This window comes from Leucoraja erinacea, chromosome 24 (assembly GCF_028641065.1).
Source record: "Leucoraja erinacea ecotype New England chromosome 24, Leri_hhj_1, whole genome shotgun sequence".
Lineage (NCBI taxonomy): Eukaryota > Metazoa > Chordata > Chondrichthyes > Rajiformes > Rajidae > Leucoraja > Leucoraja erinaceus.
This window is the reverse complement of record NC_073400.1, coordinates 22,008,865-22,075,346: the sequence shown is the minus strand read 5'-3', so window position 1 is coordinate 22,075,346 and position 66,482 is coordinate 22,008,865. Positions and strand designations below refer to the sequence as shown.

The window sequence follows — 66,482 nt, the reverse complement described above, 5'->3', positions numbered from 1 at the left end:
CGTAAATCAGCCAATTTTCTGAATATTTCATTACAGCATCTTCTATTCCATGGGCTTCAATCTTGACAACAATATTTGATGTGTGCATTATATCACATGCCTTTTGTTATATCACATGCCCATCAAACAGCATTTTCCTCACTGTGATTTCATCAAAAATAGTTAGTTTGACATGATCTAAGAAATTTGTGCCAGCTTTGGATAGGAGTAGACTATTTAGCCCCTCATTCACTTACTTTTCTTCCCAGTATCTTATCTACAAATATTAAAAGATCAATCTCAGATCTAAAATGATCCAAAGACGAATTTTGTTTGTTGGAGACGGAAGTTCAAAAACTTACAAATTCCTCTCCCAAACATACACTTCTAACTTTTTAGACTGATCCCCAATCTTGGACTAAAGATATCAATGGATATTTTTAAGGCAGAGTTAGATATATTCTTAATTAATATATGTCAAGGGTTATGGGGAGAAGGCAGAAGAATGGGGTTAGGGGGGATAGATTACCCATGATTGAATGGTGAGGTAGACTTGATGGGCTGCATTTCGCCCATATCCCTCTAAACCTGTCCTATCTATGTACCTGTCTAAATGTTTCTTAAACATTGTGATAGTGAAAAAGCTACTTATTTTAACTACTATTTTCATAATAGTCACCACACAAACTACTCGTGTGGAAGGGAGGCCCTTTGTCCAGTCAACTTGCCCACACCAACCAACACTGTCCCATCCACATTCTTTGTCCAACAGTACCTGCAAATTTTTTTTGCCCCTTATCACCTCCAAAGACATTAGTCATGGTCAGAGGTACTATGTACCTGTCTAAAAACCTTTTTTTTTACATGGTGTGATATACTAAAAACTGGCCTTTGCCTACCTCCTCCAGCCATCCTCGCTCCATACACCCTCAATATTTTGTCCCTGAAAAAGTTTTTGTTTACAAAGATTGACGATCTAAAACTTTCCCTCTTCACCTCCCCCATAAACTGATTTGTCTTATGGTTCTCTATTTCAAAGATTACTCTCTAGCACTTGGAGACTGTCTATCTACCCCGCATCTAATTCACTAAATCTAGCCCATTTAATATCTTCTTATGTTGTTTAACTAAAATTCGGCTTCATCAATAGTACCTGCCTCAACTACCTCCTCCAGCATCTCGCTCCATACACCCACAATATTTTGTGTGAAAATGTTTTCCCTTAGATTCCAATTAAAACTTTCCCTCTTCACCTTAAACTGATGTCTTATGGTTCTCTATTTCATTACTCTGGGCAGGAGACTGTCTATCTACCCGATCTATTCCTCTCATGATGTTGTACACCTCTATAAGATCACCCCTCACCCCTCCTGCCATAGCTGGCCCTCGAATCCTGGCAACATACTCTTAAATCTTCTCTGTACCCTTTACAGCTTCACATAATCTTTCCTATTACATGGTGAACACAATACTCGATAAACATTTTATATTTAACTGCAACATGACCTCCCAACTTCCATATTCAATACTCCGATGAAGGCCAATTTGCCAAAAGCCTCTTTGACCGCCCTATCTACTCTGGTGCCACTTTCAATGAACTATGTACCTGCTAGATCGCTCTGTTCTACAACACTCTCCAGAGCCCTACCATTCACTGTGTAGGTAATGCCCATGTTAGTCTTCCCAAAATGCAACCGCACATTTCTCTATTAAATTCCATCAACCATTCCTCAGCCCACCTGGCCAGCCGATCAAGATCCTGCTGCAATTTTGGACAACTATCTTCACTTGCTAATCATGCCATGTACATTCTCATCCAAATAATTGGTATAGATGACAAAAACCAATGGGCCCCAGAAGCAAAACCTGAGGCACACCACTAGTCGCAGGCCTCCAGTTCGAAAAGCAACCTTCCACCATTACCCTCAGCTTATTTCAATAAATCCAATGTTCTATCCATTGAGCTATCTTTCCTTGGATCCCATGGGATCTAACCTTCCAGAGCAGCCTACCCTGCAGAACCTTATCAGATGCATAAATCCATATATGCAATGTCTACAGCTCTGCCTTCAACCTTTTTGATCATATCAATAAAAAACTAATTCATGAGGCACGACTCCTACATACAAAACAATGCTGATTATCCCAAATTAGCTCTTTTCCATTGAAATACATGTATGTCCTATCCCTCAGAATACTCATGAAACTTTCTGACCACAGATGTTAATCTCACTGGCCTGTAGTTTCAAGCCTTTTCCCTGCAGCCCTTCTTGAATAGAGGCACAACATTTGCCGCCTTCCTAGTCATCTGGCACCTTGCCTGCATTTAGTGGTGACTCGCAAATCTCAGCCAGGAATCCTGCAGTGGAAAATATTCATTTTCTATTCATCCTGTGATTTTTTTTTTAATTAGGTACGAGTGGGAACTTAATCATATTACCCCTTTACACTAAGAATGCACCCCCTGATTTGTGTCTTACCCTTTACATCAGATTTTTGTTAGCCTGCACTGCATTCCATGTGAAATCAACTTATCCTTTGCAGTGTAGTTTCTATAAGGGCATATGCCTGCAGCCTTGCACTCCAGTCCAGATGTAAAGACTGCTGTATGAAGCACAGTCATGTCATTTCATTTCATGACGAGAGAACTTTGTTTCTTTGGATGGGCACGGTTTCTAACCTTTCACAATGCACTGTTCAAAACGTTCTTCATTCAAATGATCTTAAACTTGTCTACCTGGGAATCCATTTGCCATAGTTTTTCTATGTTAATATATTGCATATACATTGCTAACAATGCCAGCTGTCTTTGTATTATTAGTGATCTTGGATGTGCCACTTTCTATTCCCTCGTCTGAAATTTTTAAATACAGTGAATAATTGCAAACCACTGCTGATCCACATAGGATACCACAGATCATGTTCTAAAAAACTGGACATTTACCTCCTGAAGCTCAAGTACTTTACAGGCCTTGTCCATATTCATTTCCATCAGTCAATTTCAAATGTTGTAAATTTATAAGCAAATTCTGGAAACCCAAACATATTTAATGTGTAACATTTCCCCAATCCACTGCTTTAGTCACCTTTATAAATAATTTAAAAAATCAGTAAGGTTCATCAAGTGCATGGTAGCTTTCTATCTTCTGAAAATATGTGAATGTTCAGCTACTTTATCCTCAACTGATAATTTCTTGACAAAATTAGGATTACTGTTTTAGAATTCCCTGGCTTCCTTTACTTGCCTTAAATTGCAGAGTGACATGGAATTTTTCTATCTGAAGTGTTAGTTCCTGAAGAAGGACTTTGGAAGATTATAGTTGGGGTGTCTGCAGTATTGTCACCAATTTCAAACTCTGGAATCGTCTGGTCCTAAGGGTTTGTCATGTTAAAGTGATATTTTCTTCTTCAAACACAATGCAAGTATAAAAGCAAAAGAAGAAAATATCACTTTAACGGTTTTATTTATTTTTCTCATTGGCGGGGGAGGTTAATTATTTCTTCTTGGAAATACAGCTGAAATGTTATTCAACATTCTTGCTATTTACTGGTTTTCATTTCGGTTATCACTAATCAGTTATAAATGGAGACCATTTGTTCGCATTCATAATTATTAAATGTCCCATGCCAGTTTATTTTCCTGCTCCTTTTTAAAGTGCTTATCTGTTTATCTGTCTTTTGTTCATTGTATCTTACTCAGTTGCTGATGTTTTCATTTTTCTTTACTCTTTGAATGGAAGAATTATATTCCCTGTAGATATAACATTGTACTGCATCATAATCAATTCTGTATTGAACATTTTTCATTGATCTTTGGCTGTTTTACTCCTGAATTAAAACATACCAGTAACCGACTGGACCAGTAACCTGAGATCTTGATTATTGATGCAGAGGTGCATGCTTAAGGTTTGCCATGGCAATAGAAAAACGATTTATTTGATTCCAAAATCTGGAATTTCAAATAGTGGCTTGTTCCTAAAATAGTGTCCAGGGGACAACTGAATCATCTGAAGAAAAACCTGGTTCATTCTGGCTCGGCCTTTGCGTCTGATTCTTAGCAGTGGTCTTAAAGTATTTTGCAAGGCATCCACTTGTATCATAACTGTCAGATTAACTCAAAATAAAAACTTGCAGTTCTCCAGGTATGAGGGGAGACATCAAATTCTGACACCAGATTTCCTCCCACATACGTTGCTCGACCTGCTTAGTTCTCCAGCAGTTTGTTGTTTTGTGCAGTATCTTGCGTCTCTAGATTCCAACACAGGCATCCCTTGGTGTATCACAGATATCTTATTGTGGGATGAGGTAATACCACTGATATTCCAAAGTGAAACTGGGTAGTTGCACAGCAAATAAAATCATAAATACAAAAAGATATCATAAGATTAAACGTTTTCACCTGAATGCATGCAGTATTCCTACCAGCATAGATGATTTGGCAGTACAAATGAAAAATAATGGGTATAATCTGGTAGCCATTACGGAGATGGGATTGCAAAGTGGTATAGAACTGGGAACCATATATTATGATGTATTTGGTATTCTGAAAGGATAGGTAGTAATGAAAAGGTAGTGGAGATGATCTGTTTATAAAGAATGATTTTACAACAGCGGTGAGGACTTCTATTGATTCAGAAGCTCAAGAAATAGGATGCGTTTGAATGGGAATGAACAATGATAAGAGTAATCTGTCACTATTGGGGATAGTTTTTGGCACCAGTAGAGTATACAATGGGAAATGCCTAAAGGGGGCTCATAAGAAAGGAGCTGCAATAATCACAGATGATGATAGTTATCATGGGTTGCACAGAATCACATTCTCAGCCATCCTAATGCATTTGAATCTCAAGTAACCAACTGGGGACCAGGCTATTTTAGATCTTGCATAATGTAATGAAACACGATTAATTAATGATCTCATGGTGAAGAATCCCCTAGGAAAGAGTTATTATAGCACATTAGAATTTCAGATTCACTTTGAGTGAGAAAAAAACTTGAATCTGATAGTTAAAAGCAATTGCAGTAGTATGCCAGAGTTGGCTCAAGTGGGCAGGGAAGGTATATTAAACGATAATATGGTAGATCAGCAGTGATACACATTTAAGGGCGTGTTTTATACACCTTAGTAAACATATTAAGGCAGACGATAGGAGCTTTTAAATAAATATAAAAAGTAAAAACTCACTAAACAATCTGGTTCCTTACAGAATGAGACAGGTCAATTAGTAATGGTATATTGAGAAATTGCATAAATTACACAAAGTTACAATATATTGGATAACATGATCGGTATATGGAACGGGTTTCCAGATGTAGTTGAGGCAGGTACTATCACAACATTTAAGAAATATTTGGACAGGTACATGGATAGAAAAGGTTTTGAGGGATATGGCTAAATGCAGGCAGGTGGGATTAGTATAGGTGGGGAAAGTTGTTAGGCGCGGGCAAGTTGGGCTGAACGGCCTGTCTACACAATGATGTAATGACTAGAATAAGGAACTGTGTGCTGTGGGTACTTTGGATTTGCAAATTCTCCAGAGGACACAAACGGTCTGGTTGATAGTTTAAGGTTACAAACCACTTTACTGCACTAACCCTTCATGAAATTCACAGCCTTTGTTTTGAATATGCTGAGTGATGGAGACTCGGCAGCTTTCTTGGGGGTAGATTTCCAAATTGGTTGAAGAAATGTCATTGCAGTCCTGAACTGCTGCCCCCTTATTTTTAGGCTGTGCCCCCTGGTTCTGGATACCCAGCCAGGGGAAACATCATCTCTGCATCTATCCTGTAAGAATGTTATATATTTCAATTAGATCACATATTATAAATTTGAGAGAATGTTAGCCCATTCATTGAGCCTTTCTATACCCCCCACCCCCTGCAAAGCCTCACTACCTGCTCCTCATAAACTATACAGGTACTCAGACATGTATCATCAGCAAATTTAGATACATTTAATGTGATTGTCTCTAAATTATTGATCTAGATTAGTACAGCACAGGAACAAGCCCTTTGGCCCACAATATCCATGCCAAATGATGCCAAGTCATACTGATCTCTGCTTGCATGTCAAGAGTGTTTTATTTTCATATGTCCCAGATAGAACAATGAAATTCTTACATGCTGCAGCACAACAGAATATGTAAACAATCCTCAATGTTCATCATACTCAATGCCCCGATCTATGAACGCAAGCATACCATATGCCTTCTTTACAACTCGATCTACCTGTGTTGCCACTTTCAGAGAGCTGTGGACAACGACCACAATATCTTTCTGTACATCTTGCCAATAACTATATATTTCCCCCTTAGATTCAACCTTCCAAAGTGCAATAACTCACTCTTGCTCAGGTTAAACTCCATTTGTCATTTCTCAGCCCATTGCTGTGGCTGAGCGAAATCCCGCGGTGTACTTTGACAGTCTCCCTCACTGTCCCCAACTACACCAGTGTTGGTGTTGGCTGCAAATGCCCCAACCAGCCTATCTACATTTACACCCAAGTCGTTTATATACAACACAAACAACAGGGGTCCCAGCCCAGATCTCTGTGTAATTCCACTGGTCACAACCATCCAGTCTGAATATTGTCCCACACACCCTACAGTCTACTATCAGAAAGCCAGCTCAGAATCCAGATAAACAAGTCACCGGAGATGCTATGAATCCTGTTCTCCTGGATCAGATGACCAGGGAGTTATTTATCAAATGCCTCACTAAAATCCATGTAAATAATATTCACTGTCCTACCCTCGTCGTTCACATTCGTCACCTCCTCAACAACCTCAATCAAGTTCATAAGATACGACCTGCCACGGACAAAGCCAGAAACAAATCTTAAATTCCCCATTACCTTGTGCTCCAATTCCTTTTAATAATCTCTTTAGGGGCACCTTATCAAAGGTCTTGTTGAAAATCCAAATAAACCACAACCACGGGGTTGCTCTCATTCATTCTGCGAATCACGTCCTCAAAAAGGGAACTTTGCTTACACGATTTCCCTCCCCCAGTTCTATGTTGAGTTTGCCCGGTCCCATTGCAATGTACCCTGTGTCATGTTGATATTTCCTTAATACAGTGATCGTTTTCAGCAACATGACACATCTGGTTCCACTCGAACTGGTTTGTGCTTAAAAATACCAGAAATTACTAAAAACACTCAACAAAGCCGACAGCACCTGTGGAAAAAGACCCTATCAGTCTGCAACTCAATATTTTTTATCTCTCCCACTCAAAGATATTATATTTGCTACTTAAGTGGACATGGTATTAACCTAGAATCACTTATGGTTCCACATGGCTGGAATCTTGAGCTAAACTCATAGTGTTGAAGAAATTCAACGGGCCACGCAGCACCTGGGGAGTGAATGTGACGTTTGGATTCCGACCGTGTGAAACATGATAGCGATGGGCGGTTCTGACTTGGTTTTGAACGCGAGGAATTCGTTCTATCAAAAAAAGAGCATTTTAGACAAAGCAACATTAGACATTGCTTGGACATGCCTGTCCCGCTGAGTTACTCCCGCAGCCTGTGAGTTTTTTTAAATTTTATAAACCAACATCTGGGCTGCTGGAAACTTGAGGGAGGTAAACCGTGAGAAAATATGCTTCAGCCACTGGGCCCATTGTATCAGAATGAGACAAATCAATTAGTTTAACATCTAGAAAAGTGAATGTAGAAACTGCGATTAAGTATAATATTATCAAGTGTGTAAGGTGACAACAGATGTAAGAATTTAATGTGGATTTCAGACGGGACCATCCTGTTTGGTAAAAACCGTGGAGGCAACAGATTGCGTTAGATTAGTTTAGAAGTCAGATTTGTGTCTATCTTTGGTTTAAACCAACATCTGCAGTTCCTGCATCCTCCCCTGCTCTCTATCCTCCTCCCTTCACATCCCCCCTGCACCTTCTCTTCCCCAGTACTTTTACCTCCTCCTCGCTCCCTGCCCTTTTCCTTTCCCATCCCCATGCACCTTCTTACTCCCCCTGCACATTCTACCTCCTCCTGTCCTCCCCCTGGACAACCTCTACCCCCTCCTGCCCGGGCTTTGCTCCTCTGACACGCCTTGGTTGGATGGGCAGCTGCAGAACCCCGTCTTCCTTCAGCTGCCCAATGGCGGCGCCCGGTACATGGTGAGGCTCCGCCCGCCCTGGCCCGCCCCGCCCCGCCGTGGCTGAGTTGGCGCCGAGCTGGGAGTTTGCTTGAGATTCCAAAGTCCCCGGACGGATCATCATGGTGAGTGGTGGGCAGCGCTCCGGCCGAACGCGCGGAGAGGCGGGCGGAGACCTCGGTCCGCGGGTGTGCCCCCCTACCCAGCGCTACACCCAGGCACAGGAGCCTCGGTCCGCCCGCCCGGGCGAGCGTGTGTGAAAGCGGGCTATGGTCCCCGACACCAAGCCCCAACTACGGTGGTGGGAAGGGGAGTCTGCCTCGGGCCGGGTAAATGGGAAAGACCTGGATTCCTGCAGTCCTAGCCCTGCCATGAACCCTTTGTCACTCAGCCCATTGTTTCTGGACTGGAGATGTACCCTCCTTTCTAAAACATCAGGTGCGTTCAGTGATTCCAAAGGTGGACCAGCTTGTAAAGTGAAGGGTGACTTTTCCGGTGGGTTTTCAGCTGGGCTACCGCGTGCCCTCTTGCGAATTGAGCTTTTGAAGAGCGAACGGGTTAACATTTTCCCCTCAGGGTATTTGTGGATAAAAACGGAAAGCATAACTGGTTGAGCTGCTTTCTCATCCCAGATTGTGTTGGGGCTTGTTCACAGCAACTGTACACCTATTGGAATACATTACACAAATTTGACAAATATTTGCAAAATAACAACTTCAGATTCAAAAGCATTCGTATATTGAATTATTTTCAAAATTGAGACGCTGGTACCCAAACAAAAAAAAAGTGCTGGAAACATTTCAGGTTGCAGACCCTTCAGCAGAACATTTCTAGGAGTCTTTTTCAGTGCAATACTAATGAAGGGTCTTTTCACCTGAAGCATTAACTCTTTCTCTTCACAGATGCTGCCTGGCCTTCAAAGTGTTTGCAGCATTGATTTTATTTAGGATTTCAGGAAACTGCAATTTTTGTTTTGCCGTTCAATTACTGTGAACCTGTTCGATCTCAAGGATTTTTAAAATATTTGTCACATTTCCCTAAAGTTTTCCCTTATATTAGCATAATTACCTTGCCTATCCACCTCCCCACCCAACTCACATTTGTCTCGCATGACTCAGGAAAGAGATGCGTAGTCAAGCTTCATTGCACCTTTGTTGCAAGATCTTGTACACTGTTGTCAACTTTATCTATTTTTAAGCCCTAGGTCCATTGTAGGAATTTGCATCTGGCCTGTTCATACAAACGGGCTGAGCATTTAGAGGAGCTGCGGGAACTATTTGACCTCTACTACACATTGCTTCAGTTTTAGTGACACATAGAATGGCAGCTGCATTTGAAATGAGGGAGCAGGTACTCTGGTGGCATTTTGACCCTGACTTTGCTCCATCAAGTGGGTGGGTGAGTGTGAAACGTTCCTGTGAGTTATCGACACAACTTGTCATGGCTCATCTGGCTGCACTCTGCCATTCAATGGCACACAAGGCAGAGCCAGATTTACACAATGCTGTGCCAGTTTTACACTATGCTGTGCCAGTGAAGGTTGAGAAGAAGCACAGGCCTTTCTCCCTCCACCAGTTTGACCACTTTAAGCAGCAGTTATCCTTTGCACCTGGCAACCACAGGCAGACGATGCCAATTAAAGGGATGGATGTGGGTTGGAGTGTTCAAGGTGCCAAAGACAGGTGTGTAGGGTGGGTTAAACGATTGCAGAACATGCTGATTGAAGGGATTGTGCCACACTGCTCTGATTGTTTTGTGTTTATTATTTCACCACTGCCAACAACAGAGAGAGTGCATCTCCATCCACGTCGGACAGGCTGGAGTCCAGATCGGCAATGCATGCTGGGAGCTGTATTGCCTGGAGCACGGGATCCAACCGGATGGAAATGTGCAGAGTACCAAGTCCACCCAAGTGGACGACTCCTACAGCACCTTTTTTAGTGAGACTGGAGCAGGAAGACGTGTTCCTCGTGCAATCTTTGTGGACTTGGAACCCTCGGTGATAGGTAAAGTGCAAGTCCTACAACATGGCCTCCTTGTTCTTGTCCTTCAATTGCCTAACAATAAAGGCTAACGTGTTGCTTGCTGACCGCAATGCTTGCTGCTGCTTGTATGTTAACATTCAGGATGTATTTATAAAGACATCCCAATTCTTCACAACCCTAACTTTTACTAAGCTCACCCTTCTTTTAAAATTAAACCTATTCTTATATTTTTGAGAATTAACGTTAACCTCAAACATCCTGGCAACTCTTGCAGCTTTGTGTCCATCGGGCAGCTCTCTTTCCCACCACCTGTATCCACAGTTCAGACAACTACTGTACCCACTGTTTGAACATTTGATTACTCCATTAGCTAAACTGTGCCATTCTAAAAATACTCTTGTTTATCGCTACTTTTTTTTATGGCTGTCATATAATCCTTGATGAAATTGCTTCTGAGTCTGAATCTTTTATGAATAGTCTCACAATGGTTAAATTGTTGGATCAGTAACCCGGAGGCCTGGATTAACAATCCAGACACTGAGATTCAAATCCCATCATGGCTCTGAGGAATTAAAATTCAGTTAATTGAATTCCAATAAAACTAATAACCTGACACTCTTTGAACTTTTGTGCCAGACCGACAGGATTTCTGGATTATTAGAAGTTTTTCCAACGACGCTTTAAATTCACTTTTGGTTTGGTTTAGTTTAGAGATGCATCTTGGAAACAAGCCCAACCCACTGAGCCCACTCCAACCAACAATCAACCCATACATGAGTTCCATCCTACGCACTAGGGACAATTTACAGAAGTAAATTAAGCTACAAAACTAAACGCCTTTTGAATGTGGTAGGAAACTGGAGCACCCAGAGATAACCCACGCAGTCACAGGGAGAATGTATAAAGTCCGTACAGACAGCACCCATAGTTAGGATTGAACCCAGGTCTCTGGCTCTAAGGCAGCAACTCTATTGTTGCGTCACTGTACTGCCCTCTTTTCTTAGATGCTACAGAACAGTGTCATAAATTGCTGGTCCAATGATTACCCACTAACAATCCAGAATCAAGAGATTAAAACCTCTCACACCAACTTAGACTTTAATTTGGATATTTCAATTAACTTTTTATAAGGAAAACTAGTGTTAGATAATGATGCCGTGAAAGTAATTAGTGAATCACATTGTTTGTTTCAACAATTCATTCAGTCATGGAAATCTGCCCCTCGGTGATCTAGTCCAGATGATCCAAGACCCATATCAGTGTTGGCTGTTCGAGCAAACAATTCATCATACCAAAAACTACTGGACCAAAACAAAAGCATAGAATTGGGCAAACCATCTGTATCAGCATTGGCATCAACCTTGTGGGGTGTGGTTTAACCATCTGAAGACTGATCATTTAAGATTACAGAGGGCAAGGTCAGAAGAGGGCATAAACACACAGTAAAGAATCAGACTGCAGAAGGAAGCAAGGTAAGAGGAAAGTGAAGAGCGAACACAGACCAGCAGAAATATAAGAATTTGACTTGAAGTTTGTAATCTGCCTGAGAAAATATAAGAAAATCTTTTGTGGTACCAAATGCAGTGAAGAAATGTGAACTAGGACAGCTCTGAGAGCATCTATAGGAGTTTCTGGAGGGGGAAGTCAAGAGTGTGAGTGCACCAAGGATGACATTGAGCCTGAATCTCAGAAGGAGACCAGAACAGTGGGTTGTTTTGGAAAATAATTAATTTCTTAACTGTACCTGAAATCTTGATTGGATCCAAAATGTGAAGAGCGGAACTTAAGTTGGAATCCACAAGAAGTGAGTCAGAGCTGGAGGCGTCTGTGAAGGAAAGTGTGGCTGTGGAAGTGAGCCATCAAAAACAAGGGTAAGAACTATTAAAGTTGCACAAGTATTGCCTAATCAACCTGCTCCCAGGCATAATAGGAGACCACTCAGGTCCATGCTAGCCCACTGATGAGCAGCCTTTTCAATGAAAACCTCTTGTTCTTTCTGAACCCTCAAAATTATGTTTGCATGTGCCTACCCAGTATCCTCCGCTGACTTCTCAAACTCAAATATCCAGTGTGTACCAGAGTATCGCTGCAGAAAACAAATAAAAATTCTACCTCCCTGCATCTTTTGCCTCTTAACTTTCAGCCCTGTCCCTTAGACTTTTGCACCATCTGCTTACTTTCCATCTGCTTACTCACCAAACTTTCCTCTGTTTGCCCTGTCTAAGACAAATATGTTAATAAATGATAGGTACAGAATTAGGCCATTTGGCCCATCAAGTCTACTTCGCCATTCAATCATGGCTGTTGTGTCTCCCTCCTAACCCCATTCTCCTGCCTTCTCCCCAATAACCCCTGACACCTGTACTGCCCTAATTTGACAAAAGGAAACAACGGACAATGTTGTCAAAATTGAGTTATTGCTTGTTTTAGGCTATTTGAGATCTACACAATGGTGAACAAAATAAGTCTTCTCAGTACAATTTGAAAATATTTATACCAGAGAAGTAAGAAATTCCATCACAGAGAGCTGAAAGAAAAACACGTTTTCCCCATTTACAAGAAAACGCCTTTCTGTCAGTTGCTTCCTTTAGTAGGGCAGTGTACTAATCAAGTATCTATCAATTGCTGCCTTAAAAATACCTGTACCCATTGACTTGGCCTCCACCGCCCTCTGTGGCAATGAGGCATAGGCAGAGAGATATGGGCCAAACTTGGACTAATGGGTTTAGCATAGATAGGGCATTTTAGATGGCATAGAAGAGTAGGGCCGAAGGGCCTGTCTCCATGTTCTATGACTCTATGAGACAGGGTAGAAAGTCAGAAATGTTTCTCCCTTGTTAGGAGAATCAAAAGCAAGAAAGCTTATTTTTAAGATAAGTTTTAAAAGGGATTTGAGGGGGTAATTGTTTTTTAACACAGAAAGTGGTTAATATCTGCCAGATGAGATGGTGGAGTCGGGTATAATTACTACATTTAAGAGACATTTAAGTTTAGTTTACTGTCATGTGTACCGAGGTACAGTGAAAAGCTTTTGTTGTGTGCCAACCAGTCAGCAGAAAGACAGTACATGATTAAGCAGAGTGTCAAAGAGCAAGTCCAGTATGATATACAATGAGCCCAGGCAAATGAGAATAACGATCTTGCACATCTGTCAATTTTCCCAACTTACTTTGTTCTAGAGAGAATGACCCAAGCTTCTAGTTGCTGAAATCCCTTCACCCATGGAGCTACCAGGCCAAATCTTTATTGCATCCTCCTCAGAGGCTCAGCTTGCTTCCAGAATGGGATGCCGGTCTCCAGTTGAGGTTTAGACACTGCCTATTATGGTTTAACAAAGCTTCCCTGCTTTTGTACGCCTACTTGTGTTTATGTCACAAAGATCCCATGTGGTTTACCAGCTGCTCTCTCAACATGTCCTGCCACTTCCAACGATACACCCTCTATACACCCTTTAGAACAGAGCTCATTTTTTTTTTTTGGTTACTGCATCATATTTATTGTCATTGTCTACCTTTGCCATTAGTTTATGTCCTTTGGCAGGCTATACCTTCAAGCTTTGTCTTGTATCCAAATGTGGACACATCCACAACTGAAACGCACATATGGTGGTAATCTCTGGACAATGTCACTGCCTGTCATTCACAAATCTAGAAAAGCAATAATTTAGCATTTAGTCATTTTTTGATGAAAAGAAAATGACTAAATGGTAAATTATTGATGAAAGTCATAACTTCATAAAGCATAGAAGCAGGTGCTTTGGCTCACTGAATATATGCCAACCATCTATAATTATCCCATCTTATTTGGTCATAAACAAATTCACTATCCATGCTGCTTCAATATTGGACCTCAATTGTTTAAATCAATTTTTTATGTAGACTTTGTCAAACACTTCCTGAAAATCAAATGTAGACAAGATCTACTGTGTTTCCTTTGTCAACCCTCTATTGCATCAGAAAATTCAACCAGGATAGTCAAACGATTTGCCTTTAACAAACCATGCATTGATTAACTCTGATCTCCCCTTGTGTCTTTTAACGTTTCTCCTGGTTTTTGTTTCTGAAACCTTCTCCACCGTGACTTAGCTGATTGTGTCTGACATGTCATAGTGTCTGAATGAAGGTCTTACACATGCCATTTTCAGAACCTCCATCAGCTCTCTGTATATTTGAGAGGATTAAAAGTTATGATGCTGTCTCTGACTCGATATCTCTCAGCAAATTAGAATACATCTCATCTATGCCATTTGAATAATTCAAATTAAGCATAACTGGTTTTTCCAGTAACTCCTAATTTTTGCCTATCTTGTCTACTGCCTTCAATTCTACTTAGATATTGGCAACATGTTTTCTTTATAAAAGTCAATATAAAGTACCCATAAAACATTCCAGCTCTGCCTCTGTTTGGATTATGCTCTTGGTCCCTAATCAGTCCCAGCCTTTGTTTTAGGATCCCACATACTATAAACACTATTCACACACTGACTCTTGCGCTCCTTTTTCATGTCACAGCTGCTGTTTTTTGTTCCAGTTTTCCTTTCCGCATATCCGTTTGGCTGTTTATATTTAGCCCAGGATCATAGAACTACACTACGCAAGTCCTTTTGGTTGCATCAACTTATTCTCTACCTCATTTGTGATCGAAGGAGCTGAATATGGTGCTGTGGCATTCGGATGAACCAAACAAGTAGTTAAAACTTCTCTTGAAAGACTTCTCATTGTGTCATTGCAGTTTTACCGGCCAGACCTTGGCTCCACTGCATCCAGGCCAGTTCACTCTCTTCCCCTTGAGATTTTCCTGCTTTCAGTCAGGAAGTTCTACATTGGGTTCCTCATTACCATTCCTAGCCCTATCAAAACATTGTTCTCCTTCTCTCACTTTGTCCTCATTCCCAAGATCCAGTTTCAGCAAATATTTCAACATAAATTTAGCAGTTCAGGAAATTCTCCTAAAAATGTCAGAAATTCCACCTCTTTGCTCCAATAACATTACCCAATTGATTTTAGGGTCCTGACCTAAAATGTCATCCATCCAGCAGGTGAGACACCAAAGATGGTGCCTCACCTGCTGAATTTCTCTGGTGCAGGAATACGTCCTTCGGCCCATGATGTCTGTGCAAAATTTGATACCAAGATAAACTAATCTCAACTGTCTGCACGTGATCCATATCGCTCCATTCCCTGCACATCCATGTGCCTATCTAAAAGCCTCAAATCCCACCATCGTATCTACCTCCACCACCCTCCCTGGCAGTGCGTTCCAGACACCCACCACCCTTTGTGAAAAAATTAACTCCTTAAACTTTGCCCCCTTCATCTTAAATCTACATCCTCTAGTTTTTGCCATTAACAGGGTGTTCAGACTGCATATGCCTTAATTTTATATGCTACTCTAGGGTCACCCCACAACCTTCGGCATTCAAGGAAAAACATTCCAAGTTTGTCCATCTTCCCTTACAGCCAATTCCACCTAATCCAGGCAGCATTCAGATAAACCTCGTATGCACACTCTCCTAGCCTCCACATTCTTCTTTGGGTAACCAGTACTGCACGCAATGCTCCAAATGTGGGCTGTGCAACATCCTATAAAGCTACATCACGACATCCTCTTCTACTCAATACTCCGATCCATCAAAGCGAGCATACCATACATCATCTTTACTACACCATCCACTGGTGGTGTAACTTTCACGGAGCTATGGACCTGAATCCTCAGATTTTCTGTAAACACAAAGCTATTAAGTGCCTTGTAATCAACGATATACCTTCCCCTTACATTTGACCTCCCAAAATGCAAAACCTCATACTTGCTTGGATTCAAATCTACCTATTTACACTCAACCTCCTTTATTCTCCGAAACTTCCAACCAACCTTACCCAAGATGTTACCACAAATCTGGCATGTGTCTAAGTGGGGCACAGGTGATGGGGGTGGGAAGAAAATGGTTTGTGAGGGAGAGGGTAGTGTTAGAACAGGGGTTCCCAACCTTTTTCGTCCCATTTACCCCCGGGCAACTTTAATAGCACATAACAATGTTATTTCATTTATTTATGAACAACAAATGATGAACACATACCGGTATACCAGAACCAAACACTTAGTCAATGAGAAAAAATATGTACAAATCCAGAATCAACAAATTTACCCCCTGGGTAAGTGAAATTTACCCTCTGGGAGAAATTTACCCCAGGTTGGGAACCCTTGTGTTAGAGGTTGCCTAAAATTGGAGAATTCAATGTTCATACTATTGGTTGGTAAGTTGCCCAAGCGGAATATGAGATATTGTTCTTCCAGTTTGCACATGGCGGCACTCTGTCGATGGATGAGGACCAGGGCAGGAAGTCAATATGGGAATGGGAAGAGGAGTTAAAATGACAACCGTGAGATCTGGTAGGCCTTGGAGGAATATGCACAACTGTTTGGCGAACGGTTGCCGAGTCTATGCTTGGCCTCACTGATGTACAGGAAGCACATAGGGAACTCTGGATGCAGTCAATTAGGTTAGAGGAGGTGCACACGAACTTCGTTCACGCCTGGAAGGTTTGCTGGAGTTCCTGGATGTCCATATGCCTCCTTGCTCGCCTCCAAAAAGACCCAGCATGCTAACCTCATTGACTGCATCCGGTGTTCCCATTGTTGCCTTCTGTACATCGGCGACCCAAGCGTAGATTCGGCAACTGTTTCACCAAACACATTGTTTTGGTCCGCCAAGCCTTACCAGATCTTCTGGTTGCTAATCATTTTAACTGCCATTTCCATACTGACCTTTCTTTTCAGGGCCTCCTCCACTACCAGCGTGAGCCTTAACACAAACAGGAGGAGCACTTTGTATTTCATGTGGGTAGCTTACAACCCAATGGGATAAACATTGAGTTCTCCAATTTTAGGTGACCTCTGACCATCACCCCTCCCCTTTCTCCCCCACACACCCACTTTCTTCCCCCCCCCCCCTCTGCCCCAGCTAGACTTGCACCAATTTTGCCCACTCCACCTAGTTTCCTTCCTCTGTCTTCACAATTTGCAACTCTGCAACCCTTTTGTCTAACACCTATTTATCATCTATGGCGTTTGACTTTAAAAAACCTTTTGTAGAGACCACTCCCCCTGCAGCTCCTATGCTTTTAAATCCTTCACAATTACTTCCCCTGAGATATGATACCTGTCCCTACACCACTTCTTTCAGGGGCCCCAGTACCTTTTCCAAGTGAGACAGACGTTCACGTGCACTTCTTCCAACCACATCTATTATTTTAGTGCTCCTGATGTGGCCTCCGTTACATCAAAGAGACTAAGCATGGATTGGGTGACTATTTCACCAAGCGTCTGCGCTCTGACCACCACGACCTGCTGGAGCTCCCAGTTGCTGACCATTTTAACTCCCCATTCCCATACCGAGCTTTCTGTCCTTGGCTTTCTCCATTGCAAGATTGAGGCTTCATGTAGACTGGAGGAACAGCACCACTTATTGGACTTGGGTAGCTTACAACCCAACAGTATGAACATTCAATTATTGAATTTCAAGTAATATCACCTTAGTAACCCTGAAACCCTTCCCCTTTTCTGTATGCTCACCTCCCATCCCTGAGTTCCATATTTCTCTTTTATTATCCCCCCCCCCCATCTTCTCTTCCCCCTTCTAATCATATCCCTCCCTCTGACTTTACATTGCATATCTCCTCTTATTTCCTTATCTAACACACTTTTTACTTTTCACTTCTAGCCTTTGTCACTTATTTCACCAATCTGCCAATCACCGCCCTCCACTGTATCCACCAAATACTTCCCTGGCTTTACCAAACTCTCATCTCTCTTTCCCAGCATTCTCCCCCATACTCCCATGAGTTGACAGGTTCCTGCTGCAAAATGTTGTCCGTCTATTCCTTCCACAGATGCTGCCTGACCTGCTGAGTTGTTCATGCTTTTATTTGCTCCCAACAAATTTTGTTTAATTTACTTAAGATAAAAACATACATTTATTGTTTTGAATAAGTCCCCTTGACACGCTCTTGGTGTTTGACAGTAGTTATTTAATATACTGTTTGTACAATGCTTATATTTGGGATACCCTCACACAGCATCTTCAACACGAGTCTCCAGTTTTCTGTCGTATCTCTCGCTCTCCCCCTGGGAGATTTCTGCTGTGCTCTGCTCTGCCTTGGGTGCATGGAGGCTGTGAATCCAGGCTGCTTACTGTCCATTTCAAGCTTGTACACACCAAAAAAAACCGTGTCCATGGAATTCAAATCAACGCCACCTTTCCTGGTGTGTTGATCATTCACTTATTTTGTGCACCATGGTTCAACCATTGATTCTCCTTCGTTCCCTTCAGACGAGGTCAGGACTGGGATTTACAAGCAGCTTTATCACCCGGAGCAGCTAATCACTGGCAAGGAAGATGCTGCCAACAACTACGCTCGGGGTCATTACACAGTTGGGAAGGAGGTCATTGATACAGTCCTTGAGCGTGTCCGGAAGTTGGTGAGTGTGGAGAGTGAAGAATGTAGAAAGTTGCATGAAATGCAGACAGACATGTTTCCTGTCCAACTCCATTTAAAACCCTGTCATTGAGGGGCATTTCCATCCTGTCCTTCCAAACATCTGTCTGAAATCCATTGAACGACACAGTGGTGCAGCTGGTAGAGCTGCTGTCTCACAGTGCCAGAGGCCGAGTGGGTCTCATTCGGGTGCTCCAGTTTCATCCCAAAGATGTGCAGGTTTGTAGGTTAATTGGCCACTGTAAATTGCCCTGAGCGAGAAAGGAGTGTATGTGAAAGTGGGATAACAGAGTGACTGTGGCTGTAGGGTCTATTTCCAAGTTGTATCTTTCAGTGAATCTTGTTGTGCTGTACTTCAGTCCCCTGGCTTTACCAAACTCTCATCTCTCTTTCCCAGCATTCTCCCCCATACTCCCATGAGTTGACAGGTTCCTGCTGCAAAATGTTGTCCGTCTATTCCTTCCACAGATGCTGCCTGACCTGCTGAGTTGTTCATGCTTTTATTTGCTCCCAACAAATTTTGTTTAATTTACTTAAGATAAAAACATACATTTATTGTTTTGAATAAGTCCCCTTGACACGCTCTTGGTGTTTGACAGTAGTTATTTAATATACTGTTTGTACAATGCTTATATTTGGGATACCCTCACACAGCATCTTCAACACGAGTCTCCAGTTTTCTGTCGTATTTCTCGCTCTCCCCTGGGAGATTTCTGCTGTGCTCTGCTCTGCCTTGGGTGCATGGAGGCTGTGTATCCAGGCTGCTTACTGTTCATTTCAAGCTTGTACACACCAAAAAAAATCGTGTCCATGGAATTCAAATCAACGCCACCTTTCCTGGTGTGTTGATCATTCACTTATTTTGTGCACCATGGTTCAACCATTGATTCTCCTTCGTTCCCTTCAGACGAGGTCAGGACTGGGATTTACAAGCAGCTTTATCACCCGGAGCAGCTAATCACTGGCAAGGAAGATGCTGCCAACAACTACGCTCGGGGTCATTACACAGTTGGGAAGGAGGTCATTGATACAGTCCTTGAGCGTGTCCGGAAGTTGGTGAGTGTGGAGAGTGAAGAATGTAGAAAGTTGCATGAAATGCAGACAGACATGTTTCCTGTCCAACTCCATTTAAAACCCTGTCATTGAGGGGCATTTCCATCCTGTCCTTCCAAACATCTGTCTGAAATCCATTGAACGACACAGTGGTGCAGCTGGTAGAGCTGCTGTCTCACAGTGCCAGAGGCCGAGTGGGTCTCATTCGGGTGCTCCAGTTTCATCCCAAAGATGTGCAGGTTTGTAGGTTAATTGGCCACTGTAAATTGCCCTGAGCGAGAAAGGAGTGTATGTGAAAGTGGGATAACAGAGTGACTGTGGCTGTAGGGTCTATTTCCAAGTTGTATCTTTCAGTGAATCTTGTTGTGCTGTACTTCAGTCCTTTTTGGAATTTCTCATATTCATTCTGCAAGCGAAAGCAGTTCCACCACAGACTGAAAGGGGAATAAATACACTCATCTCACCCAGGTTTCGCAGACATGGATCTTAAAAAAGAAGGAATTAGGCACAACACTTTAATGAAGGAATGTTAGTCTGAATCAATTGCTTTGTTTAAAACTTCATCCTCATCCGAATAGACTTCTGAATAATTCCAATATCACTGGTTCATTAACATTTAACTATCACCATTCAATAACATGACATAGTGATGTTATAATTTCTGATATCCAGGCTTAAAATCAATTGAGCAATTGAAGTTTGGGGACAAGAATTGTTTTGCTTATACAAGACCTTTCCATTATCGGAGCAATCGACATCTGCCAGAGGTTGCTAATGTCCTTAGTTTTTTTTCTGGTGAACAGGTACAAGCTGCAAAGCCAATTCTTCAGACTGTCTAACCTGCCTCCCTTTTCTTTTGCAGTCAGACCAATGCACGGGCCTTCAGGGCTTTCTGATATTCCACAGTTTTGGGGGAGGCACGGGATCTGGCTTCACTTCCCTGTTGATGGAGCGTTTATCCGTCAATTATGGGAAGAAATCCAAGCTGGAATTTGCTATCTATCCAGCTCCTCAGATCTCTACGGCTGTGGTTGAGCCGTACAACTCCATTCTCACCACTCACACTACCTTGGAGCACTCGGACTGTGCGTTCATGGTGGACAATGAGGCGATCTATGACCTCTGTTGCCGAAACCTTGACGTAGAACGTCCCACATACATCAACCTCAATCGTTTGATTGGCCAAATTGTGTCCTCAATCACTGCCTCGCTGCGTTTTGATGGAGCTTTGAATATAGATCTGACAGAGTTCCAGACCAATCTGGTCCCCTACCCTCGTATCCATTTCCCATTGGTAACCTATGCGCCCATCATCTCTACTGAGAAAGCCTACCATGAGAGGATGTCTGTGACAGAGATTACCAATGCCTGCTTCGAGCCTGCCAACCAGATGGTGAAGTGCGATCCTCGCCATGGCAAGTATATGGCCTGCTGCATGTTGTACCGGGGCGATGTGGTCCCCAAGGATGTCAACGCTGCCATTGCCAGCATCAAGAGCAAGCGATCAATTCAGTTTGTGGACTGGTGTCCCACTGGATTCAAGGTGAGTGTTGTCACTTGAGGGAACCAGGTGTCACCCCTGGCCCTTGTATCTCCTCACTGAAGCAGAACCCAAATCCGCAGGCTCATCAGTGGATTCTATTTTAGGGTTGCTTTGCTTGGCAGGCTTTTGCTGGACCAGTCATACCAGTCGCTGCTTCAGGCAAGGGTGGTACTAATTAGCAATAACAACACTGAGATTAATGCGTTTTTGAATATTAGGAAACGTGTCAAGATTGCAAAACAATATTAAAGGAATCAAAGGTTAGTGCAAGAAAATAGTGTACAAGATCAGCCATGCTCCTGCCATGAGCTTCTGTTTCTTGTTCTAATGTATGTCAGATTGCCATCGAAAACATAACGTCTGCTAATACCTTTTGAGGAAGGATTCTCGTTTTTCTCACCTCAATCCTCAGGTTGTCAAAGGTTATGGGGAAAAGGCAGCCAAATTGGGTTGCGATTAGCAAGGATCGAATGGCGGAGCAAATTCTGCTCCTATGTCTTATGATCGTAAGATGTGGCAGGTCACTAGGACAACTGGGGAAGGATCGTGTCTGCTGGTCTTACATGCGGTACACACATCTTCCATGGTAGATTTGACCATTTGGTTGCATTGCACACTCGGGAGTCTCTGATTTGGGCAGCAGAGGTGGTGGAGGTCAATGTTCTGATGTCTTTGTCTCAGCTGCTCAAAGTGAAAGAACAAAGTTACCTCTTGGATAAATCTATCTGGTTTCCAAGATCAGAAGGATCATAGAAACATAGAAAATAGGTGCAGGAGGAGGCAATTCGGCCCTTCGAGCCAGCACGGCCATTCATTGTGATCATGGCTGATCGTCCCCTATCAATAACCCGTGTCTGCCTTCTCCCCATATACCTTGACTCCACTAGCCCCTATCTAACTTTCTATCTAGAGAGCTCTATCTAACTCTTAAATCCATCCAGTGATTTGGCCTCCACTACCCTCTGTGGCAGGGAATTCCATAAATTCACAACTCTCTGGGTAAAACATTTTTTTCTCACCTCAGTCTTAAATGACCTCCCCTTTATTCTAAGACTGTGGCTCCTGGTTCTGGACTTGCCCAACATTGGGAACATTTTTCCTGCATCTAGCTTGTCCAGTCCTTTTATAATTTTATATGTTTCTATAAGATCCCCCCTCATCTTTTGGAACTCCAGTCAATACAAAACTGGAGTCTTTTAAATCTTTCCTCATATGACAGTTGCCATCCCAGGGATCATTCCCAGGAAAATCTGCTTTTACTAACTGATTACTGGTCACCCACTCATACCAACTATAAACAAAAGCAAAAGTCAGTATAGGTTCAATGATGAGAACATTCTGATATTTTTCTTTATAACAGTACCTTTGAGGCCCCAATATTCTGAGCCACTGCTATATGACTACTTCACAATGATATTGGGTGAGTGAGAATTTCAGGAACTGCGGACAAGTGAAATTGAAGCGGGTTTATTTAGTACAAAGGTAGTTCCGTGAAACTCAACAATATCTTAACACTGGTTATTTCCAGCAACTTTATATTTTTATCAACAACTAAGCTGACTTTCCCCCTCTGCTTGTCAGGTTGGGATCAATTATCAGCCTCCCACTGTGGTGCCCGGCGGTGACCAGGCCAAGGTTCAGCGTGCTGTCTGCATGCTAAGTAACACGACTTCCATTGCTGAGGCCTGGGCCCGTCTGGATCACAAGTTTGACCTAATGTATGCCAAGCGGGCATTTGTCCACTGGTTTGTGGGCGAAGGAATGGAAGAGGGAGAGTTTGCTGAAGCAAGGGAAGATTTGGCTGCATTAGAGAGAGATTACGAGGAAGTGGGGGCAGACACTGTGGACCAGGACGATGACGATGAAGAATACTGAAAACCACATTCCAGCCATTATAATCAATGCAAGTGCTGTGTTACTTTCACTGTGCAATGCATAAACTGCAATGAATAAACCTTAAGTTTGTTGGTGTTTTAATGGGATAAATCAAAGTTGCGGAGGCAGAAAAAAATAATAACATTTACAAGATATTTCGACAGGTATATAATTACAATAGATTTAGAGGAATGTGGGTCAAACGCAGGGAAATGGGAAAGCTTAGGTGGGCACGATCAGCATGAACTAGTTAGGTCAAAGGGTCTTTTCCATACTCTATGACTCAAACTTAGTTGTGGATAATTGTACATAATCACTAACGGCTTCAATAATGGAGTAATACATGTCCACAAGCAACAAGGTCAAGTCGAACTGAGTTTCTGAGACAAGCCTAAAACATTTGTTCTCAGCCAATACTGTGGAATACATCCTTCTGACGTCCTCACCTTCCTCAGGCTCTTGGCATAAATTCTCTCTTTTAACCTCTGCCTAGCTACTCCCTTGTCTTAATGCACGAATAGAATGCTTTTGGATTTTCCTTAATACTGCTTGTCATGACATTTCATAGTCCATCTTGGTTCCTGTTAGAGTTCTTTTGGGTCTGGTTTCATCTTCCTAAACAAATGCTTCATTTTTTTTCTTTTTGCCTATACTGTATCTACATCTCATCATCCAAGATTCCTAAACCTTGCCATCCTTGTTTTTCCTCCTCACAGCTCACAGGAACCTGCATATTCCTAAATTCTGATCAGCTGGTCTTTAAATGACTCCCACATGTGGACCTACCCAACAACACATGCTCCCAATTTACTCTACCTAGCACCTGCCTAATTATATTGTAAATTGCTTTGTCCCAATTTAACATTTTCCCCAGATATCTAGACTTATTGTTATGCGTAATTATCCCAATCACGTAAGTAGTTATGATTACTGTACCCAAAATGCCCTCTCGTTGAAACCTCAATCACTTAGCCAGGCTCATTTCCTAATGCAAGGTTTAGTATGGCCCCTCCTCTGGTTGGACTATCCACATACTGTTTCTAGAATCCCTCATGGATGCACTAATTCTGTCTAATCTAGGCCTCTTGCACTTAGGATATCTCAATCAATATTGGGGAACTTAAAGTCAACTACAAAATCTACAAGTGTTTTTGGTTGCAAAGGTCTTCGGGTCACCTGAGGTTGGACAGCTGAAAGTACAAGTATGCTGCACAGTTTGATCTTTTCCCGAAAATAACTTCGGGTAACTTTACCTTAAAGATTTTGAAATTTACCTTTTAAACTTTACTCGTTTGACATTTACCCTTGACCCAAGCAGTCAGGAGTCTCTTTCCACTTAATCTATTCAGGTTTAGAGATTAAACTTCTGTACCTCCTCTCTGCAGGACCTATCCACAATCGCGTTCGGTTACGGACAAAATGTCAGCATTTGTAAAAACTCACACGCCTCCCTTTTTATTTAATTGTGGAGATTGTAATCTTTCATCTAAACACTGATTTAGTCACCGTCGCAGTTTTCACAGGAATTTGAACAATTCTTTTCATTTACTGATTGGTTTTCATGGATCTTCTGAGGGTTGGCAATTATCTCACAATGTGGTTAATTTCTGCTAAATTAATTTCCAGCTGCTCTCTTCATTTTTGTGTTTTTATATTTTGGGACATTTCTACTCTCTGCAAATGTTTTGGCTCCTGCACTTATACCTGCACTCAGAGATGGGCACCAATTCTTTGCCCTCCAAAATATTTCCTTTTGCTTTGACATCTTGGTGAGTTTTCTGCAGGACACCATGGGTGATTAATTTCTCTACAAATTATTTTAGTGTGATGAGCCTGTGTTGTTGTACAGCACAGGAACAGGCCCTTTGGCCCACAGACTCAATGCTGACCATATACCAGTTGATCTACAGTTAATGTTCAATCACCAGAGAGAGAGAACAAATAATCAATCTTAGTTGGAACCAATTAGTTTAACATCAGATGTGCATAAACAATATATTAGATTTCCTGTGCATGTTAGACCCTTGCTGTTTCATGACAAGTGCTCAGCAACAGTGTACTTTATATCTTACTGAATCTGAGCAGCTCAGATCTTCATACTTTTAATAAATGATTTTGCTAATCTACTTGTGGAAAGAGTATACTTTCTCCTTATTAGTATTGTACGTATTAACTAAAAAAGTTATGAATTATACTCCTGTATGCTAAGGTATTCAGTTATAAATACCTCATGACCACTGTTTTGTACACAATGTTGCAGTAGAACAGTAGATACAGTTGGAAGGCTGCAGGTTTAAACCCACCCTTTGGCTTGAACCAAGAATCCGACTGATTTTATTTTATTACTTTATTGTCATTTGTTCTCTCGTGCATCAGACAACGTTCTGCCATCGCTTTGCCACAGACAGTGCCACATCTGTGCCTCTGTGGAGATCCTCCGCAGTGCATGCCTCTCCGCTGCAAGGCCATTGTCTGTACCTCTCCACAGTTGCACTTGTCAGAGTTCGAGAGGCCCCACTTCTTCACGTTGAGTCCGCAGCGTTCCACTCCAGTGTGGAGGCAATTTAGGGCTTTCCAGGTAGTATAAGGCAGGTGGTGTCCTGGTGCCATCTGTTGTTTGGTTTTGGTGCCTGGTACGGTTGCCTCTAGTTCCATGAGGCTGTTCCGACTCTTCAGGCGTTCCTTGGCATGTTGGTGATTGTGAAAGGGGTGACGGGGGTCTGCGTCCACATTGAAGCATTCTACTGCAGCTGCCCGATCACGTCTTCGAGATGGTTTGTCGATGCCTGCCAGCTCGGTACAGATGTTCAACCTTTGTCAGCTTCAGGCATCCTGTGGTTTTCCTGCAGGCAGTGTTCAATGCAGAGTCCACCCTGCGTGCATGTTTAAAGCGGCTCCAGACGGGGCTTGCATATTCTGCCACTGGGAAACAGAGCGCCAGGCTGCAGTGTGGATTGTTGTTGGGTCACTTCCAAATGAGCTGTTTGCCAATTTTTCAATGACATTGTTCCGGGTGTTGACCTTTGCCTTCGTTTTCTCAACATGTTGGTGCTATTGATAAAGTGCGATCGAGGACCTCACCTAGGTACTTTGGGGATTTGCAATGTTCCAACAGGATATCATTCCATCGCACCTGGAGTTGACATTTCGCATCACGGTTCTGAAGGTGGAAAGCTGCACTTTGCATTTTTCTTGGGTTTGGGCGCAAGGAGATCTGTTGGTAGTATGTGGTCATATTCTGCAGAGAGCCTCTAGTACGGTCTCAATCTGGCTGAAGTCTGAGGATTGCATTGCGATGCACAAGTCATCAGCATACATACAGAAATGACCTAATTTTCGGGGTGATGGGTTGGTCATTGGTGTATATATTAAACAACGTTGGGGAAAGGACACTCCCTGTGGTAGACCATTATTTTGCCGTCTCCAACGACTTCTGACCATTCAGGCATACGAAGAAGCGGCGGTTCTCCATCATTGTCATGATGAACTGGACAAGATGAGAGTCCTGTAGTGTTTGTTGCAGTTTGACTTTCATGGTACGGTGGTTTACAGTATCATATGCTGCGCACAAGTCTACAAATACTGCGCCTGTGATCAGCTTACCCTCGAAGTCATCTTCAATGTGCTGAGGGAGGTTCAGCAGTTGTCCTGTTGTTGCCTTTATTGTCATTATAGTGGTGCATACAACAAAATTCAGCTGCACTGCCCGAGCGAAGCTCAAATGTACAAAATAAAAAATAAATATAAAATAACAGCAAAAAAATGAGAAAAATAAAAATTGTTCATACAATCACATACACATACTGTGACACATACACAGATTCACCAAAGCATACACATTATGCCTACGTATGCACCCTTACCAGAATATAAGATATTGCACTCAGAAGGTCATTGCCAGAATATAAGATATTGCACAGAATAGTATTTAAAAAATAAATATTATAAATTAATATATCAGTATTGCACAAAGGTAGTATTGTACAGTATAAATATTGACAATGGGGGATGTTCTTTTAGTGCAGAGTTCAGTGTGGTGATGGCCTTAGGGTAGAAACTGTTAGTCTTGTGTGTGCTTTGATGGACCTGCAGCGCAGAAGGGCAAAGGTTTGAGAAGGGTCCTTCAGGATGCAGGGTGCCTTCTGCAGGCAATGGGAGCTAGAGATGTCTTCCGGGGCAGGCAGATGTGTGTTGGTGATATTCTGGGCGGTGTTGATGACTCTGCAGAGCCTTCTTGTCAGCCGCAGAACTGTTGCCACACCACGTCAGGATACCATGTGTCAGGACACTTTCAATGGAGTAGCGGTAGAAGGACAATAGCAGCTGTTGTGGCAAGTTGACTTTCCTGAGTGTTCTTAGGAAGTGAAGCCATTGTAGTGCCTTCTTAACCATAGAGTTTTTGTTGGTTGACCATGTTAGATCTTCTGAGTTGTGGGTGCCCAGGAACCTGAAACTGGAGATTCTATCCACTCTTTCTCTATTTATGTGCAGTGGGGGATGGTCACCCTGCTTCTTCCTGAAGTCGATGATAAGCTCTTTTGTTTTTATGCTGATGAGTGCCAAGTTGTTTTCTGAACACCAGCCTATTAGCCTCTGTACCTCCTCCCTGTAAGCTGACTCATCGCCCTCAGTGATCAACCGCCGCCACTGTCGTGTAGTCTGCAAATTTAATGATTGTGTTCGTGTTGTGGGTTGGTATACAGTCATCGGTATAGAGGAAGTAGAGGACGGGGCTCAGCACACAGCCTTGTGGAGCCCCTGTGCTGAGTGACAGAGTTGTAGAGTGGTGGGGGCCCATCCTGACTGACTGCGGCCAGTCTGTTAGGAAGTCCTTTATCCAAAAGCAGATGTGTTCAAAGCCTAGGTCAGACAGTTTGAGGGCCAGTCTGCTGGGTATGATTGTATTAAATACAGAGCTGTAATCTACAAACAGCAACTGTGCGTATGTTCCCCGTTGTTCTAGATGGAGCAATACAGTATGGAGGGCAGTGGCAATGGCGTCATCTGTTGGCTCTGTATGCGTATTGATGTGGATCTAGGGTTGATGGGAGAGCAGCCTTGATGTGCTTAAGGACCAGTCTCTCCAGGCACTTCATAATTATTGGTGTTAGTGAAAAATCAAAGGTAGACAAAAAATGCTGGAGAAACTCAGCGAGTGAGGCTCGGTGGAGAGAAGGAATAGGCGACGTTTCGGGTCGAGACCCATCTTCAGACTGATGTGGGGGGAGGGGGGGTGGGAAAAAGAAAGGAAGAGGCGGCAACAGTAGGACTAGAAGGAGAGCGGGGAAGGCGGAGGGGGTGGAGGGAGAAGACAAGGACTATCTAAAATTAGAGAAGTCAATGTTGATTCTGCTGGGGTGTAGACTACCAAAGGAAATACCCAAGCTTGTCTCCTCACTACATTTACAGCTGGCTCCAGTTGCAAATCTGAATTTTAGAGTGATTTTTTCAAAGCATTCATTGATGCTGGAATTCCACTGTGGAAATTGGAAAACAAATCTCTTGGAGATTTTTTAGAGAAATACACAGAGGAACATATACCAAGCGAGTCATCATTACGGAAAAATTATGTTGACAGCAAGTTCAACATTGTTGTGTAGAAAATTAGAGATGAAGTTGCATGCAACAAAATATGGATCTCAATAGACGAGACAACCGATGTTGTGGGGAGATATGTTGCCAATGTGGTTATCGGTACACTGGAGGCAGGTCAACTAGCTCAACTATTGCTAAGTTGCTTACATCTTCACTTGCTGTACTTTGGCCAGAAGGTATAAAACACGAGAATGCACTTCTGTTGGTGACTTAAAGTTTTATTCCCCAAATTGTTGCATTTGATATGCTTAGCTCAAGGACTTTATAGAATTGCCAAGCACAGACGTAGTTTGTTTCCAAATGTCGATCGCCTAGTTTCCAATGTCAAGAAAATCTTCTTCAAAGTACCGTCACGTGGCAGTTGTACAAGGAAATGGCACCCGAGATTCTGCTACCTCCTCATCCCGTTATGACGGTGGGGTACATGGCTCTCTGCTGTACTCTACTATGCTGCAAATTTTGAAAAGAGAAAATAAATCGTCAATCTGTTTTGAAGAAGAAGAATCTGCTGCAGTCAGGATTGTCAGTGAAATCATGCAGAAAAATTCCCTCCACTGCGATCTTGTGTTTATTGCTTCCAATTTTGCAAAATTCCCTCAAGCCATCGCTTCCCTTGAGAAACGTGACGAAACATTAGTGAATAACTTGCATGTTTTCAACAAAGTAACTGACGATATTTGTAAAGTTCTTGGCGATGTAGGTAAAGACATACAAGAAAAATGTGAGAGAGTGATTTTAGCTAACAAAGATCTTGAAGAAATACAAACATAGCTAAAGTTCTCAAAGGTAGATGTAATGCACAAGATGTCGACATGAATTTAGAGTCTGTAAACTGTTTTGGGTATGCACCAGTGACCTCAGCTGGGGTAGAAAGAAGTTTTTCACAACTGAAGCATATTCTGTCTGACAGACGGCATAGTATAACCAGATAATTTGAAAAAAAACGCTAATAATCATGTGCAACCAGGCTGACATCCAGTGACATTGCCATCATTGAGGACCCTGCCATCAACATTCTGGTGGCCATAACTAACTAGAGAACTCGACTAGACCTGCCACATGAATATTGTGCTTAGAAAAGCAGGTCAGATACTGGATACCCTGTGGCGAGCCACTTGCCTCCTGACACTCAAGGTCTGTTTATTATCTACAAACCACAAAATTAAAAGTGTGATGGAATTCTTTCCACTTGCCTGAATGAGCCAAGCTCCAGTAACAGGAAGGAAGCTCGATACCAGTTTAGAACAAAGCAGTCTGTTTAAATGTCAGCTCACCCAGCACCATAAACATTAATTCCTCCACCATGACTGCAGTATGTGCCAACTACAATATGCACTGCAGCTACTTGCCTTGGCTGATCGAATAGCAACTCGTAAATCCACGACATCTAAAAGCAAAAAAAAGGGCAGCCGGGTGCACTCCAACAACATGGTCCATCCAAGTCACCCATTATCCTGACTCGGAAATCTACCACCATTCCCCCTTTGTCACTGTATTCTACCCAACAGTATTGTGGAAGTATGTTCATGAGAAGGATTGTTATGGTTCCAGAAGATAGCTCATACTACCTTCTCAAGGGCAATTAGGGTTAGGTTATTCAGGCTATCTTGTCAGTAATACAAAGAACCCCAAGAAATAAATAACTGACAGCCAGTCTAATATGTCTGTGCTAGTAAAATATATTAGTGTCGGGCTCTTGGTCAAAAGCTTGGGCAAGAAGAGGAGGAGCTTCAGGTGTGGAACAGATCAGACTTCTCAACATGCACACTTGGTAAGAAAGTTGCTCTGTTTGGGGAATTCAGCTGTTGGTGAAGGAACATCAAAATTCAGAATGGTAAAACTGGATTATAAAATTTGGGTTTCAGTGGGGGGGAGAGAACAATGTTCCAAGCCTGAGGCTGAGCACTCACAGCATTGGATATGGAAATGCATTGGAGCTAGGAGTTCTGCCAAATTCATTGGAAAGTACTTGTCACAGATTTCATACACCAGGAGAAATGCAGCGGTACAAATATTTCCAGAGGACAAACAGGTTATTGTATTCAATGCATGAGTGAAGATGTGCAGGTCCTGCCTGGTAGGTTAGTCTGGAAGATTAGATCACGTGGGATTCAGGGTGAGCTAGCCAATTGGATACAAAACAGGCTTGTTGGAAGGAGTCAGAGGATGGTAGTGGAGGGTTCTGTTTCACATTGGAGTCCTGTGACTAGTGGTGCTGGAGCCACTGTTTGTCATCTATATTAACGATTTGGACGACAATGCTGTAAACATAGTTTGTAAGTTGGCAAATTATATACAAATAGGTGGCAAAGTAGAGAGTGAGTGGGTTATCGAAGATTACAACGGATCGTCATCAACTGGGGATCAATATCCTGTTTTAAAGGGAGGTGGAGTAAAGAATCACAGATGGAATTCCATTGGACAAATGTGAGGCATTGCAGTTTGTTATGTTAAACCAGGGGGAAATGACTCATAGTAAATGGTAGGACCCTGGAGAGTGATGTTGAGCTACAAAGTTGCCTGGAAGTGGAGACACGGGTAGACAGGGTGGTGAAGAATGTGTTTGGCCTGTTTGCCTTCATTGGTCAGGGCATTTATTACAGGAATTGAATGTCATGTTACAATTGTACAAGTTGTTGCTTCGACTACACTTCAAGTATTGATTGCAGTTCTGGCTGCAGCTCTGGACCAGCTGTGGAAATAATGTCTTTAAACTGGAAAGGGTACAGACAAGATTCACGAGGATGTTACTGGGATTGAACAACTTGAGTAATAAGAATAGGCTGGGGACATCGACTTTATCCCCATTGCTGCTTGACCCTCTGAGTTCTTCCAGCATTCTACTTTTTGTTGCAGATTTCAGCATCTACAGTCTCTCCGTCCATGCATAGACAATAGGTACAGGAGTATGCCATTCGTCCCTTCGAGCCAGCACCGCCATTCAATGTGATCGTGGCTGATCATTCATAATCAGTACCCCGTTCCTGCCTTTTCCCCATATCCCTTGACTCCGCTATCTTTAAGAGCTTTATCTAACTCTCTCCTGAAAGCATCCACATCACCACTTAGGCATGAGTGGTCACACGTTTTGTTCCAACATAATGAATTTCAAGTAACCATTCTCCCTACTATACCTGATTTCAAGCACTGTAACAGATTATTTCTTTTCCCAACTCCCATGCACAATCATTCACAAGTATACCATACATAGACACATACAGATATTCATTATTGAAAACATGGTCATGTACAAAAATGAAGACAAATATATAATATACTAGACCAAGTGCAGACCCGTTGGGTCTGTTCCCCCACCGTGCGGGGGGGGAGGCGGCATGCAGCGTCACACACACTAACTATCCCCCCCGCACTCACGCTAATTACCCCCCTTGATATTATATTAATATTATTAATTTGCTCCTTTTACCCCATAACCACCCTACTGACGCATAGCCCCCAACTTGCAGTCACATGAGGTGAGGGCAGATAGAGAAGCAGCAGAGACACAGAGAGAGGAGCGAGAGGGGGCGAGGAGGAGAAGAGGGAGGGTGGGTGAGAGGGGAAAGGTGGGGGTGGAGGGGAGGAGAGAGAGAGGGTGAGAGTGGGGAGAAGGGGGAGAGGTGAGGGGGGCAGAAGGGAGGAGGAGAGGTGAGGGGAGGGGGAGAGAGGTGGGGAGCAGGGAGGGGGGGGGGGGGAAGGGGGGTTGTGGGAGGGGAGGATGGTGGGGGAGGGGAGGAGGGGGAGAAAAAGAGGAGAGAAAGGGGGGGGAGGAGAGAGAGGGTTGAGGACAGGGGGGGAAGGAGAGGGGGTGTGCTGAGAGGGGGGTGTGCTGAGAGGGGGAGAGGGAGAGGGGAGGGGAGCAGGGAAAGGGGGTGGGAGGGGAGGGATGGTGGGGGGGGGGGGAGGAGGGGGAGAAAAAGAGGGGAGATAGAGGGGGGGAGTGGAGAGGAGGGGGGGGAGGGGGGGAGGGGGGGGGTAGAGGAGAGGGGGGGGAGGAGGAGGGGGAGGGGGGGGGGTAAAAGGAGGGGGGGGGGGGAGAGAGAGTGCCTTTTTATTTCAACCCAAACCCCCAAACAACCATTTGCAGGCAGTGCTTTTTTACTTTAACCATATTTTCATTTTCAAACCACATTAAGGGTACTTACTCACAGTTGTGTGGACGTGTGTTCAGTGTTATTCACAGCTCAGAGAAACGTGACCCTCTACCATCTTCCAGCTTGCAGACTAATTGAGGCACACCACTTCCTGGTTTTATAGTCCATCCCCCCTGCCGCCAGCGGGGGCAGCCGAGAGAATGGGGAATTTTGTAAAATCATTAATATCTCTGTCATTTTTCATCGACTGGAAAAATCCTCGGCACACATGCTGCGGAGGGGGGCTCTGAGCGAGGTGGCCAAAAATGACGGCTGTAGGTGGCGGCGTTCTCTCGGAAATCTCAGCACAGATCGCCAAAACCGGTCAAGAACAGACTTTTAGTAATATAGATGAACTACAGTGATTGAACTCTTTGTTGTAAGGGCAAGGCTGCTCTGTGCATAAAGCCCAGCAGATAGGAGAGATGTATTTTCTGGCCAGTGGCAGAGGAAGGGCATTAGGATAAACCTGGGACACCAGCGACAACTTGTAATCTCCCAGGTATAGATTCAACATATGCTTAATTAACAGGAAAAATACAGAGAGGGATGTGCAGGAAAGGTTGCAGAAATACTGAATTAGGACACAAATACAATAGTTTTGACTGAGAAATCAATCATATAGGCTGTACAGAGGAGAGAAGAATGACACTTTGCATGGATAGGTTTGATCTGTATGGCCTAGGTAATCTCAGGAAGAGAGAAGGATATTAATGTGAATTGTGCAGAAGTACACAGTCAAGTTGCTATCTTTTTTCCTCTTACACGGGACATCCATTTAATTGTGACAGCAGTACAACAAATTTAACTAAGGACATAACAAATGGAAATGTGTTTGAGGGAACCTTGTTCTTCAGTACACAGAGAGCACAAGAGAGCGGCTTAGGCAGCAGCTTCAGTGATTAGAAATGGCCGCACACAAAGAGTGCCTGTGGAATTGCATACTAAGAGATTCAGTACCAGCAGGCCAAAGGCCACACAGATCAAATCCAGGAGTAAAAGGAACACATATTTTTATAAACATTTGCAGAAAAAATAGGTGCAGGAGTAGGCCAGCACCACCATTCAATATGAACACGGTTGATCATCCAAAATCAGTACCCCATTTTCACATATCCCTTGATTCCTTTAGCCCTGAGAGCTAAATCTATCTCTCAAAATAGTGGGGAAATTCTGTGCAGAGAGCTGGGAACCAAACAGTTTGATGTGAAAATATTATATTAAATGTTTTCAGCAGAGGGAGATAGGGGACAGCTCACTGTTCTATGCGCATACACATAATACCCTGGTCCGAAGGCAAAATTGTAGAATGGCTCAAGCATAAAAGAACACTGGGATATTCTGTAAAGGGGAGGTAGTAGGTGCATGAAATGATATTGACATTTTCAATAGCACCATTTAATTTTACATCTGTGTGTTAAAGATATCAGGAAAACAAAAAGAGATAGTTTGTTCCACTGCAGTTCACAAGGTCAAGCTGAGGGAAAGGGCATTTAATTAGATAAGTATAAAGGGATATATTGTATATAACTTCACTGAAGAGAAGTATGAATCAGATAGTGGGATTGAACAGTGAGAACATTAACTTTGGACAAGGACGAATGTATATACATTTGATGATATTTAGCAGAAAGGCAATACATGATTGCAATCAATCCATTTACAGTGTATAGATGATACATGATAAGAGAATAATGTTTAGTGCAAGGTAAAGCCAGCAAAGTCCAATCAAGGATAGTCTGAGGGCCATCAAAAAAGTAGCTAGTAGTTCAGCACTGTTATCTGGTTGTGGTAGGATATTTCAGTTGCCTGATAACGGCTGGGGAGAAACTGTGAAGAAGGGAGCACCACCAGCCATTACGAAAAAATGATGAGGATTTGCCTCTTAAAGATGCAAGTGCAGTATTACATATATGTTCTAAACAACAAAAACATAGGTACAGGCAGAGGTAAATAATCTCAGGGCAACAGTGTTTTGCATCTTACCACATCCAGTCATGAATGGTGGTGGAGAATTAAACAGCCAAATGGAGAAGGAGGCTCTGAAAACATTCCTATTACCAGGGCCCAGCAAGCAAAAGCAGAAGCTGAAGTATTTACAACCACTATCAGCCAGAGGTTCTGAATAGATGGTGCATCTTGTTTTCCCTCATCATAGAACCCAGACTTCAGATCAATCATCTGGTCTGATGAAGAGTCTTCATCTTGAAACATCAGCTTTGTTTCTCTTTCCAGAGATACTGCCTGCCCCGCTGAGTGTTTTAACCATTCCTGTCTTTATTTTGTAATAAGCAATTGCCAAACATGCTTAGGGAATTAGGTATATGTCCTAACCAATTACAATATCAATCTTATTATATAAACAACCACTATCATTAATATTCACCTCTGGAATGCAAATATTCTATTTTTGATAAGCATCTCTACTTAAAACTTGTGTTCTCAGTGAACACAAAGATGTGAAACCCATGAATGGTATTTGATTGGATCCTTTACAGATAAATCTCCAGCATTATCTTTTCTTCAGTCTTTATGTACAAACAAAATAAATTCAAGATAGACACGAAAAGCTGGAGTAACTCAGTGGGTCAGACAGCATCTCGGGAGAAAAGAAATAGGTGATGTTTCAGGTCGAGACCTTTCTTCAGACTCAAGCAGTCTCTTGAGGTTCTAATTGAATGAGCTGTCTTGGAGATTTATGCATAATTGACTTTATAGACATAGACAATAGACAATAGGTGCAGGAGTAGGCCATTCGGCCCTTTGAGCCAGCACCGCCATTCAATGTGATCATGGCTGATCATCCCCAATCAGTACCCAATCAGTACCCCGTTCCTGCCTTCTCCCCATATCCACTGACTCCGCTATCTTTAAGAGCCCTATCCAGCTCTCTCTTGAAAGTATCCAGAGAACCTGCCTCCACTGCCCTCTGGGGAAGAGAATTCCACACACTCACAGCTCTCTGTGAGAAAAAGTGTTTCCTCGTCTCCGTTCTAAATGGATTACCACTTATTCTTAAACTGTGGCCCCTGGTTCAGGACTCCCCCAAGATCGGGAACATGTTTCCTGCCTCCAGCGTGTCCAAATCCTTAACAATCTTATATGTTTCAATAAGATATCCTCTCATCCTTCTAAATTCCAGAGTTTACAAGCCCAGCTGCTTCATTCTCTCAGCATATGACAATCCCGCCATCCCGGGAATTAACCTTGTAAACCTACGCTGCACTCCCTCAATAGCAAGAATGTCCTTCCTCAAATTAGGGGACCAAAACTGCACACAATACTCCAGGTGTGGTCTCACTGGGGCTCTGTACAACTGCAGAAGGACCTCTTTGCTCCTATACTCGACTCCTCTTGTTATAAAGGGCAATATGCCATTCGCTTTCTTCACTGCCTGCTGTACCTGCATGCTTACTTTCATAGACTGATGAACAAGGATCCCCAGATCCCGCTGAACTTCCCCTTTTCCCAACTTGACGCCATTTAGATAGTAATCTGCCTTCCTGTTTTTGCTACCAAAGTGGATAACCTCACATTTATCTGCATTAAACTTCATCTGCCATGCATCCGCCCACTCCCCCAACCTGTCTAAGTCACCACGCTCATTCTCATAACCTCCTCCTCACAGTTCACACTGCCACCCAGCTTTGTGTCATCTGCAAACTTGCTCATATTACTTTGAATCCCTTCATCCAAATCATTGATGTATATTGTAAATAGCTGCGGCCCCAGCACTGAGCCTTGCGGTACCCCACTAGTCACTGCCTGCCACTCTGAAAGGGATCCGTTAATCCCCACTCTCTGTTTCCTGTCTGCCAACCAATTTTCTACCCATGTCAGCACTCCACCCCCAATACCATGTGCCCTAATTTTGCTCAATAATCTCCTATGTGGGACCTTATCAAATGCTTTCTGAAAGTCCAGGTACACTACTTCCACTGGCTTTCCCTTGTCCATTTTCCTACTTACATCTTCAAATAATTTCAGAAGATTAGTCAAGCATGATTTCCCCTTCGTAAATCCATGCTGACTTGGACCGATCCTGTTACTGCTATCCAAATGTGCGGCTATTCATCATTTATAATTGACTCCAGCATCTTCCCCACCACCGATGTCAGGCTAACTGGTCTATAATTCCCTGTTTTCTCTCTCCCGCCTTTCTTAAAAAGTGGGATAACATTAGCTACCCTCCAATCCACAGGAACTGATCCTGAGTCTATAGAACATTGGAAAATTATCACCAATGCATCCACGATTTCCAGAGCCACTTCCTTAAGTACCCTGTGATGCAGACCATCAGGCCCTGGGGATTTATTAGCCTTCAGTCCCTACCCATGCCCATTTCCTGCCTAATGTGGATTTCCTTCAGTTCCTCTGTCACCCCAGATCCTCTGGCCACTAATATATCAGGAGGATTATTTGTGTCCTCTTTTGTGAAGACGGATCCAAAGTACCTGTTCAACTCATCTGCCATTTCCTTGTTCCCCATAATAAATTCAGCTTTTTCGGTCTTCAAGGGTCCAATATTTTTCTCTTCACATACCTAAATAAGCTTTTACTATCCTGCTTTATATTCTTGGTCTCCCACTTATCTACATACTAACCTGCACATCTTTGTAATGTGGGAAGAAACCAGAACACCTGGAGGAAATCCGCGCAGTCACAGAGAGAATATGCAAATCCCACACACACACAGAACCAGAGGTTCAAATTGAAACCAGGTATCTGAAGCTAAGACAGCAGCTCCACTAGCTGTGCCACTCAAGCCTGCAGCTTCAGTTCAGATCTGAATAAAAAATTGGGTGAAAAAACCCTAATGGGACTTATCTACAGGTCCCCAAACAGTAGCCTGGACATAGGGTGCAAGTTGAATCAGGAGTTAAAATTGGCATGTGGCAAAAGTAATGCTGTGGTTGTTATGGGAGACTTCAACATGCAGGTAGACTGGGAAAATCAGGTTGGTACTGGATCCCAAGAAAAGGACTTTGTAGAGTGCCTTCGTGATGGATTCTTAGAGCAGCTTGTATTGGAGCTTACCAGGGAGAAGGCAATTCTGGATTTAGTGTTATGTAATGAACCGGATTTGATAAAGGACCTCGAGGTTAATGAGCCATTAGGAAGTAGTGACCATAACATGGTCAGGTTTAATCTAAAATTGGAGAGGGAGAAGGATAGATCGGAGGTGTCAGTGTTACAGTTGAATAAAGGGGACTATAGGGCCATGAGGGAGGAGCTGGCCAAAGTTGACTGGAAAGATACATTAGCAGGGATGACAGTGGAACACAAATGGCAGGTATTTCTAGGAATAATACACAGAAGATGCAGGATCAGTTCATTCCTAGGAGGAAGAAAGATTCCAAGGGGAGTAAGAGGCGACCGTGGCTGACAAGGGACATCAGGGACAGTATAAAAATAAAAGAGAAGAAGTACAACGTAGCAAAGATGAGCGGAAGCAAGAGGATTGGGTAATGTTTAAAGGGCAACAGAAGATAACTAAAAAGACAATACGGGGAGAAAAGATGAGATACGAAGGTAAGCCAGGAGAATCTGGGGGGACTTTATGGAAACATAGGGAGAATAAAATGCGATGTGTCTAGAATCTATATAAATGGATGCTTGATGGTCAGCGTGGATTCAGTGGGCTGAAGAGTCTATTCCTGTGGTGTATGATTCTCTGACTTTTCTCACTCTTTACTGTGAAACTTGCTGAAGATGGAGCAGTCTCTGCTTTGATTTTTAACAGGAAATGAGTCAAGTTATTAGTCAGTTTTTCTTTACATACCATAAATTACGCAGGGTTAAAAAAGATGCTCGGTTAATTCCAAGTCTCAGGTGCCCGTGTTATTGTAAATAATATACTCACATTATCGACACGTTTGCATTCCCTGGAGTATGATGGAACTAATTGGAGGATCTATACCAAAGATCTTAGAGCAGATCTATACTGTGCAATCCTCAGTCAAGGTGTGATACACATTCAAAACCCTTCTGACATAGACTGGAGTTCTCAGGTACAGAAAGTGGCCATTGTTGAACTAAACAATAAGCACAGTCCACTGTGTCCTTCATACGTGCGCAGAAATAGACAGTTTATAAAGCAGCTCCAAAACTCACCGGTGACTGCACAAACACACTCCACTATGCTCACGAAATGTGTAAGAAGGAACTGCAGATGTAGGTTTAAATTGAAGATAGACACAAAAAGCTGGAGTAACTCAGCGTGACAGGCGGCCACTACCCATTACCCACTATGCTCACTCTATGGTCAAACTAAACAAGTATTTGGGAGAATATAGAGGGTATTGAATGTCTGGAATTCTTTACCCCAGAGGATTGTGCAGCTGGATCACAGGGGGCATTTGAAGGGGAATTAGATATTTGAAAGATTAGGGAATTCAGGCTAAGGGGAATTAGCACAGAAAATAAGTTGAGGCCTGGGGCAGACCAGCTGTGATCACATTGCAAGTCAAGACGGCGTTGAAGACCAAGTGACCTTCCTTGAATTAAGTGGTAGGTTGCTACTGGGAAAGCAATGTGTGATTAATAGAATCTGTGAGTAGTTGGTGCTCACTAGTCACATGACAAATATTTTTTATTATAGGTTCCACCATGTTCACAACTACTAATGTTTGGTAAAGAGATTATCAGTTCCTTGTTTTCTCTCTTTATATATTTGGGTCACGATTGCTACTCTCCAAGCTGCAGGAATTATCCTAGAATCTTTGGAAAATATAGGTGCTCAGTCAATCAGCACTAGAAGAATCAGGAATGTGAGGTTAGGGTAGGAAAGTTCATATTCGCTCATGATCTCATCAAATGACAAGTCCGTACAATCTAGGTACTCCTGCACCCATTTCTTACATTCCTATGTTCTACCTGTAACACCTTTCATGTTTTGAGATGTTGCCTGACTAGATATAAAATGTTCAAATCGTTACATTGCAGAGTCCTTCTTCATAAGCCAAGAATGATGGGAAGATCTACACATTCAGCTTATCACTGCTATGTAGAGCAAAACTACCTTCATTTGAAACATAGATGAGAAACATTGCCAACTTCTTTAAATTATATAGAAATATTTTGATATTCTTAAATGATCAGCTTTGACACAGTCCTGTTAAGCTGCTGCATGTGTAAGGTAGCCTCCAGTAGTTTACAGATTCTTACTCAAAGAAAACAGAGGTTTTGGTAAGGGAGAAAGCTGAATCCTTATATAAGCTGAAAACACGCTATTTTAATTCCAAACTTACAATGTCAAGAATCTACATGTGATACACCTGCAAGCAAATACACTAAACATGGCCCAAGGTGGAATCCACCATCTTTTTGGAGAGAAAGAAAATGATGATTAATATTTATGTTATATTTTTAATAGATTTATTAAATAGATATTTCTGATTTAAAATTATTTAATATACTTAGAAAAGTCACATGATGTAGCAATTATTTCGAATCTCTTTTCAGGCCATACCTTAGTATACGTGAATAATATACATCTGGAGGCCCAGAATCAACAGAGAGCAAACCTCAGATCTTGTCTAAATAGTTTGCACAAGACCTGAGGTTTACTTTCTCCTATAATAAATTTCACTGTGAGATAAAGATAAAGTGAGTACAGGGAATGGGATCATCATCAGCTTAAGGAGAGTGTGGAAACTGGGGTCCTGTTGAGCCAGAATAGAATGCGGTAATGGGGACTCAGTGAATTGAATGGAGTGAGAAAAATGGGGAATGCAAGAATAAGGATTGTGGTGAATGGGTAGGAAATCGAGGGAATTGAGGCCCTGGTGAGTAGAAGGGAACGCAGGAATCAGAGCTCCGGTAAGTGGGAAGGGTGTAAGGAAACTGAAGCCCCGGTGAGTGAGATGGGAGTGTCAGAACCACAGCCCTGGTAAGTGAGAAGGGAATGCAGGAATGGGGCCCTGATGGATAGAATGTAGCGCTGGAACTGAACTGGCCTCACCGCCAACATCATGAGGTTACCGTTCAACAGAACCTCAACTGGATCAGTCACAGAAGAACACCAGGTACATGTGCAGGTCAGAGACTAGGATCAATTTTGTGAATTTTCACATTGCAAAAAATAGGCATAATTTTTTAGGATTAGTGGAATTCCTGGGAGGCAGGCATTTTACTCCAGACATGGACCTTAAACTGCTGGCAATCTTTAGAGCATAGTCAGCCAGTTTGGCAAGGGCGGTACAGGACTGAAACAATGAGCTGCACAATGAAGCAGATGAAGCAGAACTTTACCTTTGAAAAGGTAATAACATAGGAGGGACCTATATTGTATTTTCAATTCCAGGTTGTTCATCATTGGGGCCCTGAGAATGATCTCCCTTTAAGAAGGTGAGCGCTGTATCGGGGTGGGGCGAATTGAGGATGTGAGTGAGTGTGGAAATCAGACCCTGCTGGAGAAGATGGCCTATTCTTTCAGTGCTCAAAGGTCATAAGGCCCATAGAATAGGGGATCTCAAGGTCCCACAAGTGCAGATATTCAAGGGCAACCCCAGTTAACATATGAGCATCAGTAGCCTGTTGGCAGTAGTCGGAGGACAAGTGCACTGACCTGGAATTGATCAGGACACTGAAGATCTGATGAGATGCGTCCATATCGGGAAAGCTACATTAATAATGAAAAATTATTACAGCGGCAGCTCCGTTGCAGGCAATGTAGGTGGCTAGCTTGGCTGTTCCAATAGGTGCACATTGTTTTTCTAAGATGTGCGTGAACTCTCTACTTCTACCAATTGATGTCCATGCAATGTGGGTGGAAATGTTACCATTGGAATCATATACCTCCAGAGACAGATCATAGAGGATCTGACAATAGTTTTGGTCGCCCATGGGCTTTCTGTGGAACTGATTTCTGACAATGGTCAACAGTTTCGGTAGGACTCAGTTTGTCACATTCCTTTACTCCAGTGCAATTTAATGTAATTAACAACATTGTGATTAAAGGGGAAGCTGGGATGTTCTGCAAGGAAGCAATGGCAGCTAAAAAAATAACAAATTGCAATTAATGGAAATCTGAAATAATATTGGAAATACTAGAAACACTCAGAGGTCAGGCAGCAAACATGGAATGAAAAATAAAGTTCATTTTTCAGATCGAGACATAAGACTGCAGATACTGAAATCTAGAGCAAACCACAAAGTACTGGAGGAACTCTGCAGTTCAAGCAGCATCTTTGGATGGAATGGAGAGGTGACATTTCATGTCAGGACCCTTACTTGAAATGTTCATAAGTGATAGGAGCAGAGTTAGGCATGTGGCCCATCAAGTCTACTACACCATTCAATCATGGCTGATCTATCTTTCCCCCTCAACCCTATTCTCCTGCCATCTTGATGAGATCCCCAATATTAACCTGGGATCATTCTCGTAAACCTCTTCTGGACCCTCTCCAACGCCAGCACATCCTTCCTCAGATATGGGGCCGAAAACTGATGACAGTACTCCAAATACGGTCTGACCAGTGCCTTATAAAGCCTCAGCATTACATCCCTGTTTTTAGATTCCAGTCCTTTCGAATAAAATGCATTGAATTTGCATTCTAGTCCTATAGAAAAAAATGCATTGCATTTGCCTTCACTACTACTGATTCGACTTGCAAATTAAATTTGTACCAAACTAATCCTGTACCAGCACTCCCAAGTCCCTTTGCACATCCACATTCTGAATTCTCTCCCCATTTAGAAAATAGTCTATGCCTTTATTCCTACTACCAAAATGCATGACTCCATACTTTGCTGTGCTGTATTCCATCTGCCACTTCTTTGCCCACTCTCCCATTTTGCCCCTTCATCTATCTTCGTATCATCTGCGAACCTGGCCACAAAGCCTTCAATTCCCTCATCCAAATCATTGATATACAATGTGAAGAGTACTGGCCCCAGCACCGACCCCTGTGGAACACCACTAGTCATTGGCAGCCAACCAGAAAAGTCCCCCTTTATTGCTACTCTTTGCCTTCTGTCATCCAGCCAACCTGCTATCCATACTAGTATCTTCCCTCGGATACCAAAGACTCTCTATTTGTATCGGTTCTGAACAGTGAGAAGGGTAAGATTTACTCTGGGACTGTGATAGAGCGGTCTGCTTCTTTGGCTTTAATGTTTGATGCCAGATAGTTCATACAATTTTATTTTTGTGTTTTAATGTGGTGGATTTAATACAATGACTGGTTTGTTTGTCCAATTTAGGAAGTAATTAAATGCAAAATACATTTCTTAGGGTTAGAAACATAAAAACATAGAAAAATAGGTGCTGGAGCCAGGAGTAGGCTATTCGGCCCTTCGAGCCAGCACCGCCATTCAATATGATCATGGCTGATCATCTATAATCAGTTATCTGGTCCTGCTTTTTCCCCATATCCCTAGATTCCCTTAGCCCTAAGAGCCAAATCTAACTCTCTCTTGAAATGGTTTGATTACATCAGGCTCTAGTTTGGCGAGTCTGTGGGACAGACTAATTTAAACAGCTGTCCCAAATGCTAGTGCGGATGGCTTTATTAGGTAGACTCAATGAAGAGCAATTTTGGCCATGTCTGTTCAATTTTATCCTTGCTTATTAGAGTGGTGGTTTTGACAGAGTAAAGGTTTTTATGCCACATTTCGAGAAGTGGTTAACAGGCATGCACTTCGCTGTGGAGCTGTGGAACTGGATTCACACACAAGGCAGACTGTGTAAGGGCAATAGGTTTCCACCTCTAAGGACATAAATGAAGCAGCTTGTATTTTTTCAACGATTAAGTCATTTCATTGGTACCAATTACTGAGAAATTTTGATTATATTTAATTACAGATAATTCACTTAACTAAACTTGCCCAGAGTCATAGTTGGATTTGAGTCACTGTCTCTTAGACTGTCAGATTGTGGGCAACTCTAAATTAGTGGTACAGCAATTTAACCATTGCGAGTTCATTCCCAGAAGAGTGGAGCTCATGTGATTACAAATAATTTGCATTGAGGTTTGTTGTGACAGCCAGAGAATAGTAGGAATAGATGAGTCATTTTCAGATTGGCACAGCTGAAATAATAGACTGCCACAGGGATCAGCTGGTCATCAGTTACAGTTGGTTCGTATCACCTTTACTCTACTCTCTCTATGTCCATGACCGTGTCGCCAGACACAGGTATTTTGTCATTTTGCCGATGGTACCACCGTTGAACAAATAATGGGTAACAATGATTCAGAGTACAGGAGGGAGATTAAAAATCTGATTGAATGGTGCCAGAACAACAATCTTAGTCTTAACGTTAGCAAGCAGTTGATTGTTGACTTGATGAGGTGAACGTCGGGGATCCAAAAACTAAACTTCAATGACAGAATGGAGGTGGAGAGAATCAACAGCTTCAAGTTACTGGTCATGCATCTCTCTGAAGATCTGTGTGCAGCATATAGATGCAATCACAAAGAAAGCCCATTAACACCTACTTCTTTAGAAGATTGAGATTTGGTATATCTCGAATATATTGAATTTCTACAGGTGGGAGCATATTAACTGGTTGCATCATGGTCTCCTTTGGTAATGAACACACATGAATAAAGTGAATCACAGGGAGCGGTAGACACTGCCTGGTCCATCAAAGGCATTGACCTCCCCATCATCGAAGGGATCTGTAGGAGCTGGTGCTCAAAAAGGCAGCCAATATCATTGAAGACCAACACCATCCTAGACATTGTCTCATTTCGCAACTATCATTGGGAAAAACTTACAGAAGCCTGAAAACTGTAACCAATAGGTTCAAGAACAGCTTCTTCCCAGCAACCATCAGGCTCTTGAACACTACACAACTCTAACATCAGCAACTATGATCTTCTATGAACCGTGTCTCTGGTTGCACTACAGACTTTGGTTTTTCCATTCTTATGGTCACCTTGTCCTACTGCTTTACCTTATTGTATTTTTTGTTATTATATATTTACCTGGGTGTTCTTGTGATATGGGCATGTTAAGCTGCAGCACGTAAGAATTGAGTTATTCTGTTGTCAGCACATATGGCAATTAAAGACTCTTGACTCTACATATTGGACCCACCCAGTTGCCTGAGCCTGCAGATATCAAGATAGTTGGGAATGCAGCAAGAGATGCAGACCAGTTACAAGTAAAGTAGGTGAGAGAGCACCGCATGGATGTTTGAAGTTAGCCATTTTGTTAAGATGGGAATAGCAGCTAACTTTTTAAAGTGGAAGTTGAATTTAAGGATTTGGATGTATTTGTTAATGCATCCCTGAAAGTTAACATTCAAGCCGTCTGTTCAGCAAATAATTAACCTTTACTATAAATTAATTGGATGACAAGATCAAGGATGCCTTGCTGTATAGTCAGCACTGGTTCTAAGATGAAGTTCATGGATCATGTGGCATCAGAGAACCAAAAGAGATGACATGTAGGTCGTGGCAATGGTATGCCTATGCAAAAGGAAAAATCTCAGAGGTTAAAAAGGATCAGCCTAGTTGGTAATCAGTTAGTTGAGTTTAATATAAACACTTTAGTTAGTGTTAAAATATTTAGCTTGCTGGATAAAATTATATATACAAACAATTGATGGACTGTGTAGGTTTATGCAGAGGGAGGCAGTGGAGTGTGACAATGTACGAGTACCTTTATGAACAGAGTGTTCCAATGTGCTAGATTTCTAACATTGCCATTTAGTCAAATGTTCTTGCCTCCTGTTTATATATAGCTTTACCTCCTGTAATTGCTTATTGACACTGTAACACAAAATGGCTAACAGTTGCTACAGCGACGGACTGCAGAAACTGTTCAACAACTGAGTGAGGACCAATTGTTTCGTTAGGATCCGGAAAAAAAAAAAATGTTGCATTTCTGAAGCCTGGTAAATGCCTTCAACCATCACTTTTACATTGAGCACATTAAAAAGCTCTGCCATTGTGTTTTACAATGGCCAAATTCCAGGTAACTGTACTAGCATTGATCCATCCAAACAGATGGAGTTTCCACAATGACAACAATCTAGTTATAGCAGACTAAGCAGGAAATTTCACTCAGAGCAAGCACTTTACAACAACTGGTATGGTCACGAATACAACGTGAAAAGTAATATCAGAGTCCAAAATCTCTGGAAACTTGCAAAATCAAAATCCTATCCTATCATGATTTGAATTTGAATGCTTCTCCTAAGTTACTCCATGGACAAGAGTATTTCTGGTAGTCACAACTCTGCCCATGCAAGCTTGATTGGCATCTGCAGAATCATAACAAGCTGCCTCAAGCCAACAAACATCAGCATGCATGTCTTTGCTGCAATATCACTACCACATATCTGTAGACCTGTGGGTAGCATGGAAACTACAAACAGAGGAAACCAGATTCCTTTTACATGGGTAAACTGCTGCAATATGAAAAGCATGTGAAAAGCATGGTCAGCTTTACTGCTACAACCACCTACAAAAAGTTCTGGTAGTGCAACTTAGGGACCTGAGAGTGGAGATCAGAGTGACTGGATAGTTTCCATAGAAGCAGAGGAAAAATAGACAATCTTATGGCCTCCGAACGGCCTTCCTATCAAGGTGTGCAGCCAAAATGGTGAAATGGGGCCATATTACAATACCTGAGATATCTGAGACAAAAGTACACAATAAAAAAGCTTTTCTTGTACACATGACAATAAACTAAAAAAGGACAGCCTCTCCAACGCTTCCTGTTCCGCTGACATCTAGAAGGCAGTCCATACATGATTTGATATCTTCTCAAGTGTCACTCACAAACTTTTTAATTGTATCCATTGATATGTAACTTTGGCTTCGTCCAAACGGTTTCTAATTTTAGATTTTCTGAATGAAGACTCTTCCTCTAAAACATTTATCACACCCATTGATCTCGGGGTTATTTGTCCACTCTTCTTTTTTTCAATTTTCTCTTCTAAACTTGAAGTATTCTGGAATACTTAATTCTGAACTTTAGAAATTCCGCAACCCTACAAGGTCTTACAGCATGAAACAAGCCCTTCTATCTACTCTGACCATGCTGCCATTGAGATTCCATTTATACTTGACCCAACTAATAATAATTCTATTTTATTCTCCTCACTTTCCCATCAACTCCAGACTCACCTACACACCAGAGGCAATTTACAGTGGCCAAATGATCTCCTAGCCTGCATAGTCTTGGGATGTGTGAAAAGATAAGAACACCTGGGGACACCCTACCCACTCACATGGAAAACATACAAACTATGCACAGATGGCACGGGAGATAGACACAAAAAGCTGGAGTAACTCAGCAGGACAAGCAGCATCTCTGGAGAGAAGGAATGGGTGACGTTTCAGGTCGAGATACTTCTTCAGGTCTTGACCCGAAACATCACCCATTCCTTCTCTCCAGAGATACTCCACTCCAGCTTTTTGTGTCTATCTTCGCTTTAAACCAGCATCTGCGGTTCCTTCTTACACAGATAGCATGGGAGGTCATTATTGAATCTGGGCCTCTGCAGTTGTGAGGGAGCATCTCAACCAGCTGCACCATTATGCCACATGTGTTTCTGCATTGACTATGTGAGCAAACCCATTCATTTCAACCTGCAGCATGGAACACTATGTATTCAGTTATAGTTTTATTCATGTTTACTATGAATTATTTGCTAATTCTCGGTTTTATATTCTATACCTAATTGTAAAACTAGAATTTAAGCAGTATTTTTTGTATCTGAGGAACTGCCTTTGTGGCCTATAAATGCACTCCAAATAGTCTGCTTTTCTACAGACTTGTGGGCCTGTCTCACTCACGCGATTATTTAGGCGACTACAGGAGACTCTGAGGTCGCCACAAGGTCGCCACATGTTCGCCGTAGGTTGCCAGGGTTTTGCCTGCATGGTGCTGAGTACTTCCCGCATTCTCGTAACTAGTTGCGACTTCATGCTGCTGCACCCGCTGAGTTTTTCCAGCATTTTTGTGTACCTACAATATATACAGGCTATTGGGTCCTCATTCTTCCTCACCCAAAATCCACAATCAATTCTTTCATCTTACTGATATTGAGAGCCAGGTCGATGTGCTGACACCATTTGGTCAATCGATCAATCTCCCATATATACTCCGATTCATCATCATCTGTAATTCGTCCAACTGCCGGTGTTGACGGCAAACCTAAAGATGGAGTTCACACTTTGGCCTCTACAGACATCTGCAGACCCACAAGTAGATGACCCGATGGAGAGGCGAGGACAAACATACTCGTTTTGAGTGACCGCCGATGATGATCATACTGTGTCCCGCTACACAGTCGTACGTATAGATTGAGTAGAGCAGCCTTGAGGTGCCCCGTACTGATGGTTATTCAGGAGGAAGTGTTGCAGCCAATTCGTACAGACTGGTCTGTTGACAAGAAAATCGAGGATCCAGTTGCAGAGGGATGTGCAGAGACCCTGTTCTGTGAGCTTGATAACCAGTTTTTTTCTGTATCAATAAATAATTTATTTAAATTCCTACACGATACAAAAACCAAAAAAGTTGGCATCATGTCCAGCCATGTTGCATCCAGCAAAGAGAATATCATTGACAATGATGGTGCACGGATCCCCCGCAAATAATTGTTCCATTGTTCGTTGGAATACCTTGCTGGAGAATTGATGCCAAAGGGCATTCGCAGAAATTTGTAGCGGCCAAAGGGGGTGCCGAACGTGGTGCGATTGGACGAGTTGGGGTCCAGCGGGTTCTGCCAGAATGAACTTTTGGCATCTAGTAGCAATGTTACAAAATTTTGAGATTTAAAAAATCAAGTCTGCAATTTATCCCATCAGATAAAGCATAAAAAGAAGTTTAATTTGACACCTAATTCACTTTCATATCTTCAGTATTAAAAAAGTTATGGCCATTTTCATACTCGGAAATTAGCATCTTGTTCCCTATTGATTTTCCATTGACTTAACACAAAAGCTGAGATCGAGGACAGTCTAAAGCTCATAACTTTATTAAAAATTAAGAGAACTGAAATAAATTTTCAATTATAGATTGAAGCATTCTGAAACAAATATAAAACAATCTTACTTGGATGACCTGAAATTAAAGTATATAATTAGTTAGTTACCAATTGTAGCTAATTCCAAAATGCAATTACTAGATCTAAACATCTATCCATTTCTTAAGGAAAGATTAACATTTTTAAATAGCCTAAGTGTCCAAAGAACATTCAGACAAGAATTCACAATAAAACATGATTTTTAAATCTCATTGACATTAATTTATAGGCCAAATGGAAGGAATTTAGTGTTCAATTGCTGTAAATTAATGACCATTTAAATCAGCTTTCGAGTGGAATCCTGTGGAACTCTTTGGAACGCGCTGGTTTGGAACGTTCCCATTGCGGTGAATTTGTACCCCATATGCCCAGAAAAATACTGCGGGATTTAATGGGCCCCCAAATTAGCTACTCGCAACATATAATTTTGTATAAAGGGATCTTAAGAAGCGCCTTTTAATGTAAAAATAAACAGCCTACCTTGCGTTGTCCCCTACATGAGATCCGTCCCGTTGGCGGCGGTCGCGGGTTTAGAAGATGATTTTTAACCTACTATAACAATTAAATTAACCAATTTAGTTCAAAAATAGCTGCAGCGAACTAATGTCGCAGCGATTTTTCGTCAGCAACTAAGTAGGCTGAACAACCTCGATTTGAACAGCCGAGAGAAAATCGCGTTTTAAACCTTCCCCCCTCTCAAAGGCGGCAAAATCGCGCACACGGGCAGCGACACATCTGCAGCGCCACTGAAGGTAGGTTTTGCAACATACCTACATCCAGAACAGAAAACACGGAGACACTGCCCAGCTGGGCAGCAACTTCCTCTACAGTGCACATTGGGTAGTGCAGGCGTTTGATCGTTGTGTTCAGTTCTCTGGGGTTGATGTAGATTCGGATTTCGTCCTTGTTTATCTTTGTTGCAACCACCATGGTGGAAACCCACTCGGAAGGGTCGGTGACCATGACCCAGGGACACCATCTGCTGGAGCTCATTGTGTACTCTGTTGCGCATAGCATGTGGAATGCGGTGTGGTGCTCGAACCACAGGTAAGACATTTGTATCAGTGACGATGTTCTATTTGATGGGTAGCTTCCCAAGCTTGTTGTCAAATAGTTCCTTGTACTGGGAAAGTCTCTGCTGGGTGGAACCCTCGGCAGGAGATATTTGATGGACAGCAGACCCAAAAGTTCCCAGTCCTAGATCCTGGCACGCATTAATGCCAAGCAGAGTTGCAAATTTCCCACGGACAATGAAAAAGTTCAGCTTGTGAGCTTGTGACTCGAGGCGGCAGTTTAGCCCAGCTTCTCCAAGTGGGTGCACCTCCCCTCCTCCATAGGCTAGCAAAGTGGTCGAAGTTTTTACAATACGTTTGGCATTTCTGATCCGTTTAAATTCGAATAGTGACGTGACATTGCATTTGGCACCAGTGTCGATCTTTGCAACAGTAATGGTTGTGTTGACATGTAGTGAAACTTCAGGGTCGAGTTGTTAGTGGAAGCAACTAGGGAATTTATGTTACGACTGTTATCTTCATGCTCTGGGAGCAGAACTGGTGGAGGCTCTGCCAGCTCTTGGTACTCGTTATCAGTAGCTTCATGTTTTAACAGGTGTACAGGCTGCCTTAGGAGTGAACGAGTCACACGAGTATGGCAGCATTTTGAGAAATGATTCCTTCTTTTAGAAAGGTGGCATATTTTTCCGAAAGCAAAGCACAGTTTGCGATCTGGCGGGTGGGAGCCTTTTTCAATAAATCTTTGAGGTTGTTGAGATGGTGTGTGGGGCTGTTAACATGGTTATGGTAGGAAGTGTCAGTCCTCCCCCCCCTCTCTCCTCCACCTCTCCCCACTCTCTCCTCCACCTCTCCCCACTCTCTCCTCCACCTCCCTCCTTCCCTTTCCCCATTCCCTCTCTACCCCTCTCTCTCCTCCCTTTCCCCATTCTCTCTCTACCCTTCTCTCCCTTTCCCACATCCACTCCCTCCTCACCTCCCTCTACCTCCTCTCCAAGGTCCAGTCCCATCCATTTACCGCTGGGTTCCTGCCAGCAGCGCCGCCCTCATTGAGGAGGGCAGCCCTTGCCCTCCCCCGGGTGAAGGGTGGGGACGGATGCGGCCCGTGAAAGGGAACAATTGATGATTTCTCCGATGCCAGAGTGGGCTGCAACTGTCCCCAGTGCCGGGAATTCAGAAAAGAAAAAAGAAAATTATAGCGGAGATTTTTTTTCTCCGAATTTCAAAATCCTTTTGTGCACACATAAATATTCTTTGTGCGCTGGCTTCAAAACGTGTGTGCACGCGCACACGCGGACAGCTTAGAGGGAACATTGCCTGACATATGTGTTTTTATTGTCCAAATGATCAAGTGCAGAGTGCAGAGCCATTGAGCCTGCATCCTTCAATAACCTGTTGTGACCGTAGGCAAATTGTAATGGGTCAAGGTTCTTGTTGACGTAGAAGTTGATATACGCTATAACCAACCTCGCAAAGCACTTCATCAACACGGATGGCGACATGGTGGTGTAGTGGCAGAGCTACTGCCTTACAGCGCCACAAACCCAAGTTCGATCCTGACTGCTGCTGCTGTCCGTGTGGAGTTTGTACATTCTCCCTGTGACCTGCGTGGATTGTCTCCGAGATATCCGGTTTACTCCCATACTCCAAATACGTACATGTTAGTAGGTTAATTGGCTTGGTGTAATTGTAAATTGTCCCTTGTGTGTAAAGGATAGTGTTAGTGTGCCTGGATCGCTGGTCGGCGTGGGAATCGGTGGGCTGAAGGGCCTGTTTCTGCGCTGTATCTAAAGGAGATGGTGGTCAGGAATATGGTCTGATGTGTGGCTGGGGGTAGGTTCATGGAACGTGGCCAGGTATGCAACTGGTGCTGTGGGGCGAGAACGGGGTTGGGTATTGGGTATTTGCTGAAGGTTTTCTGTCAGCTTAAAGCATATTGTCAAAGTAGAAATAATGTTGCAAAATGTCTTCCCCCTATGATTACATCAGCAGCTTTTTACTTGATTATTATCGCACAATCAAATGTATTTTTTTTTTCATGAAATTTGTTTTAATTGTTTATCCTGTTAGTCAACTCTATCTGTAGTTGCATGAAGCTGCATGGTAACATATTTTCCCATCCTCAATTTGTGATCTGATTGGTACTGTTTTGAGTTCCGGTGTGAACTTCCTGATCTTATACTCCATACCTCATTACTAAAGGAAAGGATCCTATGAAAAGACCAGTCCTGCTGTCTTTCAAGCTCTGTGGACATGCACTACAAGATCCCTTGGCATCTTAATATCCTCCCATTTATTGTCCATTATCTTGCCAGAGATCCTGGCACAGTCCTGACCTCTGGTACTGTCTATGTACATTTTCTCCCTTCTCCAGATGCTCCGGTTTCCTCCCCTATCCCTCAGTTATGTTTTTGATGGGGTAATTGGCCACAGTAAATTGCCCCTCGTCAAGTTGTAAAATTGGGGGGAATGTGAGTAGGTGGTCGATGGTTGCCACAGATTCGGTAGACTGAAGGGCTTATTTCCATGCTGTGTATCTCTATGGCTCTAAGTGGTTTGACTAGTCTGCCACTGTATGTGGTAAGGTATAATCAGTTTCAACAACAACAAAATACCTGAGCACAGCTAAAAATATTCTGAACAGACAACGCCCGATGGATGGACTGTTTTTATTTCTAGTTACCAAAATGAACGAGGTAATGTGATCTGTGATAGACTAGCACTGTCCCAGATGGCACAGTGGTGCAGCTGCTGTCTCATGGTGCCAGAGACCCGGCTTCAATCCTGAACTCGGGTGCTATCTGTGAGGAGTTTGTATGATCTCTCTGTGATCGTGTGGTTTCCTCAGGTGCTCTAGTTTTTGCCCAATCCCAAAGACATGCGGGTTTGTAGGTTAATTGCCTCTGTTAATTGCCCCTAGTGTGTAGTCAGTAGATGAGAAAGTGGAATAATATAGGGCTAGTGTGAACAGATTTTCGATGGTTGGCTTAGACTCGGTGGGCCAAGGACCTGTTTTCATCCTGTATCTCTAAACTAAACTAAAATTTAAAAAAAGTTGGGAATATTTTGTAGGTCAGGCAGTATCTTTGGAAAAAGAGCTGGCATTTAAAATTGATAATATTTCATCAGAGCTCCTGAAAGGTCAATTCAAGTCAGGAGTCAAGAGTGTTTTATTGTCATATGTCCCAGATAGGACAATGAAATTCTTACCTGCTGCAGCACAACAGAATATGTAAACATAGTAGATAACGGGAGAAGAGAAAAAAAGGTTCAGTGAGTGTATACACATACACACATACTCAATAAATAATAAATATAGTTCAATAATAATAATAGTCTGTTGCAGTTCAGAGCTTATTTGTTGTCGTGTTTAACAGCCTGATGATTGTTGGGAAGAAGCGGTTCCTGAACCTGGATGTTACAGTTTAAAGGCTCCTGTATCTTCTTCCCGATGGCAATGGTGAAATGAATGTGTGGCCAGAATGGTGTGGGTCTTTGATGATGTTGGCTGCCTTTTTGAGGCAGCGATTTCGATTGATCCCTTCGACGGTGGGGAGGTCAAAGCTGGTGATGGACTGGGCAGTGGTCACAACTTTTTGCAGTCTTTTCCACTCCTGGACATTCAAGTTGTCGAACCAGGCCACGATGCAACCATCAGTATGCTCTCTACTGTACACCTGAAGAAGTTTAGGAGAATCCTCTTTGGCATGCCGAATCTCCATAATCTTCTCAGGAAGTAGAGTCGCTGATGTGCCTTCTTTATAATTGCATCTGTGTGCTGGTGTTAATTCTGGCCAAATTGGAGAGTAAAGGCTTCTGGGCTGCTAGGCCATTTGGTCAATTTAAATGTGCCTTCTGCAGAAATAGGACCTGCCGAATGGTGTTAGTTTGTCTAGAGCCTAGATAAGAGCTGCAGGAAGAGAAGGGAAACATCTGCAGATCCTGACAATTAAGTGCAAATTGCATGGAATGGATTGGATGAATGCAAACCAGACATACACATTGTATATAATGTTTCAAAGCTTTACTTTACTGGATGTTGATTGGATTAAGTATTGAGCCTTGCCTGGATTTCTTTAATATCAAGGCACATGTTATAACCACATACAACAACAACATCGTGGCCTGGTTCGACAACTTGAATGTCCAGGAGTGGAAAAGACTGCAAAAAGTTGTGACCACTGCCCAGTCCATCACCAGTTTTCTCCTAAACCATGATGACAAGACAGAGGTAATGATCTTTGGTGGCACCTCTGGGGCCCCCCCTGTTGATCTAGGCTCTTTGTCTGCATATCTCAAACCTAACATCACGAACCTGGGGATTAAAGTGGACCCTGAGCTTAGATTTGACTGTCAGGTGAGGGCTGTTGTTAAATCTGTTTTTTTCCATCTGAGGCAGCTGGCAAAAATAAAGCCGATTTTGTCAAGGCAGCACTTTGAGACGGTAATGCATGCCTTTGTTACCACCCGGCTGGATTACTGCAATGCACTGTATCTGGGGGTTAGTCGGTCCTCCATCGCCCGTCTCCAGATGGTACAGAATGCAGCTGTTCGTCTCTTGACTGGCACACGAAAGCATGATCATGTTTCACACCTTTTGGCCTCTCTCCACTGGCTGCCTATTCAGTATAGGATTTGTTTTAAAATTATTTTATTTACTTTTAAATCCCTAAGTGGTCTTGCCCCGTCCTACCTATCTGAGCTTCTTCACCCTTATTCGCCCTCCCGCTCTCTCAGGTCAGATGATCAGCTGCTCCTGATTGAGCCAAAGACTAAGCGGAAGCTCAGAGGGGACCGTGCCTTTGCTGTGTCGGCTCCGAGATTGTGGAATGAATTGCCTCTGCACGTTAAACAGGCCCCATCTCTAGCAGTTTTTAAGTCACTCCTGAAGACATATCTATTCTCCATGGCCTTTGTAGACCAGTGAGGTGTTGAATTGTTTATTAACTTTATTTGCTTGGTTTTGCTGCGTTGTTCGTACTCGTGTTTTATGTTTTTTTTAATTTATTGTTTGGATTTTTGTATGTAATTTATGCGGCTCGTGTTAGTTGTATGTTCTGTTGTTCTGCCTGTTTTATGATGTGTTGCTTGTTTACTTTTTTCTGTACAGCACTTTGGTCAGCTTTGGTTGTTTTTAAGGTGCTTAACAAATAAAGTTATTATTATTATTATTATTATTATTAACAATTACAGCACGGAAACAGGCCATCTCGGCCCTTCTAGTCCATGCCGAACTTGTTGCGATGTTTGTTTCCTCTTTGGAAACACCGTTTGAATACATTGTATTAGTCACTGTATTATTGGGTTAGGAAAATGTCTATCATATACTGTGTTAATCGATATCTGTTGTTGGACTGTTACGAGACCTATGTGGTTCAGCCCCTCAAGGTTCGGGGACCTATAAAAGACCGTTCCCACAAGGTCCTGTGTCGAACTTCTGGGAGAGCGCTTAGGACTGCGTGACCTCCTGAAGTGTCTCGGCTTGAGCGAGGCTACATAGGGCTTGATCAGGCAGATACAAGGATCGAATCCGCGGCGGTTAGGTATAGTAGTGGAACTGTAATTGTGTTTTGTCAAAACCACTCGCAAAATGTGCAAGTGCTTGACTCAGTGATTTTTGACTAAAACTAGACTGGGGGGAAGCTTAGAACAAGCTATTTACACTGGGTCCAGGAAAGATCTTCGGAAATATGCACGCCCATGAATTTGAAGTTTTTGACCCTCTCCACCACCGCTACTTATACTGAAAAGTTGTTACATTTGCTAAATAATTGGCAAAAAGATTAAAGGGACATGAGGATTTGTTTTTCACCAAGAAGATGGTTGGGATCTGGAATATGCTGTATCATAAGTGACTGGAGGCAGAAATTCATATCACATTTAAGTCCTTTTAACATGTACCTGAAGAGCTATGACATGCAGAGCTCTGATTCTAACAATAGAAAATGTGATCGCTAGGACAGTCTATTTTGATAATTGCAGACACAGTGGCCAAACTTCTTTGTCGAAAAAAATTCCCATGATTTTGTGATTTCAACGAGTTGCTCTGGTGTTGCTAGACCTAGCTACAAGGGTCGTCTCAGGTAGGCATTGGTCAATTAAATTAATTCTCAGTTTTGTTCCAATGATTTAGAAAATCTTATTGTGACATTAAGTAATTGAGATTATTGTGTTCATGATCTTTTTTGATCCTCCAACATACTTCATTGCAGACATTGTACTTTTCCCCTGGAACTGTTACACTACAATGCTGAGAATCATATATGACTCTATAATTTTCTGTATGCTCTATGTTTTGTACTCGAGTTTGGCTTGATGTGTACATGCATACTTTTATCTGATTAGATGGGATAAACAAAAAATTTTCAGCCGATCTCATTATACATGACAACAATAAACCTAAACGTTGGTTGATAAATCTTTGCCTATGTGTCTATGCATCATAGAATATTAATTATTTTTGTTTTAATTTTCTTTAATTTGTTTTGTAGCACTAAAGCTAACGGAATTGAGCCACCAACTATGCTCTGAATCGAAAGCCTAGTGGTGACACCCCATGATTCAACACTTCAAATGTACTCCTTCAGCTGCAAATGGATTTGGGACCTCCTGCAGATGGGAAAATGTCCAAATCCTAACATTTTACATTTTACATTTTACACCTTGGTCATCGCACCTGCTGGTCCCTCCTGGCCAAACACATGCATTTTAGGTCAGGGATATTTAATTTCAGCCTTACTTGGGAAGGTTGAAAAATAAACTGCTGGAGAAACTTTGTGGGTCAGGCAGCATCTGTGGAGGAAACCAGACAGACAGCCTTTCTGGTTGGGATATTTATTTTGATTGACGGAGTGGAGGGAAGGTGGTTGGGAGGAACTGGTGAGGGGAAAGGGTGGGGCCAGAACTGGCAAGTGATAGATGGATGTGTGGGAAGGAACTGCAGATGCTGGTTTACAATGAAGATAGACACATACTGCTGAAGTGACTCAGTGGGTCATGCAGCTTCTCTGGAGAAAAGGAATAGGTGACATGTCGTGTCAAAACCCTTCTTCAGGGAAGGGTCTCGACTCAAAACATCACCTATACTTTTTCTCCAGAGATGCTGCCTGATTGGCTGTGCGTCAGATGGGGAAGTGGATGGAGATGGTGAGAAGTGTAGACAAAAGGGTGTAAATGATTGTTGAGAAGAAAAGAAGCCAGGGATGAAATGTAGAACTGGAGGGAGCGAAGAAACACAAAGACAGCAGATGCTGGAGTCTTGTGTAGACACAAAGGCTGGAATAACTGGAGATGCCCTTCAGGGAACTTTGCCGACTAGCCCATTCCTGACTGCAGGAGTACGTGCTGAAGCTCAGTGCAGCTAATGTTTTTTTTTTTAATTTATTTCAAAATAGACTTTATTCATTGATAAATATATACAATTCCTGAACCATTCAAACAAACAAATTCATCCGACATTTTCGGAGACTATACAATTTTTTTACATTTTTCAAATTTCACCAAACAGTCCCCCACCCGTGCCACTCTGTGGCCCCTGTCCAAGTAATAAATATATACAGTGTTTACAGTGCGAAAATTCCATTTGACATTTTCACTTCCACAAATAATGTCCCCCACCCGTGCCACTCATGTGGCCCCCTGGCGTGGGATACTTTCCCTTAATTTAATTTGAGGGGCGTCTCCACCATACCGTGCCCCCTATGTCCAGCAGCGGAAGGACCCTAGACTGTGGCCCTCCCCCACCGCGCCTTGGCGTTGGCTGCACCAAGCTTCAGCGAGTCCCTTAGCACGTACTCCTGCAGTCAGTGCAGCTAATGTGAAGACTCTGTGGGGCAGCACCACAGTATAACATCCTTCTGTTGCTGGACATTGAGGGGCTGGGTCTGGTGGAGACACCCTTCAGTCAACGGAAGGGATATCACTATTGGGGACCTCATGAGTGGAAAGGTTATTTTGTTTAAAGACATCTACTGTGTAGAGAATGTATGAATAATTTATTTTGCAGATGTTTTGTTTTGTATATATATTTTATTCAGAATAAAGTTTATGTTTGAGAATTAAAGTTTTAGGCAGATTAGGCAGCCTAATTAGGCTTAGGCTGCATCTCTGGTGGTGGTAAGATCTCGACCTTAAACGTCGCCTATCCATGTCTTCCTGAGATGCTGCTCTGCCCCGCTGGGTTACTCCAGCACTTCGTGGGGGGGAGATGGTGGACAACGTTTTGGAAGGCCAAGTGTTTCCCATCTCCCTGGACGGATAGGAGGGCAGGTGAGGATATTTATCGATGGGGACATTGGTACACAGGTTGTCCATGACTGAATGGTGGACACTGCGGCCCAATGGCCAGCTCTGACCCTCGCCGCACTTCCCCATTAACCCCACCTGCCTGCTCGGCAGCCAATCATCGCCGAGGAGAATGGCTTTTAAACAAAGAGTGCCGGGCGCCAGCCAGCGCCTCCTTCCCGACCGAAGATTGTATCAGAGCGCCGGCCACACAAACAACGGCAATCACTTTCCTCCCGCGGTTCCATTCCCTACCTTTCTTCGGTTCGCCGCGTGGATGTTGGCAGAGCTGAACCGGCTTCAGGCCGGTTGCCCGCAGGACGTGGGTGCGGGCCGGCGGCGGGAGCGCGCGGACTGGTTGGTGCGCGGAGGAAGCCGGTGGAGGTGGCGGCGGTGCTGCGTTGTTTGAGAGCGAGACGGAGCAACGGAAAGAAAGAGCTCGAACCCGACCGCGAGCCCAGCCCCCACCCACCCGCCCGCCCCCGCCGTGAGCCGACCCAGGCCTCGGGGAGCAACAGTAGCCGCCGCTCGAGCCCGATCGCCCAACTTCCGCGAGATCAAGTATCCCCAGTACTACCCCCCTCCCTCCCCGCAGGACCAACAACAACAGCAGCTCGAGGGCCTCGCAGGGCCAGCTCGAGCTCGAGGCCGAGTGCGAGGCCGAGGAGCACAGCTCGAACCAGAGCAACCGTCGACCGCCGCCGGCCGCGACCCGCACCGTAGGTCAGCAGCAGCAGCAGCCCGCACCGCGGCAGGGTACGAACCCAGCCGAGAGCCGTCGGTGCCATGAGCCAGGCCGTGGAGTTTATCCCGCCACCTGAGTGTCCGGTGTTCGAGCCCACCCCGGAGGAGTTCGCAGACCCCTTCAAGTTCATCAATAAGATCAGACCCATCGCCGAGAGGACCGGCATCTGCAAGATTCGCCCACCGCAGGTAAGGCCTCACCCAAGGGCGAGCCCGGCAGGCGGCGGTAGCAGCATCCGTGCTGCACAAAACTTCCTAGGTGCCAGAGAGGCTCTCAACATGGCGGAGGCAGCGGGACCTTTCTTTGTGTGGGAGCGGGGCGGGAGGGCGGAGGGGGACTTCTTGGGGGGGGGGGGGGGGGGAGAGATACTGGACGCGGCCGGATGATGGGGTGGGGGTGGGGACGGAGGAGGGGGTGATCTTTGGGGGGGGGGGGCGAGGGCGAGGTGGTGGAGGAGGGGGATGTGAGGGAGAAGGGGTGGTGGGAGAGGGGGGTTGTGAGGAGGGGGCGTGGAATGGTATTGGGGGGGAGGGGTGCAGGGGTTGGGGTGACGTGGTGGGGGGGGGGGTGAAATGTTCTTGGAAGCATTTAAGGCCATTAACATGCTCAATGGGTTTATGGAACCCAGTAAAATATATATTTTTTTAATATACAGGGCTGGCAGCCACCTTTTGCTTGTGATGTTGATAAACTACATTTTACCCCGCGAATTCAGAGGCTGAATGAACTTGAGGTATTTTTGCTTTTTGTGAAATATTTATAGGCCTTTGGTGAACATTGCATCCCATGTGGGCAAATTGTCTAGGTATCATTGTTTTGATCTTTTGTATGTAATATTTTATGTATTCTTTAAATATTTCTCATGTATGTTACCCCTGACCATTGTTTTTAAGTCTTAACGTGGGAGAGATACTCTAGTTAGGAAAACTCTACAGTGCAATAAGTTTTAATTTTACTTGTTTTAATTTGATCTAGTTTCCCCAGAGGTGCTACCTGTTGTGGTCTGATTTTTATGCATTATGTTGGCCTTTTTCATTCCATCCCCAAAATAAAATTAATTTCACACACTTTTCCTGTATGATTCGAATTACTTAATTTGATTAAATCTGGATGATCTGCAAATGGCACAGTGATATCCCCATAACACAACATCTGGGCGATGGGGAGAAAGTGAGTATTTTGTTGGATATGAAAAGATGACCCTTGCAAGTTGTGTTTCATTTTTCAATGCTGCCGATTAACTTAAATGTTCAAGCACCAGTTATCTTAAATTGATACATGCTACTTTTCACAAGCTGCTGCTGATTACTGTGTTGCTTTGGACATCACCCCCACGCCTTTGACTCTATATCCTGTGTGAACAGTGTATCATGTGAACAAAGGCACTGTCCCACCTACCTAGCCTGATGAGAAATCCAGTTGGGAAGAGAGTGCTATATTGAACCCATTTGGCATCCTTCACTGAATATTCTTGCTACACTGGGAAATGCAGACTCATAGAAACATAGAAAATAGGTGCAGGAGGAGGCCCTTCGAGCCAGCACCGCCATTCATTGCTGATCATCTCCAATCAATAACCTGTGCCTGCTTTCTCCCCATATCCCTTAATTCCACTAGCCCCTAGAGCGCTATCTAACTCTCTCTTAAATAACTCTCGTAAATTCATCCAGTGATTTGGTCTCCGCTGCCCTCTGCATCTAGCTTGTCCAATCCTTTTATAATTAATAATGTTTCTATAAGATGCCCCCTCATCCTTCAGTGAATACAAGCCTAGATGTTTCAATCTTTCCTCATATGACAATCCCACCATCCCAGGGATCAATCTAGTGATCCTATGCTGTACTGCCTCAATCACAAGGATGTTTCTCCTCAAATTAGGAGACCAAAACTGTACACAATACTCCAGATGTGGTCTTACCAGAGCCCTATACAACTGCGGAAGAACCTCTTTACTCCTGTACTGAAATCCTCTTGTTATGAAGGCCAACATTCCATTAGCTTTCTTCACTGCCTGCTGTACCTGCACGCCAACTTTCAGTGACTAGTGTACAAGGACGCCCAGGTCTCGCTGCACCTCCCCCTTAACTAACCTAACCCAATTGAGATATTAATCTGCCCCCTTGTTTTTGCCACCAAAGTGGATAACCTCACAGTTATCTATATTATACTGCATCTGCCCACTCACTCAACCTGTCCATGTCCCTGCAACCTCCTAACATCCTCTTCACGGTTCACACTGCCACCCAGCTTTGTGTCATCCACAAACTTGCTAGTGTTGCTCCTAATTCCCTTTTCCAAATCATTAATATATATGGTAAACAGTTGCGGCCCAAACACAGAGCCTTGCATGAATGGGGTGTTCAAAAAGGCAAATTGAATTAGTGCTTGAGTGAATTAATTTTATGCTGATTTTGGGGTGGGTTGGTTTGTGAAACTGGATTGACAATTGCTTTTCAAAGAACTAGCTTAGACTGGACAGACCAAATTACATCTTTATGTGCTGTAACTATAATTGTTCTACCATTTCTGTGCTCACAGGCTCAGACCAGAGTTAAGCTCAATTTTCTGGACCAGATAGCAAAATTCTGGGAGCTACAAGGATCAACATTAAAAATTCCACATGTGGAGAGGAAGATTTTGGATTTGTTTTTACTCAACAAGGTAAGAGTTGTATAATGATAAAAAAAAAATCCTTGCAGTTGCTGGAAATCTGAAATAAATATTTTGACTATCCTATTTGCTTCTCATAATTTTATAAACTGCCGGACTCACTCCTTGGTCTCTTCCATTTCGGTGAGAACCCCACCCTATGCAATCTCTCTTTATTCTTGGAGTACTTCATTTTCAGCAACATCCTCGTGAATCTCTTCTGCATTCTCTTTGCACATCCTTCCTGTAATATGCCACTCAGAACTGTACTTAACACTCTGAGGTGCAGTCTAATCAGTGTATGGTGCTCATATCATCCCATTTCTTGCACACAATGCCTTTGCCTATGAAGGTAAGCAAATGTACCAAATGTCTTGTTCACTATTCTATCCTGTCTTGCAACTTTCATGGAGCTGTAGATTTGCATCCCTGTCCATCAAGACCCTTAAGGTACCTGCCTTTTAAATAATTTGACCTCTCATCTAGCATTACCTCACACTTGTTTGGTTTAAAGTACATTTGCCACTACTCCGCCAAAGTTTTCAGTTGATTTATGTTCTGCTGCACCTTTTATATATTAAAAAAAAAAGAGCCTTCATTATCTGCAACCACCAATTTCTGTGTCACCTTCAAATGTACTAATTACTAAACCAAGTGCGGGCCCATTCCCCCAAAGCAATATTGGGCCCATTCCCCCAAGCGGCGTCACACACACTAACTAGGGTGGGAGGGAGAGAGTGACTGTGCAGCGTTCACATGTTTGCAAGTTCATGCAGTCTTGGGCAGAGTAGTGGCCAAACCAAATTGTGATGGGACCATTTAGTATGCTTTTGATGTTGCATCTGAAGAAATTGATGAGAGTTATTGGAGATATGCTGAATTCCCTTGCACTTTCGAGGAAGTAGTGGTGCATGTTGTCATTGAAGATGTACAATACTTTGGAATCTTCATTAGTGCATTCATTGGGTTATTGTATTTCAATTATATGGTGTCCTGATTTCTTTACAGTTGGTTGCAGAAGAAGGTGGTTTTGAAATAGTCTGCAAGGAGCGGCGCTGGTCCAAAATAGCACACAGGATGATATATCCACCTGGAAAAGCATTGGGCTCACTACTTCGATCTCACTATGAACGTATTTTGTACCCCTATAATCTCTTTCAATCTGGAGCCAGTTTATTGGTAAGTGTAATATTGTTAATTTTCCTTAAAGAAGCTGTTTTTTGTCAATGTGGAATTGATTTGATTTGAAAGATGGGCACAAATTGCTGGAGTAACTCAGCAGGTTAGGCAGCATTTCTGGAGAAAACGGATAGGCAATATTTTGGACTGATTGTACTGGTGGTGGGGGGAGAACCTGAAGCAAGGACAAATTCAAGACATATTACGGCTCGCAACAGTTTTTTGATGGAACGAGGCTGGGAAAATGAATGAATGAATAAATATATTGGCCACATGTACATCTACAAGGAATATGCCTTGGTGCTTTGCTCACAAGTAACAACATGACATACGGTAAACAATTAAGAATAAAGCATTGAAACATTAAGAATAAAACATTATAGTTTAAACATGTGAATGAAATAACATATCAGAGCAAATGACTTGGTTATTGAGTAGAGCTACTGCTTGTAATGATTGTACTAGGGGTGGGGGGAGAAACCTGAAGCAAGGACAAATTCAAGACAAATTGGGGCTCGCAACAGTTTTTTGATGGGAAAATGACTGAAATGTCAGTAGAGGAACACTTTGGAGTCAGTGACCTAATTCTATCAGTTTTAAAATGGGTATGGAAAAGATGGGACATGTTGGTCTTGAATTGGGGCAAGGCAAATATTGAAATTATTAAACAGGAGCTTGCAGAGGGTGATTGGGAAATGGCATTTACAGGTAAAGGAATGTCTGGCAAGTGTGAGGCTTTTAAAGATGAGATTGGGTTTGATTTGAAGTTGGTAGTTTGTGTCTGCCTTGTGTGAATTTATCTTAACAGTGTCAGTGCAAAATGGTGCCATGGAGATAGACTAACCCACCTGTTCGTATTCTTTAAAGGGGCTCCTTAATTCGTGATGTCCTTTGAAACACTGAATATCTAACCATAATCTTAATGCTACATGGCACTAATTATTGCCACCTTCTCGAAAGAGAACCACTCGGCGCAACCTTAACTGAAACAGGCATAGTTCAAGTTCAAGTGAGTTTATTGTCATGTGTCCCTGATAGGACAATGAAATTCTTGCTTTGCTTCAGCACGCAGAACATGGTAGACATTTACTACAAAACAGATCAGTGTGTCCATATACCATAATATAAATATATACACACATGAATAAATAAATTGATAAAGTTCATATAACAGATAATGGGTTATTAATAATCAGAGTTTTGTGTGAGCCAGGTTTAATAGCCTGATGGCTGTGGGGAAGTAGCTATTCCTGAACCTGGTTGTTGCAGTCATCAGGCTCCTGTACCTTCTACCTGAAGGTAGCAGGGAGATGAGTGTGTGGCCATGATGGTGTGGGTCTCTGATGATACTGCCAGCCTTTTTAAGGCTGTGACTGTGATAAATCCCCTCGATGGAAGGAAGGTCAGAGCCGATGAGGGACTGGGCAGTGCTTACCACTTTTTGTAGTCTTTTCCTCGCCAGGGCGCTCAAGTTGCCGAACCAAGCCATGATGCAACCGGTCAGCATGCTCTCTACTGTTATTTTGTATCATAACGGCTGCGACACAGTGAGGCAGCTAGTGGAGCTGCTGCCTCACTGAACTGGAGACTCGGATTTGAGCGTGAACTCGGGTGCTGTCCGTGGAGTTTGCACGATAATTGGCCTCTTACATTGTAAGGAGCAGATGTGAAAGTGGGATAACATAGAACTAGTGTGGGTGGCTGATCGATGGTCAGCATGGAGTTGATGGACAAAAGGGTCTGTTTCCCAGCTGATCTCTAAACTAAAAGGAGCTCATTGGGCTAATCAGCTCCATGCTGGTTCCCTGCAGAGTAACCCCATAAGTCCTGGTACCTCTCATTTCCCTGTAGCCCTGCACTTTATTGATTACCTTTGGCCCACTAGCTCTCAAATATGCATGTAGATAGCAGATAGTAGTAATAGCTTCGTAACAGTGGGTGATTCTCAACGTCTGTCATATTTCCTGGGAATCCCATAGTGCCAAAGGTTTGGATGATGTGTAATTTGTTGAATGTGTACAAGAAAGCCTGCTTAATCAATAGTGAGCCAACGAGAAAGAGCATTACACTGGACCTCCTATTAGGGAGCGAGGCAGGGAAAATTATTGAAACGCTTGGAATACTTTGGGGTCCGTGACCTAATTCTATTTGTTTTAAAATGGGTATAAAAAAAGCTGGGGCTGATCCACAAGTTGGTCTTGGACATGGCAAATATTTAAATTATTAGACAGCTTGCAGAGGTTAATTGGGAAATGCCATTTACAATCAAAGCAATGTCTGGCAAGCGTGAAGATTTTAAAGATGAGATTGGGATTTCTGAAAAAGCATATTCCTATTGGAGTGAAGGGCAAGGCTGGCAACCTTAGGGAACCCCAGTTGATTGAGGAAAATTGAGGATCTAGGCAGAACATTCTGTCAGTTTTAGGCAACTGGGATCAAGAACATCCTTTGAGAAATATAAAACAGGTAGGAATGCACAAAAGTTGAATCATGAGAGCAAAAGGGTACACGAGATAGCTCTGGCAGACAAAATAGAGGAAAATCCTAAAAGATTCTACTGGTATAGCAAGAGGAGGGTAACAAGGGAGAGAACATCCCTTGAATTAGTCCCTTTAAGTATCAATGCGGTTATCTGCATCCGACCAGGTGTTACATGAATGCTCCTGTTCTATTACTGAGAAGGCCAGTATCCAAATTACAAAAGAGGTAAGTAAGTAAGTATATTGGCCAAGAATTCACATACAAGGAATTTACCTTGGTGCTCCGCTCACAAGTAACAACATGATGTACAGTGACAGTTATGATTGACTCGGAAAACACTGAACATTAATAATAAAACACCATTGATCAAGCATGAGAACCAACAAAATACCAGATCAAAGGGAGGGTACAGATTTTTGGCTGTTGAGTAGAGCAACTACTCGTGGATAAAAACAGTTTTTATGTCTCGATGTGGCAGCTTTGACAATCCAGAGTTGCCTTCCAGGAGGAAGTGATTCAAAGAGTTTGTGGCCAGGGTGAGAGGGGTCAGAGATGATCTTGCCCACGCGCTTCCTGGCCCTTGCAGTGTACAGTTCATCAATGGAGGGAAGGCAGTAGCCACTAATCTTCTCTGCTGATCGGACGATTCGCTACAGCCTCCAGATGTTGTGCTTGGTGGCTGAGCCAAATCAGACCATGATGGACAAGGTGAGAACAGACTCTACGATGGCCATGTAGAATTGGACCATCATTGCCTGTGGCAGATTGTGCTTCCTCAGCTGCCGCAGGAAGTACATCCTCTGTTGCGTCTTTTTGACTGTGGAGTCGATGGTAGCCCCCCACTTAAGGTCCTTGGAGATGATGGTTCCCAGGAACTTAAAGGACTTCACAGATGTGACTGTGGTGTTGTTGATTGTGAGTGGGGTGAGGGGAGGGGGAGCTCTCTTAAAGTCTACAATGAATTCTACTGTCTTCAGAGCATTGAGCTCTAGGTTGTTGCTACGGCACCAGGACACCAGCTGTGACACTTCCTGTCTATAGGCAGATTCCTCCCCATCCTGGATCAGTCCAATCAGGGTTGTGTCGTCCACAAACTTGGGAAGCTTGACAGAGGTGTCTGGAGGTGCAGTCGTTGATGTAGAGGAGAGAGTACGCAGCCTTGCGGTGCTCCTATGCTGAGCTTTTGCGGGTCAGAGATGTGCTTTCCCAGCCTCACATGCTGCTTCCTGTCTGTCAGGAAGTTTGTGATCCACTGACAGAGGGGTTCAGGCACAGTCAACTCGGAAAGTTTGGAGTGTAGTAGCTCTGGCACAATGGTGTTGAATGCAGAGCTAAAATCAACAAACAGGATCCTCGCATAGGTCCGCTGGCAGTC

The 66,482-nt window shown here is 43.1% G+C and overlaps 2 protein-coding genes across 3 annotated transcripts in view; both read left to right on the top strand.

Annotated features, from left to right (window-relative positions):
- The first annotated feature begins 8,089 nt into the window (after positions 1 to 8,089).
- On the top strand, positions 8,090 to 25,170 carry LOC129708774 (tubulin alpha-8 chain-like). Its single transcript, XM_055654730.1, has 5 exons — positions 8,090 to 8,218; positions 9,880 to 10,099; positions 18,408 to 18,556; positions 20,489 to 21,169; positions 22,751 to 25,170. Exons 1-5 carry the CDS (start codon positions 8,216 to 8,218, stop codon positions 23,042 to 23,044), a joined length of 1,347 nt encoding a protein of 448 aa, XP_055510705.1. The 5' UTR covers positions 8,090 to 8,215; the 3' UTR covers positions 23,045 to 25,170.
- Positions 25,171 to 58,529: 33,359 nt separating this feature from the next.
- kdm5ba (lysine (K)-specific demethylase 5Ba) overlaps positions 58,530 to 66,482 on the top strand; it is a 96,898-nt gene continuing 88,945 nt past the window's right edge. The window contains exons 1-4 of one of the 2 annotated variants that reach the window (XM_055654729.1): positions 58,530 to 58,986; positions 59,454 to 59,531; positions 61,337 to 61,459; positions 62,456 to 62,626. In XM_055654729.1, the coding sequence (XP_055510704.1) occupies positions 58,840 to 58,986; positions 59,454 to 59,531; positions 61,337 to 61,459; positions 62,456 to 62,626 (519 nt within the window). In that variant the 5' untranslated portion in view covers positions 58,530 to 58,839. The remainder of the gene's footprint in view (positions 58,987 to 59,453; positions 59,532 to 61,336; positions 61,460 to 62,455; positions 62,627 to 66,482) is intronic. The other variant, XM_055654728.1, reaches the window with a different exon arrangement.

Bases quoted from the DNA above. Each gene is read 5' to 3' on its own strand.
- LOC129708774 (XM_055654730.1), top strand. The intron at 10,100-18,407 runs GTAAAGTGCAAG...CGTTCCCTTCAG, and splicing joins CTTGGAACCCTCGGTGATAG to ACGAGGTCAGGACTGGGATT. The intron at 18,557-20,488 runs GTGAGTGTGGAG...TTTCTTTTGCAG, and splicing joins TTGAGCGTGTCCGGAAGTTG to TCAGACCAATGCACGGGCCT.